Below are 60790 nucleotides of genomic sequence, written 5' to 3'. Positions count from 1 at the left end.
TTGCTGTGTGTGGGAGCTTGCTGTGCACAAATTGGCTGTTGCATTTCCTGAATCACAGCCACTACACTTCAGGAGGTATTTCATTGGCTGTAAAGTGCTTTGCGACTGGAAGATCCCACAGAGAGCGTTCAAAGGTTCAAGCCCAGTGACGGCGTGCAAACCTTCCCACTGCCGCTGGCTCCACCTTCACCCATTCTCAGCTTATCAGCTGCGGAAGCCCTCACCTTTCCCCACCACCCCCCCCCCCCCCCCCCCCCCCCCCGCTCTGCTTCCAATAGTGGCTGTGGGATCTTTATCTGCACCTAAACCACTTCCATCCTCCCCCCCCAAAAAAAAAACCTCTCAGCCACCTGCGCCTCGCCCTTCACCAACCCTCGGTCCCAATCCCTGGCGTGCATCCTCTCTAAACCCCCTGGAAGTCTCTATCTTGAAACCACAGCTCAACACCATGCCCAAGCAAGCTTTCAGCCTCCCTGACCTGCACTTTTCCTGAAACAACAATGCTCCCTCATTTGTTTTATTGTGAAACAAGTAAGGTTTTTTTTTTAAATTCACTGTAAATATGGGTCGATGTTTTGGGAAGGAATTGGTCACATGTTAAACCATGGACCAACACCAGAGGGAACCACACAGCACTCAACTTTCCCATAAACTCAGGATGTGACAATCTCACCTCGCAGAATATCGATTGCGAAATAATTAACCGTATATTCAGTCTATAGATCAGATATAGAAACATGATTCTACATATGCTTATATCAAATATACTTCCACAGGTCATTTTAGCTATGATTTTTATATATAAATTTCTTTACAAGCCATATCTAAATGAACATGTAATATTTTTATCCAAAAATATTCAATTAGACTCACATATACTATTTAATTACATTTACTTATCTGCATTAATTTCATAGAAATGATTTAAATATATTTGTTTATGCAAATAAAAATGCAGTAAATATACAGAAATATCTGCAAATATTCATATTTTATCGATTTAAGGAGCATTTTTATGTGCATTTATGAAATCATTTAGATGGGCATCACATTTTAGACGTTTCTTGACCTAAATATAAATTAAGTTATCATTTTTTTCTTTAAAGTATAAATTATCCACATCCAAATGAAGTTAAATATTCAATCTATAGATGAGATGTAGTGATTAGATGATTTAGAAGTATTTTGTATTGACATAGAACATACTTAGAATTAAAATATGAATATTTAATATTCCACAGAAATATGCACATTTTATATGGCTTAGTTACATATTTAGAAATAGGTAACTAATATTTAAATATACCTTTATACATGATTAAGCATAAACATATATGAATGTTAATTTATACATCAATTGACACTGACTCTCACTGGGATACGGGGTTAGACCCTCTCTCCACAGGCACTGACTCTCACTGGGATACGGGTTAGACCCTCTCCCCACAGGCACTGACTCTCACTGGGATACGGGTTAGACCCTCTCCCCACAGACACTGACTCTTACTGGGATACGGGTTAGACCCTCTCCCCACAGACACTGACTCTCACTGGGATACGGGTTAGACCCTCTCCCCACAGGCACTGACTCTCACTGGGATACGGGTTAGACCCTCTCCCCACAGAAACTGACTCTCACTGGGATACGGGTTAGACCCTCTCTCCACAGACACTGACTCTCACTGGGATACGGGTTAGACCCTCTCCCCACAGGCACTGACTCTCACTGGGGGTACAGGTTAGACCCTCTCCCCACAGACACTGACTCTCACTGGGATACGGGTTAGACCCTCTCCCCACAGGCACTGACTCTCACTGGGATACGGGTTAGACCCTCTCCCCACAGGCACTGACTCTCACTGGGATACGGGTTAGACCCTCTCCCCACAGGCACTGACTCTCACTGGGATACGGGTTAGACCCTCTCTCCACAGGCACTGACTCTCACTGGGATACGGGTTAGACCCTCTCCCCACAGACACTGACTCTCACTGGGGATACGGGTTAGACCCTCTCCCCACAGACACTGACTCTCACTGGGATACGGGTTAGACCCTCTCCCCACAGACACTGACTCTCACTGGGATACGGGTTAGACCCTCTCCCCACAGACACTGACTCTCACTGGGATACGGGTTAGACCCTCTCTCCACAGACACTGACTCTCACTGGGATATGGGTTAGACCCTCTCCCCACAGACACTGACTCTTACTGGGATACAGGTTAGACCCTCTCCCACAGGCACTGACTCTCACTGGGATACGGGGTTAGACCCTCTCCCCGCAGACACTGACTCTCACTGGGATACGGGTTAGACCCTCTCCCCACAGGCACTGACTCTCACTGGGGTACGGGTTAGACCCTCTCCCACAGACACTGACTCTCACTGGGATACGGGTTAGACCCTCTCTCCACAGGCACCCACTCTCACTGGGATACGGGTTAGACCCTCTCTCCACAGACACTGACTCTCACTGGGATACGGGTTAGACCCTCTCTCCACAGGCACTGACTCTCACTGGGATACAGGTTAGACCCTCTCCCCACAGACACTGACTCTCACTGGGATACGGGTTAGACCCTCTCCTCACAGACACTGACTCTCACTGGGATACGGGTTAGACCCTCTCTCCACAGACACTGACTCTCACTGGGATACGGGTTAGACCCTCTCCCCACAGACACTGACTCTCACTGGGATACGGGTTAGACCCTCTCCCCACAGGCACTGACTCTCACTGGGGTACGGGTTAGACCCTCTCCCCACAGACACTGACTCTCACTGGGATACGGGTTAGACCCTCTCTCCACAGGCACCCACTCTCACTGGGATACGGGTTAGACCCTCTCTCCACAGACACTGACTCTCACTGGGATACGGGTTAGACCCTCTCTCCACAGGCACTGACTCTCACTGGGATACAGGTTAGACCCTCTCCCCACAGACACTGACTCTCACTGGGATACGGGTTAGACCCTCTCCTCACAGACACTGACTCTCACTGGGATACGGGTTAGACCCTCTCCCCACAGGCACTGACTCTCACTGGGATACGGGTTAGACCCTCTCCCCACAGACACTGACTCTCACTGGGATACGGGTTAGACCCTCTCTCCACTGGCACTATAATGACCACAGGTGCCAACTGCCCTCAGACATCATGCACGCTAACTATTTGGCCATGACAGGCATCACAACTACGTCTGGTCCTCTTCCCAGTCAGAGGCAATCTGGATAGAAACACTGGCTCAATTCCTCCCCCCCTCCCCCCCAAGAGCTCAGTGACCGAGGGGAATCTGGGCATTTATCGGGGAAAGGTTTGAACAGACTCAAGGCTGAGAGAGGGGCAAACGGCAAGAGATTATATCTGGACATCAGGAGGAGTGAATCATCCCCAGAGGCAACCAAGAACGACAGGGGTTGGGTGGGGAAGCGACAGCGAGAGGGAGCAAGAAAGAGAATGAGGGAGTGTGAGACAGAAAAGGGAGGAGCAAGGGCGGGGGGTGGGGGTAGTGTGGAAAGAAAGGAGGGTAAGAGATCGAGTGGAGCAACACACAAACACAATCTAACAGGTGAGAATTTGGGAGGCGTTTCAGTGCTGGAAGTGAGTGACAAACAGGACAGGAACAGGAGGAGGCCATTCAGCCCCTCCAGCCTGTTACACAGGGACAGGAGGAGGCCATTCAGCCCCTCCAGCCTGTTTCACCATTCAGTCGGAAACTGGCTGATGTGTAACTTGGTCAGTCTGTGATGTGGGGTGGGGGGGGGGGGGGGGGGGGAGAATAAAAGTGCAGCAACCCCCCCCCCCCCCACTCTCTCTCCCCCCACCCAGAGAGGACGGTGTCCCACCCCCAGAGAACCATTCCCTCCCTTCCGTTTGTCTCTCCTCCTCCACCCCTTTCCTCCTTCCATTCCCTCCCTCCCTCTCTAGGGCTGTTGTGCCAACTGTAACTGCCTCTCATTCCTTCCCTCCCTCATTCTGTCCCTCTGTTTTCCCACCCTCCCCACTCCCGGGGCCCCATGTTTTCAGGCCTCTTACAGCAAGGAGATAAGACTGACATTGATCTCTTGTTTTTTCCAAATCTCACTGAGTCATAATGGAAAGTTCTAGACCAAACAAAGGCTGCTGCTATTCGCTGAGCCTCACTCACTCTGACCTCCTCCGTACTTCGAATTTAAAAAAAAAACACACACACACACACGTACAGAAAATCAGAGCAGAACTTTCTGGAATCGGGTATCATTTCCAGCACAGGACCAGGACCATAAGCAAAAAACTGAGGCGGGGGAGGTTGAGGGGGAATTGAAAGGGTTATCAGACTGGAAAATATTTCTTCAATAGAAAAACACTATTAACTTTCTGGATTCTGCCTCGACCAGATTCCCCAAGTAACAACACCCGGGGTTAGGGGGGCAGTTGAGGGTAATGAGGGCACAGGCTGCTATGTCACCCAGCTCAGGAGGCTCCAGAAACTGTAAGCGAGGATATTCAACCCAGGCGTGCATCGCTGCCAAGCTGATCCCTCCGCGCGCACAGTCTCAAAACACTCCCAGGACAGGTACAGCACGGGGGTTAGATACAGAGTAAAGCTCCCTCTACACTGTCCCCATCAAACACTCCCCAGGACAGGTACAGGACGGGGGTTAGATACAGAGTAAAGCTCCCTCTACACTGTCCCCATCAAACACTCCCCAGGACAGGTACAGCACGGGGGTTAGATACAGAGTAAAGCTCCCTCTACACTGTCCCCATCAAACACTCCCAGGAAAGGTACAGCACGGGGGTTAGATACAGAGTAAAGCTCCCTCTACACTGTCCCCATCAAACACTCCCCAGGACAGGTACAGCACGGGGGTTAGATACAGAGTAAAGCTCCCTCTACACTGTCCCCATCAAACACTCCCCAGGACAGGTACAGCACGGGGGTTAGATACAGAGTAAAGCTCCCTCTACACTGTCCCCATCAAACACTCCCAGGACAGGTACAGCACGGGGGTTAGATACAGAGTAAAGCTCCCTCTACACTGTCCCAATGTGTTACAGCCCAACTTCAGAACACTGCCACCAGTGACATGTTCTCAATTTGCCACCAGTCTGTGCCCTCTCTCGCTTACTGCAGAACAGACACCTAATGGTACCACAACCTTTGCCCAATTCCTACAGCAAGGCCCCTCTGACCGGAGATCTGCATTACAGCTGTAAATTAGCACCCAATCCTGGGTCTGGGCTCCTTCCCCTGGCATAGACTCATCTGTGCGCTTGAGGGTTACATCCAGGGATCGAAATGAGGCCGTCAGCCCAGACATCATTCACAGCCTCTGCTGCCAAGAAAGGGTAAGAACACCGACAAACCACAAACAGGAACGTCCTCCTTAGCGGCTAACCCCCTCCTAAATTTCCTCACCCCCTCTCCCGCACCCCCCCCCCCCCCCCACCACCCCGTCCAAAGGCACCAACTCGCACTCAGGCTCCAAGAACTCCATCCGCATGTTGGGCTGAACTGGGGGCTGGTGAAGAGGAATCAGCCACGCCGCCTCCCACAGTCAAATAGCCCGCTGACAACTCGCCAGCTCAGCTCACACTCGCTGCTTGGGAGAGACAGGGCAATTGGAGGGGGAGGGGTCGGAGGATGGGGCAGTGCCTGATGGGGCAACCCTGCCCCCACCTGAAGAGAATCAGTGTGAGGAAAGGCATATATATTATGCACACTTTCAAAGCAATGCACCAATCACCCGTGGCATTGCTCACAGTTCGAGCACACACTGTAATGTGACAGCTCAACTATGACATTTCTAAAATAATTTTAATATAATCCAATTTAAATTTTGATGAACTGTTTTTCCAGTTCTCTCTCCTTCCCCCCCCCCCCCACCCCACCCTCTCCTCCAGGTCTGGACTCACGTGGGAAAGAGCTCCACAGTCACCTTTGACCACCTGACCACTCTTCATGCCTGGAGATGGCTATTTGACTGCCAGGTGCGTCAGAGCCAACTCCTACATATTTACACCTGCTCTCTGGGCGAGCTGGCATGGGGTGGGGGCCAGGATAGCGATCGAGATCAGGAACCCCCGAGTTGTTATTCTCCCCCACCCCCTTACCTCCATGAGCTGAGATGGTGAGTGTCAGCGGGCTATTCGGCTGTGGGTGCCGGCGCAGACAACTCCTTCCCTTACCCCCTAACCAGGGGCTGCGACAGCAGGCCCTGACTGCTGAGCACAGGCTGGGATGGGGGCTAGAACCTGGGATCTTCCAGACCTGTACAACCCTAGTCAAATCTACATCATGCTTTTACGTAATTATTCAAATACTCAGATACATGAGCAACAAATTATTTTTTTTTCAACTACGTCACTGAAAAGCAAAAAGTGGGAAGTGCAAAGATGAGCAAGGGCACTTTGGGGGGGGGGGGGAAAGAGAGCAGGCGCAGGGGGAGGGATTCATCCCAGTCCATACAGCACAGGAGGCCATTCGGCCCATCGAGCTATACAATTAGTCTCACCACCCCTGCTCTTTCTCCCATTGCCCTGCAGGCTGGCACTCCAGCCTACTACCGAGGGAGTGCTGCACTGCCAGAAGTGCAGACTTTCAGGTCTCATCCTGTCCTCTCTGACGGATGTGCACAACTAACTGAAAAAAAAAAGAGGGGAGATTCTCCTCGCGTCCAGGGCCAACGTTAACCCGCAATCAACCAAATGAAAAAAAAAATTGTTCATTTTTCTCCCACCTACATAGGATAGCAAAAATCTCAGACACCCCCCCAAAAAAAAAATAGATGGTCGGGGGGGGGGGGTGGGGAAACAACATCCAGTTTCAAAGTCCATAAGGATCACGGAGCCAAGAAGGCTGGTAAATGGGAGCTGCGGGCACAGATCTGGCACGGTCAGAACTGCAGCAAGCTGGTAAGGGGGTCCTCCCGACACCTTGTGCCACTCTTGGCATCTTGCTGTGCACCAATCCAGCGCCACATTTTCCAACCTTCCCCCCCCCCCCCTCAAATTAAACTCACACAAAGAGTAACCCAGTAAAGGTAGGTTTCTTTTTGGGGAGGGGAGGGGAGGGGAGGGGTACAACTTGTAACCAGAGTGAAAGTGAACACTTTGCCACGTGGAGCACTAGCGCCCTCTGCTGTCAAATTTCACTCCTGGGGAGGGAGGGAGGGAAAATAAAACCCCCCTCCTTAAAGCAAAAAAAAAATTCTGTAAAATAAACCGCGCCACTCTCAAACCACATGACAGTAAAGGGAGAAAAAAAAGAGGAGAAAAAAACTGCGACACTCCGCTAGGCCTTCAATAATTATTCCGAGAGGGGTGGGTTTCTGTCCATTTCTTCAGTAGAGCCTTTAAAACCTTAAAATGTAACAATTAAAACAATGTATCTAACACACAAGGATACATTAAGAAATCGACACTGTAACAAAATGCAAATCGATACATTTGCGAAATTGTAGCAACGTTCTCATGGATAGAATGTTACGTCTTTTTTTTCCTGAAAGTTACATTGTATCATTTTTTTTGTCAATTTCGTTACCTGAATTGCAACATCTCTTCCCGCGGGTTGCGTGGCTACAAAACGCTGCACATCTGAAATCTGGTGACTGCTGTCCACCTTTTGCACCCCCTTTCCAAAAAAAATACACCGATTTGCATCCCTCAGACCTGCTGCAAATCCAACCCCCCCCACCACTTCCAAAAAAAAAAGCCCCCCCCCCCAAACCACCCCACCTCTCCCTGGATTAATGCACAGCCAACAAGTCCTGGTTAACAGGTTACAATCTTAACCTTCCTGAACTGCTTCGATGGGAAGGGGGGGGGGGTCGCAGATTTCCCACCCCCCTTGAAAAGTTTAGCAAATTCCAGTTGCGCAGTTTCAGACTCAGACAGACACCCTCCTCTCTCTCTCTCTCTCTCTGACTCTAATAAACAGCCCCTCCTCCCTCTCTCCAGCTTCCCAATACTGCAGTCGACACTAGTCTCAGCAACAAGCGCCTTGTATGCAATTTAAAGCGACACCCTCCTTTTTCAGGATTTTGGTGGCGTCAAATTAAAAGCACCCAGCCTCTTCCAACACCCCCCCCCCCCCACCCCTCCAAAAAAAAGAAACACATTTTCAAACAAAACATGGGCATTTGAAAAAAAAAATCACCGGTTATTTGATCATTTAAATTATTCTGCAGATTTCAGCATAGAAAGAGGGGAGAGGATGCTTGACAGTTTGGGTCAGGGAGTCAGTGTTTGCAAGTGGGTAAACCATTGGAAATAGAACTCGGGGTGTGATGGGCCATTCAGCCCATCTTCTCCCGTCCAATCCCAGTAAGCAATTAAATATATTTATATAGCACCTTTCACAACCCTTCCATCCCTGCAGTTTCATTTCGGGCAAGGGCGTTAAGGGGTGCAGAGCCAAGGCGGGTGGATGGGTGTTCGGTCGCCGGTCAGCCTGGCGGAACAGGGTCGAGGGGCTGAGTGGCCTCCTCCGGGGGCTTGGTCAGTCATTCCAGGTGTTTTTTTTTCTCTCTCACTCTCTCTCTCTCTCTCTGCTGCTTGACCCTGGGTTAAAATATCCTGCTATCAGCTTCAATGAAACTAGTTTCGACCCATGACTATGCTGTACTCTCACTTATTCATTTCAAGCTGTGTTTCAGGCTTACCCTTACGCCCCTTGATGAGATCACCTCTTGGGTATCTCCTACCCCTGGCCAAATTGCCCCAAATCTCTTGGGACTTTCCCTATCACTAGAAGTGGTTCCTGTGGCCCTTCCTTGCGCCGCCTCGCACAGTCGAATATCTCCCCGGGTGTCTCGGTGCCCCAGGGCTGGTCAAGATGCAGTCTGCCCAGATCGCACTCCAGTGCGATTGCCGCCATTTGTGTCTTGGTGTTGGGAGTGTTCCGTCTGGTCACTGAGCCCACTTGCCTCTGAATCAGAAGGCTGTGGGTTTGAGACCCTCTCCAGAGATTTGAGCACAAAATCCACCGCCCCCCAACCCCACGTCCCGTCCCAGTGCAGTACTGAGGGAGTGCTGCACCATTGGAGGTGCCGTTTTTCAGATGAAGTGTTAAATTCAGGTGCTGATCTGTTTCAAAATAATACCATGGGATCTGTTATATACATATAAGGGGGAGATGGTGGTCTAGTGGTAATGTCACTGAGTTAGTAATCTAGCTGTGCAGACTAATCCCCTGGGGACATGGGTTCAAATCCCACCAAGGCAGCTGGTGAAATTTAAATTCAATTAATTAAAAGCTAGTCTCAGTAATGGTGTCATCAACTGTTGTAGAAACACATCTGGGTTCACAAATGCTCTTCGGGGAAGGAAATCTGCTGACCTTGCCTGGTCTGGCCAATATGTGACTCTAGACCCACAGCAACATGGTTGACTCTTATAATGCCCTCCAAAATGGTCTAGCAAGCCAGTTAGGGTTGGGCAATAAATGCTAGCCTGCCAGTGAGCTGCCTTTTTGAACCGCTGCAGTCCGTGTGGTGTAGATACACCCACAGCTGTTAGAGAGTTCCAGGATTTTGACCCAGCGACAGTGAAGGAATGGCGATATAGTTCCAAGTCAGGATGGTGTGTGGTTTTGAGGGGAACTTGCAGGTGGTGATGTTCCCATGCATCTGCTGCCCTTGTCCTTCTAGTTGGTAGAGGTCACAGGTTTGGAAGGAGCTGTCGAAGGAGCCTTGGCGCGTTGCTGCAGTGCATCTTGTAGATGGTACACACTGCTGCCACTGTGTGTCGGTGGTGGAGGGAGTGAATGTTTGTAGATGGGGTGCCAATCAAGTGGGCTGCTTTGTCCTGGATGCTGTCGTGCTTCTTGAGTGTTGTTGGAGCTGCACCCATCCGGGCAAGTGGAGAGTATTCCATCACACTCCTGACTTGTGCCTTGTAGATGATAGGCAGACTTTGGGGAGTCAGGAGGTGAGTTAGTCGACGCAGGATTCCTAGCCTCTGAACTGCTCTTGTAGCCACGGTATTTATATGGCTACTCCAGTTCAGTTTCTGGTCAATGGTAACCCCTAGGATGTTGATAGTGGAGGAATTCAGCGATGGTAATGCCATTGAATGTCAAGGGGAGATGGTTAGATTCTCTCTTGTTGGAGATGGTCATTGCCTGGCACTTGTGTGGTGCAAATGTTACTTGCCACTTATCAGCCCAAGTCTGAATGTTGTCCAGGTCTTGCTGCATGTGTACAGGGACTGCTTCAGTATCTGAGGAGGCGTGAATGGTACTGAACATTGTACAATCATCAGCGAATATTCCCACTTCTGACCTTATAGAGTCATTGAGAGATACAGCACTGAAACAGGCCCTTCGGCCCACCGAGTCTGTGCCGAGCATCAACCACCCATTTTATACTAATCCTACATTAATCCCATATTCACTACCACATCCCCACCTTCCCAATTCTCCTACCACCTACCTACACTAAGGGCAATTTACAATGGACAATTTACCTGTCAACCTGCAAGTCTTTGGCTGTGGGAGGAAACCGGAGCACCCGGAGAAAACCCACACAGTCACAGGGAGAACTTGCAAACTCCGCACAGGCAGTATCCAGAACTGAACCCGGGTCGCTGGAGCTGTGAGGCTTATGACGGAGGGAAGGTCATTGATGAAGCAGCTGAAGATGGTTGGGCCTAGGATACTGCTCCGAGGAACTCCTGCAGTGATGTCCTGGAGCTGAAATGATTGACCTCCAACAACTACAACCATCTTTCTTTGTGCTAGGTATGACTCCAGCCAGTGGAGGGTTTTTCCCCTGATTCCCATTGACTCCAGTTTTGCTAGGGCTCCTTGATGCCATACTCGGTCAAATGCTGCCTTGATGTCAAGGGCAGTCACTCTCCCCTCACCTCTGGAGTTCAGCTCTTTTGTCCATGTTTGAACCATGGCTGTAATGAGGTCAGGAGCTGAGCGGCCCTGGCGGAACCCAAACTGAGCGTCACTGAGCAAGTTATTGCTAAGCAAGTGCCACTTGATAGCACTGTCGATGACACCTTCCATCACTTTACTGATGATCGAGAGTAGACTGATGGAGCGGTAATTGGCCGGGTTGGACCTGTCCTGCTTTTTGTGTACAGGACATACCTGGGCAATTTTCCACATTGCCGGGTAGATGCCAGTGTTGTAGCTGTACTGGAACAGCTTGGCTAGGGGTACGGCAAGTTCTGGAGCACAGGTCTTCAGTACTATTGCTGGAATATTGTCAGGACCCATAGCCTTTGCAGTATCCAGTGCCTTCAGTCGTTTCTGGATATCACACAGAGTGAATCGAACTGGCTGAAGTCTGGCATCTGTGATGCTGGGGACTTCAGGAGGAGGCCGAGATGGATCATCCACTCGGCACTTCTGGCTGACGATGATTGAAAATATTTCAGCCTTTCCTTTCGTACTGATGTGCTGGGCTCCCCCATCATTGAGGATGGGGATATTTGTGGAGCCACCTCCTCCTGTTCAGTTGTTTAATTGTCCACCACCATTCACAACTGAATGTGGCAGGACTGCAGAGCGTAGACTTGATCTGTTGGTTATGGGGTCGCTCAGCTCTGTTTATCACACTGTTTAGCACGCATGTAATCCTGGGCTGTAGCTTCACCAGGCTGACACCTCATTTTCGGGTATGTCTGGTGCTGCTCCTGGCATGCCCTCCTACATTCTTCATCGAACCAGGGTTGGCCCCCTGCCTTGATGGTAATGGTAGAGTGGGGGATATGCCGGGCCATGAGGTTACAGATTGTGGTGGAATACGATTCTGCTGTGGTGGTGGCCCACAGCGCCTCCTGGATGCCCAGTGCAAGAACAGAGGGACATGGGGCTGCCACAGTGAGAATCGAACTCGTGTCTGCACAGTATTCGCCTGGACCTCTGGACTACTAGTTCAGTAGACTAACCACTATGGTACTGTACCTGCGTATTGGCATGGGGCGGGGTTAATAGAAGGTCATTGAAATGGGGTGGAGTTATTGGAATGGGGAAAGGTTATCGGAATGGGGAAAGGTTATTGGAGTGGTGGGGGAGGGGGGTTATTGGAATGGGGGAGTTATTAGACTGGAGAAATTGGATGGCTCTTTTTTTGTCAGAATGTTGTACCTTGAACGAGGATACATGCCAAACCAACGCCCTGGATCCGGGAAGGTCCAGCGAACTGGCAGTCGGGGAACCAGTGGGGAATAGCAGCAGCTCTGGGAATGAGCAGCCCGGGAAATGGAATTTCGTGAACTTCAGTGTGGGAAAAGAGTTGGATACGAAGGCAGCTCAGGGAAAGGGGAAGAGGTAGGGGAAGCCCGAGTATATAAGGCACAAGATTAAAACATTCTGACTCAGAGCAGAGGAGGTGACTCAGTGGATGGGGGTTCCATTGGGAAAAATAGAGAGTATACTCAATGATTGAGCTTCCACAGCTCTCTGGGGTAGAGAATTCCACAGATTCACCAGCCTCTGAGTGAAGAAATTCCTCCTCATCTCAGTCCTAAATGGCCTGGTCCTTATTCTGAGACTGTGTCCCCTGATTCTAGGATCCCCCAGCCAGGGGAAACATCCTTCCGATATCAACCTTGTCGAGCCCTGTCAGAATTTTGGAAGTTTCAATGAGATCACCTTTCGTTCTTCGAAATGCTAGAGAATACAGGCCCAGTCTCCACAATCTCTCCTCATAGGACAATCCCACCATCCCAGGGATCAGTCTGGTGAACCTCCGTTGCACTCCCTCTATGGCAAGTATATCCTTCCTTAGGCAAGGAGACCAAAACTGTACACAATAGTCCAGGTGCAGTCTCACCAAGAGTCGATACAATTGCAGCAAGACCTCTTTACTCCTGGACTCAAATCCTCTTGCAATAAAGGCCAACATCCCATTTGCCTTCCTAATTGCTTACTGTACCTGCATGTTAGCTTTCAGTGACTCGTGAACAAGGACACCCAGGTCCCCTTGTACATCAACACTTCCCAAACTCTCACTATTTAAGAAATACTCTGCATTTCTGTTTTGCCTACCAAAATGAATAACTTCACATTTTTCCACATTATATTCCATCTGCCTTGTTCTTGCCCACTCACTTAGTCTGTCTAAATCCCCCTGAAGCCTCTTTGCATCCTTCTCACAACTCACAGTCCCACCTAGTTCTGTGTCAGCAGCAAACTTGGAAAGGTTACATTTGGTCCCCACTTCCAAATCATTGATAGAGATTGTGAATAGCTGGGGCCCAAACACTGATCCTTGTGGTACCCCACTAGTCACAGCCTGCCAACCTGAGAATGACCTGTTTATTCCTATAGAGTCATTGTCACCGAGAGATACAGCAATGAAACAGGCCCTTCAGCCCACCGAGTCTGTGCCGACCATCAACCACCCATTTATACTAAATCCTACATGAATCCCATATTCCCTACCACATCCCACCTTCCCTCAATTCTCCTACCACTTACCTACACTAGGGGCAATTTACAGTGGCCAATTTACCTATCAACCTGCAAGTCTTTGGCTGTGGGAGGAAACCGGAGCACCCGGCGGAAACCTACACGGTCACAGGGAGAACTTGCAAACTCCGCACTATACTCTGTTTCCTGTCTGTTAACCAATTCTCAATCCATGCCAGTATATTACCCCCAATCCCATGTGCTCTAATTTTGCTCCTGTGCGGGACCTTATGGAAAGCCATCTGAAAATCTAAATATACCACATCTACTGGTTCCCCCTTATCTATTCTGCTAGTTATGAGTTGTTGTGATCTGGAACTCGCTGCCTGAAAGGGCGGTGGAAGCAGATTCAACAGTAACTTTCAAAAGGGGAATTAGATAAATACTTGAAGGGGTAAAATGTGCGGGGCTGTGGGAGAAAGAGCGGGGGGGGGGGGGGGTGGTGTGGGACAAATTGGATAGCTCTTTCAAAGAGCCAGCACAAGCACGATGGGCCGAACGGCTTCCTTCTGTGCTGTATCAGTCTATGGGATCTATGGGAGATATATATATATATAAGTGTATTTTACTTAATTTCACCAGTTTCGGAATACAATAGCCAGTTTCCTCCCTCTCTATAGCCCCCAACTCATCCCCTCCCTCACCTCGAACCCAGGCTTGGCAACTGGTTACAGAAACACAGACGAGGCCCTGCCAGAGAAATTTAAAGTTAGGGGAGCACTTTCGGACGAGACGTTAAACCGAGGCCTGCTGTCTGCTCCTCTCAGTTGGACGCAAAAGATCCCACGGCCATTATTTCGAAGAGGAGACGGGGGCAACATCACTTAAAAGAAAACAGACGGTCTGCTCATTCTCACGTTGCTGTCTGTGGGATCTTGCTGTGTGCAAATTGGCTGCCGTGTTTCCTGCATGACGAACAGTGACAGCACTTAAAAAAAAAGTATTTCATTGGCTGTGAGGCGCTTTGGGACATCGGGCAGTTGTGAAAGGCGCTATATAAACACACATTTTTTGTGCACACATTGAAAAGAGTGCACAGTTACTTTGACTGGATTATATGCTTCCTGTCAGTGGCAGATGAGCTGGTGATTGTGAGAGGAAGGAGGTGAGTCACTGGAGGTAAACACCGAGCACCGAAACCCAAGCTGCGTCCTCTCATTAACCTGCGTAGGAAACGCAGCAGCCAGTTTGCGCACAGCAAGATCCCACAGACCCTGACGAGACAATGACCAGACGATCCAGCCCCAGCAGCCCTGAGGGGGCTCTTTCCTGGCGGGCGTCACTGGGCACCGATCGTGAGCTGAAACCCCGGTTGATTTCGACCTCTCCCAAGTCCAGGAGCTGTTGTGTGGCCATCTCTGACAGCCCTGGACGTGGGCAGCCTGCGTAACCAACTCGACCACCTGCCCCCCCCCCACCCCCCCTCCCCTCCCCCGTCTGTCCCCCATCTCACACGGCAGGGGATCCCAAACCAGGAGGAACAAAACGTGCACCTCTAAAGAGCCTCCCAGCACCTCAGGACATTCCAGAGCCCTTCCCAGTCAATGCAGTAATTTGGTTACTTCGGAAACACGGCAGCCATTTTTTGCGCACAGCAAGATCCCACCAACAGGATAAAAGACCAAATAATCAGCTTTTGCAGCGACATCGTGGTGGGGGTCAAATATCGGACGAGACATCGGGAGAACTCCCCCCACCCCCCCACTTCTCTTCTTCCAATAGTGGCTGTGGGGTCTTATATTTCAGATTGGGGAGGGGGGGAGGGGTTGGTGGGAATCCAGAACTGGAGATGGGGGGGGGGTGGGGTAAAACCTTAAAATGCGAGCCAGGCCGTTCAGGGGTGATGTCAGAAAGCAATTCCTCACACAAAGGGGAGTGGGAATCTGGAACTCCCTCCCCCCCAAAAAAGCCATCGAGGCCGGGGGTCAATTAAAAATGTCAATACTGGGATTGACAGATATTTGTTGGGTAAGGGGATTCAGTGTTATAGAACCAAGGCGGGTAAATGGGGTTTAGATACAGAACATCCACGATTTAATCAAATGGCGGAGCAGGCCGAGGGCTGAGTGGCCTTCTCCCCGTTCCTATATTTCCAATTTCGGTTTTCTAGAAGATTCTACCACGTGAAATGAATGCAAGGTCGCCCAGCCTCCGTGTAGGCCCCACCTTGCCAGGCCTCGTGACTGGTGCTGTGGTTTAGCTTTTCGCACAGTGAAGACCAGAAGTTTCAGTGCACAAGTTGAAGGTTTCCTCCAGTCTGGTTGGCATGGCAACAGGTTGTAGGCCTACTATCTTCAATTCAATGAGGGATTATCGAGGCCAAGCAGAGGCAGTTAACTAATTGGTGGAAGAGAGAGACAGGCAGATAGATGGGAGGGGGGGAAAGAGAGTGGAGGGGGAGACGCACACAGACAGCTAGACTGAGGGAGAGAGAGAGAGGGAATGTGAGAGCGAGTGGAGAGAGACAGTGAGGCATTGATGGAGGCAGACTGTGTGAGAGAAAGACAGATCTACGGTGAGACTGAAAGTGAGTGTGAGAGAGAGGGAGAGAGAGAGGGAGCGAGAGAGGGAGGGAGCGAGAGAGGGAGGGAGCAAGAGAGGGAGTGAGAGAGAGAGAGGGAGCGAGAGAGAGAGAGGGAGCGAGAGAGAGCGGGGGAGGGGGGGAGAGAGAGAGAGGGAGCGAGAGAGAGCGGGGGAGGGGGGGAGAGAGAGAGAGAGAAAGGGAGAGAAAGAGAGGGAGCGAGAGACAGAGGGAGTGAGAGAGAGAGAGGGAGCGAGAGATGAGTTTGTTAACTGTCCAGTTTTCTTACTCCTCTCCCTACTGGTCAGGGCTGGGACTCTGGGACTGAGGAAACTGGAGCCAATCATATCTGTCCCCCACTCTGAGGGCACTGACTGGCACTGGGGTACAGACTGTAAGGAGGCACCAGTCGCCAGAGCCCAATTACCCTTCCATGCAAGCCTGGTCAAGACAGCGCTGGCAGGCTATTTGACCACGTGTGGCATCACGACCCAGCCCCATCCCTACTGACCATACGGGGCCACATTGCCGGGTAGCGATCGGAGCCCCGTCAGATTTCCACCCCGCCAACCCCTTAACCCAGGGCTGTTTTTTAGCCCCCAACATCACCCCCCCTCCCCACCCCCACTGCGCCAGCCCACGGTGAGAACGCAAGATTCTTGCTTTTAGATTAGCATTGGCATGTCAAAGCTCCAGGCATTTAATGAAAAAAAAATTAAGATCCCTGAATCTGACTGGGGCCCGGGCGCTGGCTCCTGGGCTCCATTTCAGTTTTTGTAAGCAGCCAAGGAACTTCGATAGCGCCTGTCATCCCAAAACACTTCACAGCCAGATTGCCTTTTGAAGTGTAGTCACTGGTGTGATGTAGGAAACGCGGTAAACAATTTGTACACAGCAAGATCCCACAAATAGCAGTGTGATACACTCTGGGGACTTGAGCACATAATGCAGGCTGACACTCCCAGTGCGGTACTGAAGGAGTGCCGCACGGTCGAAGATGATGGTTTTCAGATGAGACATAAAAACAAGGCCCCATCTGCCTATTCAAGTTGACATACATGGATGATCACGGACTCCTCCTGGTGCCCTGGTCAACATTCCTCCCTCTACCGAAAAATATTCTGGGGTCATTCTTTCTCATTCGTTATTTATGGGATGGCGCTGTATACAAAATGGCCGCCACGTCACTCTAAAACAATGACTACCGCTTTCGCTGGCTATGGAGCAGTTTGGGGTTAAATAAAAGTGAGTTTTCTCTCTTACGTTTTACAGTCCCGCCAAATTCCACTGGACTCTGCTGCTCCCACTTTCCCCTCTAAATCTCAGCACAGGCTCTGGATGGTTTGGGCCTGAACTCAGTCCCTGAACCATTGAGGAGATCCTTTTAAAACACTTGACTGCTTAGGTCTGGCAGGCCCAGTTCTTGGCGATGGGCCAAGTTGAGTCAGGCATAGGTAAACGATGATGTAGTCAGGAGTAAATACAAAGGCTTAAACTTCTGGTGTTCCCCTGAATTAATTGGATCCAATTACCCAAATGACCTTTGATGGTGGCGCTCGTGAATTCTCTGTGGGTTTTAGCAGACAGACAACATCATACTGTCGGGGACATAACACCCGGGGGAGGGCGGGAGACACTTGTCTGGCAGTGGAAAGTCTCGAAATTAAGCTCACCTTGTGCACTGCTAGGCAAGTGTTACTGAGTATTCACAATTAGGCTTCAAAGCACCGTCCTGCTCTGGCAGTGCAGCACGCTCCCTCGCCCGAGTCGGAGGGTTTGTGGGTTCGAGCCCCAACTCCGGAGGCGTGAACCCACAATCCGAGGCTGACCCCCGCACCCTCCCCCCCCCCCCCAACCCCTGAGGAGGCGTTGAAACGAGGGCCCCGTCTGCCCTGATGCGGTAAGGCCCTCGGGCCGCTGTCGGGAAGACAAAGGGCACAGCAAGATCCCACGGCAGCAAAGAGCAGCTTAGCTAGGTCGGTAATCGCGTTTGCCGCCGGTGGGATCTTGCTGTGCACAATCCGGCCGCCGGTTTTCCACTATTGCAACAGTGACTTACACTTCAAAGAATACCTCACTGCATGTGAAGTATCTTAGAACATCCTGACATGTTGAGAGGTGGTACAGCAATGTTACGCCCAAGTTTTATCCGTGTTGATATTTCTTCTCTCTAACAACTCGAGTCCCTCTAACGTACCTCAAAGCAGAGAGAAAATAAATGGTGGACAGGAAATACAAGTGAAAAAGGTACAATAGAGGGAGTTAGAGTGGGTGATTGTTGGGGAGGGTGGTCAAAAACTAGGGAGTTACAAGAATGTAGGGACCTTGCACATGGCAGGGCATGTTGATAAGATGATTGAGAAAGCAAAGCGGGTACGTGGCTTTGTGAATGGGGGCACTGAATGTGAAAGCAAGGCAGTGGCATTAAACCTTTACTAATCTCTGGTTAGGCCTCAGCTGGAGGATTGTGTCCAATTCTGGGCACCACACTTGAGGAAGGATGTCAAGGCCTTGGAGAAGGTGCACAGGAGATTTACTAGAATGGTACCAGGCAGGGGATTTGAGAGAGCCAAGAGCAGAATGAAGGACGCGCTATCAAAGAAACTGAACCTGAATCTTGGGACAAGAATGCTACATTTTGTCATCTACGTCATATGTCTTGGAGACATGGACAACAAATGAAGAGACGCTCGGGTTTTTTCATTTTGGCGGCACTTTCTGCACATGTAGTTGTCCAGGACATAGGTAGGGTCCTGGAGTCCCCACACGGCACAGGATGTGCATTCGGCAGGTGTGATAATAAAGCCGATGAGCTGAGGGCACAGATGGACATATGGCAGCATGATATCATTGCTGTAATGTAAACCTGGCTTAAAGAGGGGCAAAATTGGCAGCTCAGAGTGCAAAAACTATCGGGCAATAATAGTTGGGGATTTCAACTACCCCAATATCAACTGGGACACAAACAGTGTGAAGGGCACAGAGGGGACAAAATTCTTGAACGACATTCAAGAGAACGCTTTTAGCCAGCACGTAACAAGCCCAATGAGAGGGGGGGAATTCTATATTTAGTCTTCAGTAATGAAGCTGGGCAAGTGGATGGAGTAGCAGTGGGTGACCATTTTGGAGATAGTGACCATAATACAGTTAGATTTAGCATTGTTATGGAAAAGGACAAAGATATAACAGGAATAAAAGTTCTAAATTGGGGTTCTAAATTTTATGAAGCTGAGAGGTGAACTGGCTGTAGCTACTTGAAGGAAAATCTGTGGCAAACCAGTGGGAGGCATTCAAAAGTGAGATACTACAGGCACAGTGTAGGCATGTCCCGACAAAGATAAAGGGTGGCGTGGCCAAATCTAGAGCTCCTTGGTTATCCCTGGTTACAAGGTAAGATAAAGCAGAAAAAGAAAGCTTACGACAGTCACAAAAAACTTGATACTTTAGAAAGCCTAGAGGTGTATAGAAAGTGCAGGGGTGAAGTAAAAAAGGAAATTAGAAAAGCAAAGAGAGAACATGAAAAAATATTGGCAGGTAAAATCAAGGAAACCCCAAAGATGTTTTATCAGTACATTAAGAGCACGAGGATAACTAAGGAAAGGGTAGGGCCTATCAGAGATGTACAGGGGAATTTATGTGTGGATGCTAAAGATGTGGGCCGGGGTCTTAATGAGTGCTTTGTCTTCACAAAGGAGAGGGATGATACAGACATTGTAGTTAAAGAGGAGTGTGAGATATTAGATACGATAAGCATAATGAGAGAGGAAGTACTAGAGGGTCTGACATCCCTGAAAGTGGATAAATCACCAGGGCCAGATGGACTGTATCCCAGGTTGTTAAAGAGGAAAAGTGGATGCACTGAGGATCATCTTCAAATCCTCACTAGATATAGGAGAGGTACCAGACGATTGGAGGTCTGCAAACAATGTACCATTGTTTAAAAAGGGTACGAGGGATAGACCAAATAATTATAGGCTGGTCAGTCTGACCTCGGTGATGGTAAATTATTAGAATCAGTTTTGAGAGACAGGAAAAACTGTCACTTCGAAAGGCATGGATTACTCATGGACAGTCAGCATTTGTTAAGGGAAGATTGTGTCTTACTAACTTAATTGAATTCTTTGAGGAAGTAACAAGGAGGATTGATGAGGGTAGTGCAGTGGATGTGGTCTACATGGAGTTTAGTAAGGTATTTGACAAGGTCCCACATGGTAGACTGGTCAGACAAGTAAAAGCCCGTGGGATACAGGGGAAGGTGACGAGTTGGATCGGTGACAGGAGGGTGGTGGAGGCAGAAACCCTCAACTCATTCACCTGAAGTGCTGCAACCTGCAAGGCTACGAACCAGGTGCTGGAAGGTGGGATTAGAATGGGCAGCTAGTTTTTTGTCAGCCGGCGCAGACATGATGGGCTGAATTGCCTCTTTCTGTGCCGCTACTTTTCCGTGGTTCTATGGAGAGGCTGAATGCATTCGAGATGTGGACATATCGGAGGATGTTCTGCATTATCCCACACAGACAAGTAGACTAATGAGGAAGTGCTGGAAATAGCTGGAGAAAAAGAATGGAATGAGTGCACAACATCAAAGAGAGAAATATACAATATTTTGGCTACATTGGAGTAGAAGGTAGACAGAGACAATTATTGGAAGGAAAGATCGATGGAAAACGCAGGAGAGGGAAGCAGGGAAGAAAATGGATGACAGATTTAATGGACTGGATGTTGAGCGATGTGGAATGTGTGAGGACAGCACAGGACAGACAGAGGTAGAGATCCCAGGAAGAAGATGACACCAATGAACGAATCAGGGATGAGGGAGTTCAGGTATGTGGAGAGACTGGATTCAAAGGCCTAAGTGAAATTTTTAGGTCTCCCCCCGCCAACATTGCCCAACCTCACTCCCTCCGTTGCATCTTTACCACTCCTCCTTGGTAGCCACTCGATGTTAAGAAACAACACAGCCCAAGAGGTGCTTCCAAGACTTCCTCACAGTTGGGAAGGAGGTGGTGAGGCCAAGGGAGTGCCGGAGCCGGGAATGCAGTGACTGAACAAATGGCTCTCAATTGGGGAACAGAAAGGGGGGGGGGGGGGGGATGGTAGGGTGAGGGGTGCAGAGAGGGGAAGGAAGGGGAGGAGAGGGGGCAGGGAAGGATGAGAGGAGGGAGAGGGGTGGTGCAGGGGGAGGGGTAGGGGTGGGGGAGTGGGGAGAAGATGGGGTGGAAAAGAGGTGGGAAGGGAAAGGGGGGTGGTTTAAGTAGGAGGGGAGGAGAGGGGAAAGGGAGGATAGGAGGAGGGGAAAGGAGAGGAGGGAGATAGTGATGGGGGGGAGTGAGAGGGGGCAGTCGGAAGGTGGGGTAAGGGAGCAGGAAGAGAGGGAGGGGAAGGTGGAATATGGAGGGGAGAGAAATGGGAGGGGGAGGCAGAGGAGAGATGGGTAGGGGGAGGCGGAGCAGATGGGAAAGGGGAGAGGAGGAATGGAGGGGGTGGTGAAGGGGGAAAATGAGAAAGGGGAGAGGTATGTCAAGCAGGGGCCCTTCTCGTGTTAGAAGAGCCGTGGGATCTTTTATGTCCACCTGAGAGGGCAGACCGGGTCCTCAATTTAATGCCTCATCCGAAAGATGGCACCTCCGATGACAGTGCAGCACTCCCTCAGTACGAGCACTGGAGAGTCGGCCTGGATTATGGGCTCGAGACTCTGGAGTGGGCCTCGAGCTAAAGGCCGGCTCGGGTCTGCAAGAAAAAACCCTCGACAGAACCACATCCGACTCAAGCCCAACCCGGCCCGAGTCCTTCCATTTTATCCCACGTCCGACCCGACCTTCCTTTTTTCACTGTGTGGCTGATCTGCATAAGCTTAAAATAACTGTAACAAAAACCACCTTTCTAGCCTCAAAATTAAATTAACAGTGGAGCCACTTACCTGTGATAGAGTGTGACCGACCCAACCCGTCCCGAGCCCGAATGCCCGACCCGGAAGTGCAACCAGACCCGACCCGAACCCAACACTTGTCGTCGGGTCCCATCGGGTTCGGGTCGGGTAGCAGGCCTTTACCTCGAACCCATGATGTTCTGTCTCAGTGGTGAGAGTACTACCCGATGAGCCATGCTTGACACTCGAGGGGGAAAGGACGATCGGCCCAGAAGAGCTGGAACTGCCCCTCACAGTTCGCCTCTTTCTTGTTTTGACCCTTCACTCATTCTGAGGAAGTTCAGTTTTCCAGCACAGTATTTCTACTGAATGAAAAGGGACTGAGAGACTCGCTAATGTGCATACGGTTTCAGATTGAGTTAGATACAGCAAGACCGGGACCCGGACAACATCCAGGCTTGAGCTGATAAGTGGCAAGTAACATTCGCACCAGGCAATGACCATCTCCAACGAGAGAGAATCTAACCATCTCCCCTAGATGTTCAGTGACATTATCATCGCTGAATTCCCCCACTATCAACATCCTGGGGGTCATCATTGACCAGAAACTTAACTGGATCATCTGTATAAACACCATGGCTACAAGAGCAGGTCAGAGGCTGAGAATCCTGCGGTGAGTAACTCACCTCCTGACTCACCTCCTAACTCACCTCCTAACTCACCTCCTGACTCTCCAAAGCCTGTCCACCATCTACGAGGCACAAGTCAGGAGTGTGATGGAATACTCTCCACTTGCCTGGATGGGTGCAGCTCCAACAACACTCAAGAAGCTTGACACCATCCAGGACAAAACAGCCCGCTTGATTGGCATCCCATCCACACACATTCACTCCCTCCATCACCGACACACAGTGGCAGCAGTGTGTACCATCTACAAGATGCACTGCAGCAACTCACCAAGGCTCCTTAGACAACACCTTAAAAACCTGCGACCTCTACCAACTACAAGGACAAGGGCAGCAGACGCATGGGAACACCACCACCTGCAAGTTCCCCTCCAAGTCACACACCATCCTGACTTGGAACTATATCACCGTTCCTTCACTGTCGCTGGGTCAAAATCCTGGAACTCCCTCCCTAACAGCACTGTGGGTGGACCTACCCCACATGGACTGCAGTGGTTCAAGAAGGCAGCTCACCACCACCTTCTCAAGGGCAGTTAGGGATGGGCAACAAATCCCGGCCTGGCCAGCGATGCCCAAATCCCATGAATGAATAAAAAACATTGGTGCTCGATCTCCCTCTACTGGCGTTGAAGGGAAATGAACAACAGCACCCTGTCCTTTGACAGTGAGCAAAACAGCCTTTCTAGTATAGCACAAACCAGAAAGCTGAGCTCCCGTTTATATATGTGACAGTGCTCTCGCCTGTGAGACAGAAGGTTGTGAGTTCAAACCCCACCTGAAAATCTTGAGCCAACACTTCCTGCGCAGTACTGCGGGAGTGCGATGCTGTCGGAGGTGTGGAATTATCAGATGCAACAACAACATGTGTTTATATAGCACCAGAACATCCCTCGGTGCTTCACGAGAGTGTTATAAAGCACAATAAGGAGATATTAGGGACAGGTGGTCAAAGATGTGGGTTTTAAGGAGCATTTTAAAGAGTGAGAGTTTCAGGGAGGGAATTCCAGAGCTTAGGGCCCCAGGCAGCTGAAGGCACGGCCGCCAATGGTGGAGCGATGGGAATCGGGGATACTCAAGAGGCCGGAATTAGAGGAGCAGCAGAGATCTCGGAGGGATGTCGGTTTGGAAGAGATTACAGGGATAGGGAGGGATTTGGGAACAAGGATAAGAGATTTAAAACGGAGGTGTTGCTTGACCGAAAGCCAGTGTTGGTCAGTGAGCACAGGGGGGTGTTGGGTGAATGGGATTTGGTACCGGTTCGGAAACGGGCAACAGAGTTTTGGATGAACGGAAGTTTACAGACGGTAGAATGTCTGAGGCTGGAAAGCAGTGTGTTGGAATAGTCAAGTCTAGTGGCGAGATATGGGATTGGGAGCTCATCGCGGGACATGAAACAGAGGGGTCCCTCTGCCCTCTCGGGTGCACGGAGAAGATCCCAAGGCCACTATTTCGAAGGAAACCAGCGGAGTTCGGTCCGGTGACCTGAGTCGATACTTACCTTTCAGTCAACGACTCTTCAAACAAATACTCTTAAGAAATTGGAACAGGCCACGCAGCCCCTGGGGCCAGCTCCTCTGATTAGTAATCTTCTACCTCAACCCTGCTTTCTCACCCCGTCCCCATCAAACTGATGGTTTACCTCACTGTTTTTTTTTTGTGGGATCTTGCTGTGCGCATCATGGCTGCTGGGTCTCCACCTCCAATGGGGCCCGCACATACATCGCCACCTGCCATTACCCGAAGCACAAGTTTCTGGGGGTGGCGGGGGGGGGGGGGGGGTGTGGACAGGGAGGGAAATCCCCCGATAAACCGGAATCGGCCCCCTCCACATCTTCCTGACAGGCTGATGAACAACACGCGACTGCTCTCTGTAAACTATTCATTCACCGAGGCCAGGAATTACAGCAGGGTCATTCCTTTCGATAACTGAGAGGCACGAAGGCACCTTGATAACTGCCAGGGCCAAGGTTAGCAAGCTCAGGGGGCAGGTGTCGGGGGTCAGGGGTCAAGGATGGGGGTGCAGAGGAGGAAGCGAGGGGGAGGTGAAGGTTCAGTTGCCACCAGATTCTCCAACGATAATCCAATTCTTCAGAGGGAAGGAAAATTCTGCTTAAACTTGACCTCTGACCCAGGGCCTAGCGAAGATGGTGGCCCACAGGATGGGTGCGGCCCAGCGGGGTCATCCGGGGTGAAGGGTTGTATTGGCTCACAGCCTCCCATGGTCTTGACCGGGCTTGTGTGGCTCTGGAGACGGAGCTTATTTTAGTTTAAATCAGAATTGATTTTTAAATATATTGATGGTTGCCACCTCTGTTTGAGAGGCAGTTGTGTCTCATAGAAACATAGAAAATAGGAGCAGGAGTAAGCCATTCGGCCCTTCGAGCCTGCTCCGCCATTCATTATGATCATGGCTGATCATCCAACTAGGTAACCTGTTCCCGCTTTCCCCCCCATATCCTTTGATCCCTTTAAACCCTAGAACGAGATCTAACTCCTTCTTGAAAACATACAATGTTTTGGCCTCAACTGCTTTCTGTGGTAGCAAATTCCACAGGCTCACCACTCTCAGGGTGAAGAAATTTCTCCTCATCTCAGTCCTGAAAGGTTCACCCTGTATCCTTAGACTATGACCCCTGGTTCTGGATTCCCCCACCATCAGGAACATCCTTCCTGCATCTACCCTGTCAAGTTCTGTGAGAATTTTAGGTTTCTATGAGATCCCCCCTCACTCTTCTGAACTCCAGCGAATATAATCCGAACCGACTCGATCTCTCCTCATACGTCAATCCCGCCATCCCAGGAATCAGTCTGGTAAACCTTTGCTGCACTCCGTCGAGAGTAAGAACACCCTTCCTCAGATAAGGAGACCAAAACTGCACACAATATTCCAGGTGTGGCCTCACCAAGGCCCTGTATAATTGCAGCAAGACATCCCTTCTCCTGTACTCGAATCCTCTCGCTATGAAGGCCAACATTCCATTTGCCTTTTTTACCGCCTGTTGCACCTGCATGCTTACCTTCAGCGACTGGTGTACGAGAACACCCAGGTCTCGCTGCATATTCCCCTCTCTCAGTTTATAGCCGTTCAGATAATAATCAGCCTTCCTGTTTTTGCTACCAAAGTGGATAACCTCACATTTATCCACATTATACTGCATCTGCCATGCATTAACCCACTCACTCAACTTGTCCAAATCACCCTGAAGCCTCTCTGCATCCTCCTCACAACTCACCCTCCCACCCAGTTTTGTGTCATCTGCAAATTTGGAGATATTCCATTTAGTTCCCTCATCTAAATCATTAACGTATATCTCTTGTTGGTGGCACGAGAAATCGATCAATCTCAGTCTTGAATATACTCAATGATTGAGCTTCCACAGCTCTCTGGGGTAGAGAATTCCACAGATTCACCAGCCTCTGAGTGAAGAAATTCCTCCTCATCTCAGTCCTAAATGGCCTGGTCCTTATTCTGAGACTGTGTCCCCTGGTTCTAGGATCCCCCAGCCAGGGGAAACATCCTTCCGATATCAACCTTGTCGAGCCCTGTCAGAATTTTGGAACTTTCAATGAGATCACCTTTCGTTCTTCGAAATGCTAGAGAATACAGGCCCAGTCTCCACAATCTCTCCTCATTGGACAATCCCACCATCCCAGGGATCAGTCTGGTGAACCTCCGTTGCACTCCCTCTATGGCAAGTATATCCTTCCTTAGGCAAGGAGACCAAAACTGTACACAATAGTCCAGGTGCGGTCTCACCAAGGCTCGATACAATTGCAGCAAGACCTCTTTACTCCTGGACTCAAATCCTCTTGCAATAAAGGCCAACATCCCATTTGCCTTCCTAATTGCTTACTGTACCTGCATGTTAGCTTTCAGTGACTTGTGAACAAGGACACCCAGGTCCCCTTGTACATCAACACTTCCCAAACTCTCACTATTTAAGAAATACTCTGCATTTCTGTTTTGCCTACCAAAATGGATAACTTCACATTTTTCCACATTATATTCCATCTGCCTTGTTCTTGCCCACTCACTTAGTCTGTCTAAATCCCCCTGAAGCCTCTTTGCATCCTCCTCACAACTCACAGTCCCACCTAGTTCTGTGTCAGCAGCAAACTTGGAAAGGTTACATTTGGTCCCCACTTCCAAATCATTGATAGAGATTGTGAATAGCTGGGGCCCAAGTACTGATCCTTGTGGTACCCGACTAGTCACAGCCTGCCAACCTGAGAATGACCCATTTATTCCTACTCTCTGTTTTCTGTACGTTAACCAATTCTCAATCCATGCCAGTATATTACCCCCAATCCCATGTGTTCTAATTTTGCTTACTAATCTCCTGTGTGGGACCTTTTCGAAAGCCTTCTGAAAATCTAAACATACCAAATCCACTGGTTCCCCTTTATCTATTCTGTCAGTTACATCCTCAAAAAACTCCAACAGCTTTTTCAAACATGATTTTCCTTTCATAAATCTGCCCAATCCGATTATTATTTTCTAAGTTTCTAAGAATTCCTTCCCTAAACCCTCTCCGCCTCTCTGTCTCTCCTCCTTTAAGACGCTCCTTAAAACCGACCTCTTTGACCCGAGCTTTTGGTCGACTGTCCCTAATATCTCCTTATGTGGCTTGGCGTCAGATTTTGTTCGGTAATGCTCCTGCAAAGCACCTTGGGATGTTTTACTACATTAAAGGCGCTATATAAATGCAATGTTGTTGTTTATCATAGCAATGAATAAAATATAAGGCTGCATTTCTTTGAAGTTGTAAAGTGTGATTAAATTTAGGGAGCATAGTTTAATAATTAGAGCCAGACCTTTCAGGAGTGAAATTAGGAAACACTTCGACACACAAAGGGTGGGAGAAGTTTGGAACTCTCTTCCACAAAAGACAATCGACGCTGAATCAATTGTTAATTGTAACTCTGAGATTGATAGATTTTTAGGGATGTGGGGGAACGGTGGGTATATGGGGTTAGTTCACAGATCAGACATGATCTCATCGAATGGCAGAACAGGCTCGAGGGGCCAAATGGCCTCCTCCTATTTCTGTGTTACTTCCAGTTGAATAGAATGTAGGTTCTTTAAGAAGACGTGCAGTTTTCTTTCCTCGCAATGGGCAGAATTTTACTGTCCCCCAGGAGGCGGGGCCGGGTGGCGGGGGGAGGGGCCAGTAAAATAGCGGAGAGATGCACCGGGGCAGCTCCACAACACAGCCCCGCCACTGGGGCACTCTCCCAGCGACGGACTGCAAAACGATTGGCTGCCCGCCATTATTAAAGGCCACTTTACAAGACTGCCGGCATTTTGCCCTTGACAGGGCAACACCCAGCCCTGTGGGAGGCCACCAGCATAATATCCAATGGGTGGCACAGTGGCGCATTGGTTAGCACCGCAGCCTCACAGCTCCAGCTCCAGCAATTCCCAAAGGGAATTGAGGGAAGGTGGGGATGTGGTAGGGAATATGGGATTAATGTAGGATTAGTATAAATGGGTGGTTGTTGGCCAGCACAGACTCTGTGGGCCGAAGGGCCTGTTTCAGTGCTGTATCTCAAAATAAAAAAGTCTGGCAAAACTAGGACCCAGAGCAACACCTTTTATTTGGAGGAAGTGAGTGGAGTTGAAGGAGGAGTCGTTCAATGTGAGAACATGTTCAGCCAGGCGGAGGAGGGTGGAGGTTGTGAATGGGGTCTGGTTGGGCCTCTGTTCAAGGAAGAAGCAGCGAGCCCTCAGACCGTCCTGGTGGGGGATGGAGGTGCAGAGAGATTGGACGTCCATAGTGAAGAGGAAGCAGTCAGGGCCAGGAAACTGGAAATTGTCGAAATGATGTAGGCCATCCAAAGAATCATGGATGTAGGTGGGAAAAGAGTGGACCATGGGAGAAAAGATAGAGTCAAGATAGGAAGGAAAAACTTCAGTAGGGCAGGAACAGGCTGAAATGATGGGTCTACCAGGGCAATATTTTTGTATGGATTTTGGGAAGGAGGTAGAAGCGGGCTGTCCGGGGTTGCGGGACTGTGAGTTTGGAAGCTGTAGAGGGAAGATCTCTGGAGGAGATGACAGACCTGGAGACAATAGCTTGATGTTCGGTGGTGGGGTCATGGTCCAGGAGGAGGTTGGAGGAAGTGTCTGAGAGTTTGTGCTCAGCCTCTGCAAGGAAGAGGTTGGTACGCCAGACACCAACATGACCCTTGTCAGCAGGTTTGACCACAACGTTGGGGTTAGACCTGAGAGAACAGGATCATAGAGTCATGTAGTCACAGAGTGTAGCAAGTTCAGAGGAAGACAGGTTAGAGTGAGCGAGGGGAGAGGAGAAATTGAGCCGGGCAATGTCACACGGACAGTTCTCAATGAAAAGATCAAGAGCAGGTAAGAGGCCAGAGGGAGGGTTCCAGGTGGATGGACAATACTGGAGATGTGTAAAAGGGTTCAATGTGTGGGGTGGGGGCAAGATTCCTGGCCAGAGGACTAAGCACGGAGGTGAAAGTGATAGAAGAAGAGCTTAGTGTCATGCCGAGATCAGAATTCATTGAGGTGGGAATGTAAGGGGGATGAAGCGGAGACCTTTGCTAAGGAGAGACTGTTCAGGGTCAGAGAGGGTAAAGGTCAGAGTGCATCGTGAATAGACAGCAAGGGTTGAGATCGGAGGAAAGGATGGGGATCAGAGGGAAGTGAAAGGGAAGAAGGATCCAGAAAGGGGGTTGGTACTTATGAGTTGACATTTGCAATCCTCCACACCTGAAAAGAAAGAAAAAAAGGTTTTTGTAAAAGTGCCAGATGAGACAGAAGATAAAATAAAACTGCAAAACAGGACAACTCTGAGACCGAGTCAAAGATAGAGTCTGTTCTGAACCTATTAGATTTCTAACTTTTCCCAGTTCTGATAAATGGTCACAGACCTGAAACATTAACTCTGTTTCTCTCTCCACAGATACTGCCAGACCTGCTGAGTATTTCCAGCATTTTCTGTTTTGATATCCAGCACCTGCAGTATTTTGCTTTCCAATCAGGAAGATTGTGTGATGGAATTGATGTCATGAGGCTAGTTTATTGGTTTAGTTTAATCACACCTGGTCCAGTTTGTTTCAGCTGACTGCAGACTGTGTGTATAAAAGGAGAGCAGTGGGTTCTATCCTAGATCACAGTGTAGTTGTTGGTATGATGGGGCAATTAGTGAAGTGGTTGCTTTCTTTGTTGGTTTTGGTTGGAGCTGTTTGTGGTTCTGATACTCGGCAGTTTAGAAACTGGAATTTCCCATGGAGCATTGTGAAGGCCACTCATGTCCCTCCAACTGGGCCTCCCTTTGGTTCCCATTTCCGTGTGTCTGAGGGTCGAAGTGTGTCTCCACTGCAGACTGTGATGGTGCAGTGTGGAGAGCAGAACCTGCTGGTCAGGGTCCAGATGGATTTATTTGGAACCAGGCACCTGATTAAAGCTGCTGACCTGACCCTGGGGACAGCAGGTTGTTGGCCGACCAGGATCTACTCTCAGAACCACACTGTCCTCTTTGACTATGGGCTCCATGAGTGTGGCAGTCGATTGCAGGTAATGTGAGTCCTTGACTCTTGCTCCAAGTTTCAGGTGTAAATTGTTCCCTACTCTTTGCAACAGTTTCTCTAATGTCATTGATATTTGAGATATCTGTCTCCAGTTTATAAAACCTCAAACTACTTTTCAATAGTGAATTGTACTTTGCATTATCTCCTTGTCCAGTCTCTCCAACCTTGTGATCTCAACCCCATTGGACTTGAAACTTCTCATAGTTTCTTCAAATTCTTTATACATCCTTGTCTTGTGGATTTTCAGCTTTCTTGCCACTCATTCAGATTGTCTAGCTTGACTGAAGATTAAATGTTCATTTTTATCTAGTTTAGATTTGTGGGGGAGAGAAAGGAGTATAAATTGATTTACAGTTTGCTACAAGAAAACTCCACCTCTTAATTCACAGGGTGTGAAATTAAAACCAATCTGTTTATGCCAAATGCTAGCAGTTTATGGTTCACTTTTTTTAATGGTTAAAATGAAGCTGTAATTTCATTGAATCACTTGTTTCTATTGGTGCTCTCGTTACATTAACTGAGGTGACATGATTTCCAAATACATAAACATCAGCAGAAGTGGATTTGGTCTCTGGAGCCTACTTGGCTGTTGAATAATACCACGGATGATCATCAACTGCTTTCCCACCCACTCTGTCTCTTTGGGTTTTGGGCACAAAAGGAATATTCTGTCCTGAATGTAGTCAACAACTGGGTTAGAGAAGTCAGAAGATCCTCACTCCCCTGAGTGGAGAACTTTCTGCCCTCCATCCGAAATGGCTGACTGCTAGGTTTAGACTCTCCAGCCAGGAGTAACGGCCTCTCCGCATCTACCTTGTAGGAATTATTTCAGTAAGATTGTCTTTCATTCTGAACTGAGCAGAATATCTTCCAATTCAGACTAACTCCTCTATCCTTTACCTGATGTCTTTCAGATGGCTGGAGATTTCCTGGTCTACACTACCCACCTGAACCACACCCCCCAGTATCATGGATCTGTCATTGTGAGAACAAATGGAGCTGTCATTCCCATTGAGTGTCATTATTTTAGGTAACAGTTGAGTGAATTTAATATGAATTTTTCAGTGTAATGCAAGTTGTCCTAAAATGTCTCTTCCTTCCAGGAAGGGGAATGTGAGCAGTAACCCCATCAAGCCCACCTGGATCCCATTCAGCTCCACCAAGTCTGGAGAAGGGCATCTGTCATTCTCACTGCGCCTAATGAATGGTATGTGATGGGTGGATGGGAAGTGATTTCCTGTACTCACCCACTGGGAGTTGTCCCCACTGTCTCCAACCCTTGTCCTCTTGTACTTCAGATGACTGGCTTACAGAGCGCACCTCGACTGTCTACTACCTGGGTGACCTCATTCACATTGAGGCCTCTGTTTCAATGACCAACCACATGCCCCTGAAGCTCTACATTGACCGCTGTGTAGCTACATTGAGCCCAGACAAGGATTCCACCCCGAGATACAGCATCATTGACTACAATGGGTAAGGAGCTCTCTGCTTTCTCCAGCTGCTCCTATCTCAATGGCTTCACTTGATTCCCTTCATGTCCCTTTTTGAATCTTTCTCCAGTTGCCTCCTGGACAGCAAAGCTGAGGACTCCTTTTCAACCTTCGTGTTGCCAAGAGACGAGCGTGAGCTGGACAAGCTCCGGTTTGACCTGGATGCTTTCCGCTTCTTTGGAGATGACCGTTCCTTGGTAAGAGGAAGCTGATCATTGGGCCCTCCATGTTTGGAGGGAGTCACTAAATAATTTGTGTTGAATTTTATCCCACAGATTTTCATTACTTGTCACCTGAAAGTTGCTCCAGTGGATTGGAGAGATTCCATGAACAAAGCTTGTACTTTCCAGAAGATGCAGAATGTGTAAGTTCCCTTTCCCTCCTTCAGGGGTGTGTTGTATGGGAATGTGATGGACAACCTGGTTGATCAACTGTTTCTCTTGTTTAGCTGGACCCCATTGGAGCAATCCAACAATGACATTTGTGCCTGTTGCCATGTGGGTAACTGTGGTGCCACAAGGGAGTTGTGGTTTTCTTCCAGAGGAAGGAGGGATCTTGTACCTGAAGCTGGTAGGACATTGATCCTCTAGATGTGGGAGATCTCCCTTTACCCCCTCTAACTGGCATGTTTGATATTGCAGAGAGTGAAGCTGGATTGAAGTGGGAGGGTGAGGCCTCACTTGGACCCCTGGTCATTCTGGATACTGAGGTGACTGACTTGGCAATGGAGTCCCTGAATGAGGTTGAGCGAAGGCTGCAGGAGAGATCTCCAGGTGGTGAGTTGGCTGACTGCTAGTTTCCATTTTCCCCTCAGTGTTTCCTTCACTAACCATTGGTTTCTCATTGCTTTGTAGGTGTGGAGTCTGAGGTGGTCCTGATTGTGGCCCTGACTGTGACAGCTGTCTGTCTGATCTCTGCTTCATTGATCGCCTTGTTCCTGTACAGGAAACACAAGTAAACTCTGATCAACTAGTTATCAAATGATCAATAAAAGTGATTACTTGTATCTTGTGTGGTAGTTCATTGACCACTGGAGCATGTTAGTTGAATCGGTTCCCCCCCCCTCCCCCTATCTAACAACTAGGGTGAACTTCCATAAGTGCAGAACTAGACCTCCTGAACCACTACTGACAGAGGCTGGTTTAGTTAAGTAGGTAGAACAAGAAATGGTGCCCCTTCTCTATTTTGAACTGGTTGCTCCTCAATTGCTAACTGCATTTCAGTCACAGGCTCCTTTTTTATTCTCCACCCTGTTCAGAACAGGTCTGAACCTCCTCATGGAACTGCTCCTCGATTTTGGCCAGTTGGGATTTACTCTGGCTGCTTCCTTCTGTCCCATGGCAATGCTCAGCCCCTAGAGAGGGCACATTCTAATTGAGGTTTACTGCAGCCAGTGGGTACCAAGGTGCAGCTGATTTTTGGTTTTATTTGTGCACATTTTTGAGCCGTTAAATTGATAGATTAATCCTGTAACCAGCCAGTTAACTAAGGCCTGTCTATTGTGGGAATCGCAAATATCTGTTCTAGCAGGGGATCTGGAAGCAAGCTTGGCTTAAGCATATGGGACTAAACTCAATGGAGGTCACCAGTAAGTTTGGTCTGAATGACTGCTTCCTGGAAGGGCATAGTCAACCAACAAGAGTTGGGTGGGCGGTGAGTACATCATCTGACTGGCATAATCCAGTTCTCCAGAATCTGATCAGGTGCCTGAGCTTATCTGAATTGGATAGACAACTCCTCCTTTGCCCAAGTTTGCAGGTGACATCACTTTTTCAGATGGAAGAAGGAAGTTGCAAAGGGACATTGAGGGAGTGGGCAAAACTATAGCAGATATTCAATGCAGGAAGTGACAAACTTTGGATCCAGGCAAGGAAAATAATATCTAGTAAAAGAACAAAGATTTGAGTCAGAACAATCCAAGATAGTGGAATGTTAGCTCCTCACTGAGAGGGATGTGATGCTTCAGTTTTGAAGAATATTGGTTGTGCACATCTCGGAGTTTTGGGTAACAAACCTCCTGGATACATTTACTCTGATGAGGTTATGATATGGATTGACTATACTGGGGTTAGAAGTAAAATTGAAAATCCTCAATTAAAAAAATTTGAGGGGTAATCTGAGCAAGGTGCTTAACATGAGAAAAATTTGGTAGAGTAGGTAAGGGGAAATGATTTCCTGTAGTATGGAATTGAGAACAAAAAAACCTGAACTTAAATTGAACAGTACAGCACAGAAACAGGCCATTCGGCCCTCCAAATCTACGCCAATCTTGATGGCTGTCCAAACTAAAATCCTCTGCACTTCCAGGGACCGTATCCCTCTATTCCCATCCTATTCATGGATTTGTCAAGATGCCTTTTAAACGTCTCTCTATGGCACCTGCTTCCACCACCTCCCCCGGCAGCAAGTTCCAGGCACTCACCACCCTCTGTGTAAAGAACTTGCCTTGCACATCCCCTCTAAACTTTGCCCCTCGCACCTTAAACCTATGTCCCCTAGTAACTGACTCTTCCACCATGGGGGAAAAATATTCTGACTATCCACTCTGTCCATGCTGCTCATAACTTTGTAAACCTCTATCATGTCGCCCCTCCACCTCTGTCATTCCAGTGAAAACAATCCGGGTTTATCCAACCTCTCCTCCCAGCTAATGCCCTCCAGACCAGGCAACATCCTGGTAAACCTCTTCTGTACCCTCTCCAAAGCCTCCACATCCTTCTGCCAGTGTGGCGACCAGAATTGTACGCAATATTCAAAGTGTGGCCTAACTAAGGTTCTGTACAGCTGCAACATGACTTGCCAATTTTTATACTCTAAGCCCCGACCGATGAAGGCAAGCATGCCGTATGCCTTCTTGACTACCTTATCTATCTGCGTTGCCACTTTCAGCGACCTGTGGACCTGTATGCCCAGATCTCTCTGCTTGTCAATATTCCTAAGGGTTCTGCCATTTACTGTATACATCCCATCTGTTAGATCTTCCAAAATGCATTACCTCACATTTGTCCGGATTAAATTCCATCTGCCATTTCTCTGCCCAAGACGCCAACCGATCTATATCCTGCTGCATCCTCTGACAATCCTCATCACTATCCGCAACTCCACTAACCTTTGTGTCGTCCGCAAACTTAGTAATCAGACCGGCTACATTTTCCTCCAAATCATTATAAAAACTACAAACAGCAAAGGTCCCAGCACTGATCCCTGTGGAACACCACTGGTCACTGCCCTCCATTCAGAAAAGCACCCATCCACTGCTACCCTCTGTCTTCTATGACCGAGCCAGTTCTGTATCCATCTTGCCAGCTCACCTCTGATCCCGTGTGACACAGGACATTGAGAGAAATCAGGGACACTTGATCACACCATGTAGGACAAGTCTCAATCTCTCTCTCTCCCTCCCTCTCATGCCTTTTCATCGAGTAACATTAACAAATATCTAACAAATGGTGTTCAGGTGCAGATCATTGATTGTCCATCTGAATATGCAAATTGGAGGGGCCGAATGGCCAACTCTGCTACCCAGGTTACTCCCTGGTGCTGTGTGGCCATTGAGTCCCAAAAGGCTTCAGTTAAACTTTCCAGTTGGGAGACCATTGTCCAAAAACTAATGGGGTTAAAATTGGGTGGATTTGAGGGACATTCTCTCACTATGGTCTGAAGATTCTTTATACCGGGAAGAAATAAATGTTTTCTAGTCAGTTGTATTATCAGTCTAGTTTAGCCTCATCGTGGCCAGGGAACAGGACTGTGTCCCCCTGTTCTAGATTCCACAGCCAGGTGAAACCACCTCAGTGTCTACTGTTAGACCCCTTCAGAATCTTGTATGTTTCAATGAGATCGCCTCACATTCTGTAAACGCCAGAGAGTTGGGAGGTGGAGTAAACAGGGAGGAAGAGGGTTAATGGGACATGTAAGCCACAGTTGCAGGGGAGGGCCTTTCTGAAGGCAGTGAAGGAGGTGACAGAAGCAGAGGTGCTGAGGGAGGCAAGTTCCAGAGCAGTGGCCTCCAATGCTGCACTGGACAAGAAGACCAGCTGTGCTGTGGGCGAGGAGGTTGTGTGAGTGGGGAAACGAGTATGGGGCAGGGGGCATGCTCAATGAAAGGTGATGATGACCAGCTCCTCTGGTTTTAGTGATGTTGGTTGAGGGATAAATATTGGCCACCAGGGAGAATTCCCCGCTGATCTAATTCCAAGAGTGGCCGTGGGATCTTTTACGTCCACCTGAGAGAGCAGACAGGGTCCTCAATTTAATGCCTCATCTGAAAGATGGCACCTCCGACAGTGCAGCACCCCCTCAGTACTGGCGCTGGAGTGTCAGCCTGGGTTATGGGTTTGAGACTCTGGAGTGGGGCCTCGAACCCATGATGTTCTGTCTCAGTGGTGAGAGTACTACCCGATGAGCCATGCTTGACACTCGAGGGGGAAAGGACGATCGGCCCAGAAGAGCTGGAACTGCCCCTCACAGTTCGCCTCTTTCTTGTTTTGACCCTTCACTCATTCTGAGGAAGTTCAGTTTTCCAGCACAGTATTTCTACTGAATGAAAAGGGACTGAGAGACTCGCTAATGTGCATACGGTTTCAGATTGAGTTAGATACAGCAAGACCGGGACCCGGACAACATCCAGGCTTGAGCTGATAAGTGGCAAGTAACATTCGCACCAGGCAATGACCATCTCCAACGAGAGAGAATCTAACCATCTCCCCTAGATGTTCAGTGACATTATCATCGCTGAATTCCCCCACTATCAACATCCTGGGGGTCATCATTGACCAGAAACTTAACTGGACCATCTGTATAAACACCATGGCTACAACAGCAGGTCAGAGGCTGAGAATTCTGCGGTGAGTAACTCACCTCCTGACTCCCCAAAGCCTGTCCACCATCTACGAGGCACAAGTCAGGAGTGTGATGGAATACTCTCCACTTGCCTGGATGGGTGCAGCTCCAACACCACTCAAGAAGCTCGACACCATCCAGGACAAAGCAGCCTGCTTTGATTGGCACCCCATCTACAAACATTCACTCCCTCCACCACCGACGCACAGTGGCAGCAGTGTGTACCATCTACAAGATGCACTGCAGCAACGCACCAAGGCTCCTTCGACAGCACCTTCCAAACCCGCGACCTCTACCAACTAGAAGGACAAGGACAGCAGATGCATGGGAACACCACTACCTGCAAGTTCCCCTCCAAGTCACACACCATCCTGACTTGGAACTATATCGCTGTTCCTTCACTGTCGCTGGGTCAAAATCCAGGAACTCCCTCCCCAACAGCACTGTGGGTGGACCTACCCCACATGGACTGCAGCGGTTCAAGAAGGCAGCTCACCACCACCTTCTCAAGGGCAGTTAGGGATGGGCAACAAATCCCGGCCTGGCCAGCGATGCCCAAATCCCATGAATGAATAAAAAACATTGGTGCTCGATCTCCCTCTACTGGCGTTGAAGGGAAATGAACAACAGCACCCTGTCCTTTGACAGTGAGCAAAACAGCCTTTCTAGTTTAGCACAAACCAGAAAACTGAGCTCCCGTTTATATATGTGACAGTGCTCTCGCCTGTGAGACAGAAGGTTGTGAGTTCAAATCCCACCTGAAAATCTTGAACTGACACTTCCAGTGCAGTGCTGAGGGAGTGCGATGCTGTCGGAGGTGTGGAATTTTCAGATGTAACAACTCCTTGCATTTATATAGCACCTGACCATCCCGAGGTGCTTCACAGGAGTGTTATAAAGCAAAATAAGGAGGTATTAGGGACAGGTGGCCAAAAGCTAGGTCAAAGATGTGGGTTTTGAGGAGAGAGAGAGAGAGAGGCGGAGAGGTTTAGGGAGGGAATTCCAGAGCTTGGGGCCCAGACAGCTGAAGGCACGGCCACCAATGGTGGAGTGATGGAAATCGGGGGATGGTCAAGAGGCGAGAATGAAGAGCGCAGAGATCTCGGAGAGTCGTAGGTTTGGAAAAGATTACAGAGGTAGGGAGGGGCGAGGGAGGGATTTGAGAACAAGGGTGAGAGATTTAAAACGGAGGTGTTGCTTGACCGAAAGCCAACGTAGGTCAGTGAGCACAGGGGGTGATGGGTGAACGGGACGTGGTGAGAGTAAGGAAACCAGGCGAGTTCTGTCCGGTGACCTGAGACAATACTTAGCTCTCAGTCAACAACTCTTCAAAAATAAATCCCCAAGAACTTGGAATAGGCCACTCAGCCCCTCGGGCCTGCTCCTCTGTTGTATAAAATCACGGATAATCTTCTCCCTCAACCCTGCTTTCACGCCCCGTCCCCGTAAAACGGATGGTTTAAATTGCCATTTTTTTTGTGGGATCTTGCTGTGCGCAGCCTGGCTGCTGGGGCTCCGCCTCCAATGGGGCCGCACATACAACGCCACGAGGGGAGGTGGTGGCGAAGTCGTGATGTCATTGGGCTAGTGGTCCAGAGCCCAGGCTAATTGTCTGGAGACCTGGGGACAGATCCCACCACGGGAGATGGTGAAATTTTAATTCAATAAATCCCCAATTCAAAAGCTAGTCTAATGATGACCATGAAACCATTGGTGATTGCTGTAAAAAAAAAAACATTTGGTTCACCAATGTCCTTCAGGGAAGGAAATCCGTTGTCCCTAACATCTTCCTGATGAACAACACGTGACTGCTCTCTGTAAACTATTCATTCAGCGAGGCAGGGAATTACAGCAGGGTCATTCCTTTCGAAAACTGAGAGGCACGAAGGCACCTTGATAACTGCCAGGGCCAAGGTTAGCAAGGTCAGGGGTCAAGGATGAGGGGCAGAGGAGGAAGCGAGGGGGAGGTGAAGGTTCAATTGCCACCAGATTCTCCAACGATAATCCAATTCTTCAGAGGGAAGGAAAATTCTGCTTAAACTTGACCTCTGACCCAGGGCCTAGCGAAGATAGTGGTCCACAGGATGGGTGCGGCCCAGCGGGGCCGGCCAGGGGGTGAGGGGTTGCTCTGGCTCTTGACCTCCCGTGGTCTTGTCCGGGTTTCGGTGGCCCTGGAGACGGAGCTTATTTTAGTTTAATTAGAGTTGATGTTTAAATATATTGACGGTTGCCACCTCAAATTTGAGAGGCAGTTGCCTCTCTTGTTGGTGGCACTGAGACAAACTGACATCACCCTTGATTGGTTGACTTAAAATAGGCCAAGACTGAACCAATTCCCCTCAGCCAATCAGCTTCCTTACCTCAACAGAACTCTGCAAATTGTATTAGGCGGTGGGTGAGTTTCTCCCATTTAGATCTGGATCCAATCTCACTCTGAACTTTTCTCCAATCTTTTTAGGGCCTTGGACACCAAGGGTTGTGAAACAAGCAAGGTGCAGCTTTAAAACATAACAACAACAACCTGTATTTATATAGCACCTTTAACAAAGTAGAATGACGCCAAGGTGCTTCACAGCAGCTTTCCCAAACAAAATGTGACACCGATCCTACTCCTGCTTCGTATTTCCTACGTTCCACATAAGGAGGTGTTGGAAACAGCTGACCGAAAGCTCGGTCAAAGAGGTCAGTTTTAAGGATCGTCTTAAAGGAGGAGAGGGAGAGGCGGAGAGGTTTCGGGAGGGAATTCCAGAGCTGAAGGCACGGCCGCCAATGGCGGAGCGATGGGAATAGGGGAATGCTCAAGGAGGCCGGAATTGGAGAAGCGCAGAGATCTCGGAGGGTTGTAGGGCTGGAGGAGGTGATAGGAATAGGGAAGGTACGCCAGACACCAACATCACCCTTGTCAGCAGGTTTGACCACAACGTTGGGGTTAGACCTGAGAGAACAGGATCATAGAGTCATGTAGTCACAGAGTGTAGCAAGTTCAGAGGAAGACAGGTTAGAGTGAGCGAGGGGAGAGGAGAAATTGAGACGGGCAATGTCACACGGACAGTTCTCAATGAAAAGATCAAGAGCAGGTAAGAGGCCAGAGGGAGGGTTCCAGGTGGTTGGACAATACTGGAGATGTGTAAAAGGGTTCAATGTGTGGGGTGGGGGCAAGATTCCTGGCCAAAGGACTAAGCACGGAGGTGAAAGTGATAGAAGAAGAGCTTAGCGTCATGCCGAGATCAGAATTCATTGAGGTGGGAATGTAAGGGGGATGAAGCGGAGACCTTTGCTAAGGAGAGATTGTTCTGGGTCAGAGAGGGTAAAGGTCAGAGTGCATCGTGAATAGACAGCAAGGGTTGAGATCGGAGGAAAGGATGGGGATCAGAGGGAAGTGAAAGGGAAGAAGGATCCAGAAAGGGGGTTGGTACTTATGAGTTGACATTTGCAATCCTCCACACCTGAAAAGAAAGAAAAAAAGGTTTTTGTTAAAGTGCCAGATGAGACAGAAGATAAAATAAAACTGCAAAACAGGACAACTCTGAGACCGAGTCAAAGATAGAGTCTGTTCTGAACCTATTAGATTTCTAACTTTTCCCAGTTCTGATGAATGGTCACAGACCTGAAACATTAACTCTGTTTCTCTCTCCACAGATACTGCCAGACCTGCTGAGTATTTCCAGCATTTTCTGTTTTGATATCCAGCACCTGCAGTATTTTGCTTTCCAATCAGGAAGATTGTGTGATGGAATTGATGTCATGAGGCTAGTTTATTGGTTTAGTTTAATCACACCTGGTCCAGTTTGTTTCAGCTGACTGCAGACTGTGTGTATAAAAGGAGAGCAGTGGGGTCTATCCTAGATTACAGTGTAGTTGTTGGTATGATGGGGCAATTAGTGAAGTGGTTGCTTTCTTTGTTGGTTTTGGTTGGAGCTGTTTGTGGTTCTGATACTCGGCAGTTTAGAAACTGGAATTTCCCATGGAGCATTGTGAAGGCCACTCATGTCCCTCCAACTGGGCCTCCCTTTGGTTCCCATTTCCACGTGTCTGAGGGCCGAAGTGTGTCTCCACTGCAGACTGTGACGGTGCAGTGTGGAGAGCAGAACCTGCTGGTCAGGGTCCAGATGGATTTATTTGGAACCAGGCACCTGATTAAAGCTGCTGACCTGACCCTGGGGACAGCAGGTTGTCGGCTGACCAGGATCTACTCTCAGAACCACACTGTCCTCTTTGACTATGGGCTCCATGAGTGTGGCAGCAGATTGCAGGTAATGTGAGTCATTGACTCTTGCTCCAAGTTTCAGGTGTAAATTGTTCCCTACTCTTTGCAACAGTTTCTCTAATGTCATTGATTGATATTTGAGATATCTGTCTCCCAGTTTATAAAACCTCAAACTACTTTTCAATAGTGAATTGTACTTTGCATTATCTCCTTGTCCAGTCTCTCCAACCTTGTGATCTCAACCCCATTGGACTTGAAACTTCTCATAGTTTCTTCAAATTCTTTATACATCCTTGTCTTGTGGATTTTCAGCTTTCTTGCCACTCATTCAGATTGTCTAGCTTGACTGAAGATTAAATGTTCATTTTTATCTAGTCTAGTTTAGATTTGTGGGGGAGAGAAAGGAGTATAAATTGATTTACAGTTTGCTACAAGAAAACTCCACCTCTTAATTCACAGGGTGTGAAATTAAAACCAATCTGTTTATGCCAAATGCTAGCAGTTTATGGTTCACTTTTTTTAATGGTTAAAATGAAGCTGTAATTTCATTGAATCACTTGTTTCTATTGGTGCTCTCCTTACATTAACTGAGGTGACATGATTTCCAAATACATAAACATCAGCAGAAGTGGATTTGGTCTCTGGAGCCTACTTGGCTGTTGAATAATACCATGGATGATCATCAACTGCTTTCCCACCCACTCTGTCTCTTTTGGGTTTTGGGCACAAAAGGAATATTCTGTCCTGAATGTAGTCAACAACTGGGCTAGAGAAGTCAGAAGATCCTCACTCCCCTGAGTGGAGAACTTTCTGCCCTCCATCCGAAATGGCTGACTGCTAGGTTTAGACTCTCCAGCCAGGAGTAACGGCCTCTCCGCATCTACCTTGTAGGAATTATTTCAGTAAGATTGTCTTTCATTCTGAACTGAGCAGAATATCTTCCAATTCAGACTAACTCCTCTATCCTTTACCTGATGTCTTTCAGATGGCTGGAGATTTCCTGGTCTACACTACCCACCTGAACCACACCCCCCAGTATCATGGATCTGTCATTGTGAGAACGAATGGAGCTGTCATTCCCATTGAGTGTCATTATTTTAGGTAACAGTTGAGTGAATTTAATATGAATTTTTCAGTGTAATGCAAGTTGTCCTAAAATGTCTCTTCCTTCCAGGAAGGGGAATGTGAGCAGTAACCCCATCAAGCCCACCTGGATCCCTTTCAGCTCCACCAAGTCTGGAGAAGGGCATCTGTCATTCTCACTGCGCCTAATGAATGGTATGTGATGGGTGGATGGGGAGTGATTTCCTGTACTCACCCACTGGGAGTTGTACCCACTGTCTCTAACCCTTGTCCTCTTGTACTTCAGATGACTGGCTTACAGAGCGCACCTCGACTGTCTACTACCTGGGTGACCTCATTCACATTGAGGCCTCTGTTTCAATGACCAACCACATGCCCCTGAAGCTCTACATTGACCACTGTGTAGCTACATTGAGCCCAGACAAGGATTCCACCCAGAGTTACAGCATCATTGACTACAATGGGTAAGGAGCTCTCTGCTTTCTCCAGCTGCTCCCATCTCAATGGCTTCACTTGATTCACTTCATGTCCCTTTTTGAATCTTTCTCCAGTTGCCTCCTGGACAGCAAAGCTGAGGACTCCTTTTCAACCTTCGTGTTGCCAAGAGACGAGCGTGAGCTGGACAAGCTCCGGTTTGACCTGGATGCTTTCCGCTTCTTTGGAGATGAACGTTCCTTGGTAAGAGGAAGCTTATCATTGGGCTCTCCATATTTGGATGGAGTCACTAAATAATAACTTGTGTTGAAATGTGTTGTGTAGATTTTCATCACCTGTCACCTGAAAGTTGCTCCAGTGGATCGGAGAGATTCCATGAACAAAGCTTGTACTTTCCAGAAGATGCAGAATGTGTAAGTTCCCTTTCCCTCCTTCAGGGGTGTGTTGTATGGGAATGTGATGGACAACCTGGTTGATCAACTGTTTCTCTTGTTTAGCTGGACCCCATTGGAGCAATCCAACAATGACATTTGTGCCTGTTGCCATGTGGGTAACTGTGGTGCCACAAGGGAGTTGCGATTTTCTTCCAGAGGAAGGAGGGATCTTGTACCTGAAGCTGGTAGGACATTGATTCTCTAGATGTGGGAGATCTCCCTTTACCCCCTCTAACTGGCATGTTTGATATTGCAGAGAGTGAATCTGGATTGAAGTGGGAGGGTGAGGCCTCACTTGGACCCCTGGTCATTCTGGATACTGAGGTGACTGACTTGGCAATGGAGTCCCTGAATGAGGTTGAGCGAAGGCTGCAGGAGAGATCTCCAGGTGGTGAGTTGGCTGACTGCTAGTTTCCATTTTCCCCCTCAGTGTTTCCTTCACTAACCATTGGTTTCTCATTGCTTTGTAGGTGTGGAGTCTGAGGTGGTCCTGATTGTGGCCCTGACTGTGACAGCTGTCTGTCTGATCTCTGCTTCATTGATCGCCTTGTTCCTGTACAGGAAACACAAGCAAACTCTGATCAACTAGTTATCAAATGATCAATAAAAGTGATTACTTGTATCTTGTGTGGTAGTTCATTGACCACTGGAGCTTGTTAGTTAAATAGATCCCCCTACCTAACAACTAGGGTGAACTTCCATAAGTGCAGAACTAGACCTCCTGAACCACTACTGACAGAGGCTGGTTTAGTTAAGTAGGTAGAACAAGAAATGGTGCCCCTTCTCTATTTTGAACTGGTTGCTCCTCAATTGCTAACTGCATTTCAGTCACAGGCTCCTTTTTTATTCTCCACCCTGTTCAGAACAGGTCTGAACCTCCTCATGGAACTGCTCCTCGATTTTGGCCAGTTGGGAATTACTCTGGCTGCTTCCTTCTGTCCCATGGCAATGCTCAGCCCCTAGAGAGGGCACATTCTAGTTGAGGTTTACTGCAGCCAGTGGGCACCAAGGTGCAGCTGATTTTTGGTTTTATTTGTGCACATTTTTGAGCCGTTAAATTGATAGATTAATCCTGTAACCAGCCAGTTAACTAAGGCCTGTCTATTGTGGGAATCGCAAATATCTGTTCAAGCAGGGGATCTGGAAGCAAGCTTGGCTTAAGCATATGGGACTAAACTCAATGGAGGTCACCAGTAAGAGTTTTGTCTGAATGACTGCTTCCTGGAAGGGCATAGTCAACCAACAAGAGTTGGGTGGGAAGTGAGTACATCATCTGACTGGCATAATCCAGTTCTCCAGAATCTGATCAGGTGCCTGAGCTTATCTGAATTGGATAGACAACTCCTCCTTTGCCCAAGTTTGCAGGTGACATCACTTTTTCAGATGGAAGAAGGAAGTTGCAAAGGGACATCGAGGGAGTGGGCAAAACTATAGCAGATATTCAATGCAGGAAGTGACAGACTTTGGATCCAGGCAAGGAAAATAATATCTAGTAAAAGAACAAAGATTTGAGTCAGAACAATCCAAGATAGTGGAATGTTAGCTCCTCACTGAGAGGGATGTGATGCTTCAGTTTTGAAGAATATTGGTTGTGCACATCTGGATGAGTTTTGGGTAACAAACCTCCTGGATACATTTACTCTGAGGTTATGATATGGATTGACTATACTGGGGTTAGAAGTAAAATTGAAAATCCTCAATTAAAAAAATTTGAGGGGTAATCTGAGCAAGGTGCTTAACATGAGAAAAATTTGGTAGAGTAGGTAAGGGGAAATGATTTCCTGTAGTATGAAATTGAGAACAAAAAAACCTGAACTTAAATTGAACAGTACAGCACAGAAACAGGCCATTCGGCCCTCCAAATCTACGCCAATCTTGATGGCTGTCCAAACTAAAATCCTCTGCACTTCCAGGGACCGTATCCCTCTATTCCCATCCTATTCATGGATTTGTCAAGATGCCTTTTAAACGTCTCTCTATGGCACCTGCTTCCACCACCTCCCCCGGCAGCAAGTTCCAGGCACTCACCACCCTCTGTGTAAAGAACTTGCCTCGCACATCCCCTCTAAACTTTGCCCCTCGCACCTTAAACCTATGTCCCCTAGTAACTGACTCTTCCACCCTGGGGGGAAAAAGCTTCTGACTATCCACTCTGTCCATGCCGCTCATAACTTTGTAAACCTCTATCATGTCGCCCCTCCACCTCCGTCATTCCAGTGAAAACAATCCGGGTTTATCCAACCTCTCCTCCCAGCTAATGCCCTCCAGACCAGGCAACATCCTGGTAAACCTCTTCTGTACCCTCTCCAAAGCCTCCACATCCTTCTGCCAGTGTGGCAACCAGAATTGTACGCAATATTCAAAGTGTGGCCTAACTAAGGTTCTGTACAGCTGCAACATGACTTGCCAATTTTTATACTCTAAGCCCCGACCGATGAAGGCAAGCATGCCGTATGCCTTCTTGACTACCTTATCTATCTGCGTTGCCACTTTCAGCGACCTGTGGACCTGTACGCCCAGATCTCTCTGCTTGTCAATATTCCTAAGGGTTCTGCCATTTACTGTATACATCCCATCTGTTAGATCTTCCAAAATGCATTACCTCACATTTGTCCGGATTAAATTCCATCTGCCATTTCTCTGCCCAAGACGCCAACCGATCTATATCCTGCTGCATCCTCTGACAATCCTCATCACTATCCGCAACTCCACTAACCTTTGTGTCGTCCGCAAACTTAGTAATCAGACCGGCTACATTTTCCTCCAAATCATTATAAAAACTACAAACAGCAAAGGTCCCAGCACTGATCCCTGCGGAACACCACTAGTCACAGCCCTCCATTCAGAAAAGCACCCATCCACTGCTACCCTCTGTCTTCTATGACCGAGCCAGTTCTGTATCCATCTTGCCAGCTCACCTCTGATCCCGTGTGACACAGGACATTGAGAGAAATCAGGGACACTTGATCACACCATGTAGGACAAGTCTCAATCTCTCTCTCTCCCTCCTTCTCATGCCTTTTCATCGAGTAACATTAACAAATATCTAACAAATGGTGTTCAGGTGCAGATCATTGATTGTCCATCTGAATATGCAAATTGGAGGGGCCGAATGGCCAACTCTGCTACCCAGGTTACTCCCTGGTGCTGTGTGGCCATTGAGTCCCAAAAGGCTTCAGTTAAACTTTCCAGTTGGGAGACCATTGTCCAAAAACTAATGGGGTTAAAATTGGGTGGATTTGAGGGACATTCTCTCACTATGGTCTGAAGATTCTTTATACCGGGAAGAAATAAATGTTTTCTAGTCAGTTGTATTATCAGTCTAGTTTAGCCTCATCGTGGCCAGGGAACAGGACTGTGTCCCCCTGTTCTAGATTCCACAGCCAGGTGAAACCACCTCAGTGTCTACTGTTAGACCCCTTCAGAATCTTGTATGTTTCAATGAGATCGCCTCACATTCTGTAAACGCCAGAGAGTTGGGAGGTGGAGTAAATGGGGAGGAAGAGGGTTAATGGGACATGTAAGCCACAGTTGCAGGGGAGGGCCTTTCTGAAGGCAGTGAAGGAGGTGACAGAAGCAGAGGTGCTGAGGGAGGCAAGTTCCAGAGCAGTGGCCTCCAATGCTGCACTGGACAAGAAGACCAGCTGTGCTGTGGGCGAGGAGGTTGTGTGAGTGGGGAAACGAGTATGGGGCAGGGGGCATGCTCAATGAAAGGTGATGATGACCAGCTCCTCTGGTTTTAGTGATGTTGGTTGAGGGATAAATATTGGCCACCAGGGAGAATTCCCCGCTGATCTAATTCCAAGAGTGGCCGTGGGATCTTTTACGTCCACCTGAGAGAGCAGACAGGGTCCTCAATTTAATGCCTCATCTGAAAGATGGCACCTCCGACAGTGCAGCACCCCCTCAGTACTGGCGCTGGAGTGTCAGCCTGGGTTATGGGTTTGAGACTCTGGAGTGGGGCCTCGAACCCATGATGTTCTGGCTCAGTGGTGAGAGTACTACCCGATGAGCCATGCTTGACACTCGAGGGGGAAAGGACGATCGGCCCAGAAGAGCTGGAACTGCCCCTCACAGTTCGCCTCTTTCTTGTTTTGACCCTTCACTCATTCTGAGGAAGTTCAGTTTTCCAGCACAGTATTTCTACTGAATGAAAAGGGACTGAGAGACTCGCTAATGTGCATACGGTTTCAGATTGAGTTAGATACAGCAAGACCGGGACCCGGACAACATCCAGGCTTGAGCTGATAAGTGGCAAGTAACATTCGCACCAGGCAATGACCATCTCCAACGAGAGAGAATCTAACCATCTCCCCTAGATGTTCAGTGACATTATCATCGCTGAATTCCCCCACTATCAACATCCTGGGGGTCATCATTGACCAGAAACTTAACTGGACCATCTGTATAAACACCATGGCTACAAGAGCAGGTCAGAGGCTGAGAATCCTGCGGTGAGTAACTCACCTCCTGACTCCCCAAAGCCTGTCCACCATCTACGAGGCACAAGTCAGGAGTGTGATGGAATACTCTCCACTTGCCTGGATGGGTGCAGCTCCAACACCACTCAAGAAGCTCGACACCATCCAGGACAAAGCAGCCTGCTTTGATTGGCACCCCATCTACAAACATTCACTCCCTCCACCACCGACGCACAGTGGCAGCAGTGTGTACCATCTACAAGATGCACTGCAGCAACGCACCAAGGCTCCTTCGACAGCACCTTCCAAACCCGCGACCTCTACCAACTAGAAGGACAAGGACAGCAGATGCATGGGAACACCACTACCTGCAAGTTCCCCTCCAAGTCACACACCATCCTGACTTGGAACTATATCGCTGTTCCTTCACTGTCGCTGGGTCAAAATCCAGAAACTCCCTCCCTAACAGCACTGTGGGTGGACCTACCCCACATGGACTGCAGCGGTTCAAGAAGGCAGCTCACCACCACCTTCTCAAGGGCAGTTAGGGATGGGCAACAAATCCCGGCCTGGCCAGCGATGCCCAAATCCCATGAATGAATAAAAAACATTGGTGCTCGATCTCCCTCTACTGGCGTTGAAGGGAAATGAACAACAGCACCCTGTCCTTTGACAGTGAGCAAAACAGCCTTTCTAGTATAGCACAAACCAGAAAACTGAGCTCCCGTTTATATATGTGACAGTGCTCTCGCCTGTGAGCCAGAAGGTTGTGAGTTCAAATCCCACCTGAAAATCTTGAACTGACACTTCCAGTGCAGTGCTGAGGGAGTGCGATGCTGTCGGAGGTGTGGAATTTTCAGATGTAACAACTCCTTGCATTTATATAGCACCTGACCATCCCGAGGTGCTTCACAGGAGTGTTATAAAGCAAAATAAGGAGATATTAGGGACAGGTGGCCAAAAGCTAGGTCAAAGATGTGGGTTTTGAGGAGAGAGAGAGAGAGAGAGAGAGGCGGAGAGGTTTAGGGAGGGAATTCCAGAGCTTGGGGCCCAGACAGCTGAAGGCACGGCCACCAATGGTGGAGTGATGGAAATCGGGGGATGGTCAAGAGGCGAGAATGAAGAGCGCCGAGATCTCGGGGAGTCGTAGGTTTGGAAAAGATTACAGAGGTAGGGAGGGGCGAGGGAGGGATTTGAGAACAAGGGTGAGAGATTTAAAACGGAGGTGTTGCTTGACCGAAAGCCAACGTAGGTCAGTGAGCACAGGGGGTGATGGGTGAACGGGACGTGGTGAGAGTAAGGAAACCAGGCGAGTTCTGTCCGGTGACCTGAGACAATACTTAGCTCTCAGTCAACAATAAATCCCCAAGAACTTGGAATAGGCCACTCAGCCCCTCGGGCCTGCTCCCCTGTTGTCTTAAATCACGGATAATCTTCTCCCTCAACCCTGCTTTCACGCCCCGTCCCCGTAAAACGGATGGTTTAAATCGCCATTTTTTTTTTGTGGGATCTTGCTGTGCGCAGCCTGGCTGCTGGGGCTCCGCCTCCAATGGGGCCGCACATACAACGCCACGAGGGGAGGTGGTGGCGAAGTGGTGATGTCACTGGGCTAGTGATCCAGAGCCCAGGCTAATTGTCTGGAGACCTGGGGACAGATCCCACCACGGGAGATGGTGAAATTTTAATTCAATAAATCCCCAATTCAAAAGCTAGTCTAATGATGACCATGAAACCATTGATGATTGCTGTAAAAAAAAAAACATTTGGTTCACCAATGTCCTTCAGGGAAGGAAATCCGTTGTCCCTAACATCTTCCTGATGAACAACACGTGACTGCTCTCTGTAAACTATTCATTCAGCGAGGCAGGGAATTACAGCAGGGTCATTCCTTTCGAAAACTGAGAGGCACGAAGGCACCTTGATAACTGCCAGGGCCAAGGTTAGCAAGGTCAGGGGTCAAGGATGGGGGAGCAGAGGAGGAAGCGAGGGGGAGGTGAAGGTTCAATTGCCACCAGATTCTCCAACGATAATCCAATTCTTCAGAGGGAAGGAAAATTCTGCTTAAACTTGACCTCTGACCCAGGGCCTAGCGAAGATAGTGGTCCACAGGATGGGTGCGGCCCAGCGGGGCCGGCCAGGGGGTGAGGGGTTGCTCTGGCTCTTGACCTCCCGTGGTCTTGTCCGGGTTTCGGTGGCCCTGGAGACGGAGCTTATTTTAGTTTAATTAGAGTTGATGTTTAAATATATTGACGGTTGCCACCTCAAATTTGAGAGGCAGCTGCCTCTCTTGTTGGTGGCACTGAGACAAACTGACATCACCCTTGATTGGTTTACTTAAAATAGGCCAAGACTGAACCAATTCCCCTCAGCCAATCAGCTTCCTTACCTCAACAGAACTCTGCAAATTGTATTAGGCGGTGGGTGAGTTTCTCCCATTTAGATCTGGATCCAATCTCACTCTGAACTTTTCTCCAATCTTTTTAGGGCCTTGGACACCAAGGGTTGTGAAACAAGCAAGGTGCAGCTTTAAACCATAACAACAACAACTTGTATTTATATAGCACCTTTAACAAAGTAGAATGACGCCAAGGTGCTTCACAGCAGCTTTCCCAAACAAAATGTGACACCGATCCTACTCCTGCTTCGTATTTCCTACGTTCCACATAAGGAGGTATTGGAAACAGCTGACCGAAAGCTCGGTCAAAGAGGTCAGTTTTAAGGATCGTCTTAAAGGAGGAGAGGGAGAGGCGGAGAGGTTTAGGGAGGGAATTCCAGAGCTGAAGGCACGGCCGCCAATGGCGGAGCGATGGGAATCGGGGAATGCTCAAGGAGGCCGGAATTGGAGAAGCGCAGACATCTCGGAGGGTTGTAGGGCTGGAGGAGGTGATAGGAATAGGGAAGGGGCGAGGCCACTTCCCTGCACTATCCCCATATCCCTTGATATCTTTAATATCTAGAAATCTATCGAACTCAGTCTTGAATATACTCAATGATTGAGCTTCCACAGCTCTCTGGGGTAGAGAATTCCACAGATTCACCAGCCTCTGAGTGAAGAAATTCCTCCTCATCTCAGTCCTAAATGGCCTGGTCCTTATTCTGAGACTGTGTCCCCTGGTTCTAGGATCCCCCAGCCAGGGGAAACATCCTTCCGATATCAACCTTGTCGAGCCCTGTCAGAATTTTGGAACTTTCAATGAGATCACCTTTCGTTCTTCGAAACGCGAGAGAATACAGGCCCAGTCTCCACAATCTCTCCTCATTGGACAATCCCACCATCCCAGGGATCAGTCTGGTGAACCTCCGTTGCACTCCCTCTTCTTTGTTCTTCTTCTTCTTCTTTGGGCCTCCTTATCTCGAGGGACAATGGATACGCGCCTGGAGGTGGTCAGTGGTTTGTGAAGCAGCGCCTGGAGTGGCTATAAAGGCCAATTCTGGAGTGACAGGCTCTTCCACAGGTGCTGCAGAGAAATTTGTTTGTTGGGGCTGTTGCACAGTTGGCTCTCCCCTTGCGCCTCTGTCTTTTTTCCTGCCAACTACTAAGTCTCTTCGACAAGTCTCATTGGACAATCCCACCATCCCAGGGATCAGTCTGGTGAACCTCCGTTGCACTCCCTCTATGGCAAGTATATCCTTCCTTAGGCAAGGAGACCAAAACTGTACACAATAGTCCAGGTGCAGTCTCACCAAGAGTCGATACAATTGCAGCAAGACCTCTTTACTCCTGGACTCAAATCCTCTTGCAATAAAGGCCAACATCCCATTTGCCTTCCTAATTGCTTACTGTACCTGCATGTTAGCTTTCAGTGACTTGTGAACAAGGACACCCAGGTCCCCTTGTACATCAACACTTCCCAAACTCTCACTATTTAAGAAATACTCTGCATTTCTGTTTTGCTTACCAAAATGGATAACTTCACATTTTTCCACATTATATTCCATCTGCCTTGTTCTTGCCCACTCACTTAGTCTGTCTAAATCCCCCTGAAGCCTCTTTGCATCCTCCTCACAACTCACAGTCCCACCTAGTTCTGTATCATCAGCAAACTTGGAAAGGTTACATTTGGTCCCCACTTCCAAATCATTGATAGAGATTCTGAATAGCTGGGGCCCAAGCACTGATCCTTGTGGTACCCGACTAGTCACAGCCTGCCAACCTGAGAATGACCCATTTATTCCTACTCTCTGTTTTCTGTACGTTAACCAATTCTCAATCCATGCCAGTATATTACCCCCAATCCCATGTGTTCTAATTTTGCTTACTAATCTCCTGTGTGGGACCTTTTCAAAAGCCTTCTGAAAATCTAAACATACCAAATCCACTGGTTCCCCCTTATCTATTCTGTCAGTTACATCCTCAAAAAACTCCAACAGCTTTTTCAAACATGATTTTCCTTTCATAAGTCTGCCCAATCCGATTATTATATTCTAAGTTTCTAAGAATTCCTTCCCTAAACCTCTCCGCCTCTCTCTCTCTCCTCCTTTAAGACGCTCCTTAAAACCGACCTCTTTGACCCGAGCTTTTGGTCGACTGTCCCTAATATCTCCTTATGTGGCTTGGCGTCAGATTTTGTTCGGTAATGCTCCTGCAAAGCACCTTGGGATGTTTTACTACATTAAAGGCGCTATATAAATACAATGTTGTTGTTTATCATAGCAATGAATAAAATATAAGGCTGCATTTCTTTGAAGTTGTAAAGTGTGATTAAATTTAGGGAGCATAGTTTCAAAATTAGAGCCAGACCTTTCAGGAGTGAAATTAGGAAACACTTCTACACACAAAGGGTGGGAGAAGTTTGGAACTCTCTTCCACAAAAGACAATTGACGCTGAATCAATTGTTAATTGTAACTCTGAGATTGATAGATTTTTAGGGATGTGGGGGAACGGTGGGTATATGGGATTAGGAGAGCTAAGAGAGGGCATGAAAAATGCTTGGCGGGTAGGATAAAAGAAAACCCCAAGGCCTTTTACGCGTATGTCAGAAATATGAGGATGACTAGGGGGACCGTAGGTCCGGTCAAGGACAATAGCGGGAGACTGTGTGTTGAGCCGGAAGAGATAAGTGAGGTTTTGAATGAGTACTTCTCTTCGGTATTTACGAATGAGAAGGGGTGTATTACTGAAGAGGACGGTGTGAAACAGACTGGTAAGCTCGAGGAAGTGCTCGTTAGGAGGGAAGATGTGTTGGGGTTTTTGAATAACTTGAAGATAGACAAGTCTCCCGGGCCTGACGGGGTATATCCAAGGATGTTATGGGAAGCAAGGGATGAAATTGCAGAGCCGCTGGCAATGATCTTTTCATCTTCTCTGTTGACGGGGGTGGTACCAGGTGATTGGAGGGTGGCAAATGTTGTGCCCCTGTTCAAGAAAGGGAATAGGAACAACCCTGGGAATTACAGGCCAGTTAGTCTTACTTCGGTGGTAGGCAAGTTGATGGAAAAGGTGCTGAGGGATAGGATTTCTGAGCATCTGGAAAGACACTGCTTGATTCGGGACAGTCAGCACGGTTTTGTGAGGGGTAGGTCTTGCCTCACAAGCCTGATTGAATTCTTTGAGCAGGTGACCAAGCAAGTGGATGAGGGTAAACCAGTGGATGTGGTGTACATGGATTTTAGTAAGGCATTTGATAAGGTCCCCCATGGTAGACTTATAGAGAAAGTCAGGAGGCATGGGATAGTGGGGAATGTGGCCAGTTGGATTAAGAATTGGCTAACTGATAGAAGGCAGAGAGTGGTCTTAGATGGTAAATACTCAGCCTGGAGCCCAGTTACCAGTGGCGTGCCACAGGGATCAGTTCTGGGTCCTCTCCTGTTTGTGATTTTTATTAACGACTTGGATGAGGAAGTCGAAGGGTGGGTCAGTAAATTTGCAGATGATACAAAGGTTGGTGGAGTTGTGGATACCGAGGAGGGCTATTGTCGTCTGCAAAGGGACTTGGATAGGTTGCAGTGCTGGGCTGAAAAGTGGCAGATGGAGTTTAACCCTGAAAAGTGTGAGGTCGTCCATTTTGGAAGGACAAACACGAATGCAAAATACTGGGTTAACGGTAGGGTTCTTGGGCATGTGGAGGAGCAGAGAGACCTTGGGGTCTATGTGCATAGATCGTTGAAAGTTGCAACTCAAGTGGATAGGGCTGTGAAGAAGGCATATGGGGTGTTAGCGTTCATTAGCAGAGGGATTGAATTTAAGAGCCGTGAGGTGATGATGCAGCTGTACAGGACCTTGGTAAGGCCTCATTTGGAGTACTGTGTGCAGTTCTGGTCGCCTCATTTTAGGAAGGATGTGGAAGCCTTGGAGAGGGTGCAGAGGAGATTTACCAGGATGTTGCCTGGAATGGAGAATAAGTCTTACGAGGAAAGGCTGAACATTCTAGGCCTCTTCTCATTAGAACGGAGAAGGATGAGGGGTGACATGATAGAGGTTTATAAGATGATCAGGGGAATAGATAGGGTAGACAGTCAGAAACTTTTTCCCCGGGTGGAGCAAAGCGTTACAAGGGGTCATAAATTTAAAGTGAAGGGTGGGAGATATAAGGGGGATGTCAGGGGAAGGTTCTTTACCCAGAGAGTGGTCGGGGCATGGAATGCCTTGCCTGGGGAAGTTGTTGAGTCAGAAACTTTAGGGACTTTCAAACGGCTTTTAGATAGGTATATGGATAAAGGAGAATGATGGGGTATAGATTAAATTGTCCTTGACAGAGGACAAAGGATCGGCACAACATCGTGGGCCGAAGGGCCTGTTCTGTGCTGTATTTTTCTATGTTCTATGTTCTATCAGACATGATCTCATCGAATGGCAGAACAGGCTCGAGGGGCCAAATGGCCTCCTCCTATTTCTGTGTTACTTCCAGTTGAATAGAATGTAGGTTCTTTAAGAAGACGTGCAGTTTTCTTTCCTCGCAATGGGCAGAATTTTACTGTCCCCCAGGAGGCGGGGCCGGGTGGCGGGGGGAGGGGCCAGTAAAATAGCGGAGAGATGCACCGGGGCAGCTCCACAACACAGCCCCGCCACTGGGGCACTCTCCCAGCGACGGACTGCAAAACGATTGGCTGCCCGCCATTATTAAAGGCCACTTTACAAGACTGCCGGCATTTTGCCCTTGACAGGGCAACACCCAGCCCTGTGGGAGGCCACCAGCATAATATCCAATGGGTGGCACAGTGGCGCTTTGGTTAGCACCGCAGCCTCACAGCTCCAGCTCCAGCAATTCCCAAAGGGAATTGAGGGAAGGTGGGGATGTGGTAGGGAATATGGGATTAATGTAGGATTAGTATAAATGGGTGGTTGTTGGCCAGCACAGACTCTGTGGGCCGAAGGGCCTGTTTCAGTGCTGTATCTCAAAATAAAAAAGTCTGGCAAAACTAGGACCCAGAGCAACACCTTTTATTTGGAGGAGGTGAGTGGAGTTGAAGGAGGAGTCGTTCAATGTGAGAACATGTTCAGCCAGGCGGAGGAGGGTGGAGGTTGTGAATGGGGTCTGGTTGGGCCTCTGTTCAAGGAAGAAGCAGCGAGCCCTCAGACCGTCCTTGTGGGGGATGGAGGTGCAGAGAGATTGGACGTCCATAGTAAAGAGGAAGCAGTCAGGGCCAGGAAACTGGAAATTGTCGAAATGATGTAGGCCATCCAAAGAATCATGGATGTAGGTGGGAAAAGAGTGGACCATGGGAGAAAAGATAGAGTCAAGATAGGAAGGAAAAATTTCAGTAGGGCAGGAACAGGCTGAAATGATGGGTCTACCAGGGCAATCTTTTTGTATGGATTTTGGAAAGGAGGTAGAAGCGGGCTGTCCGGGGTTGCGGGACTGTGAGTTTGGAAGCTGTAGAGGGAAGATCTCTGGAGGAGATGACAGACCTGGAGACAATAGCTTGATGTTCGGTGGTGGGGCAATGGTCCAGGAGGAGGTTGGAAGAAGTGTCTGAGAGTTTGTGCTCAGCCTCTGCAAGGAAGAGGTTGGTACGCCAGACACCAACATCACCCTTGTCAGCAGGCTTGACCACAACGTTGGGGTTAGACCTGAGAGAACAGGATCATAGAGTCATGTAGTCACAGAGTGTAGCAAGTTCAGAGGAAGACAGGTTAGAGTGAGCGAGGGGAGAGGAGAAATTGAGACGGGCAATGTCACACGTACAGTTCTCAATGAAAAGATCAAGAGCAGGAAAGAGGCCAGAGGGAGGGTTCCAGGTGGTTGGACAATACTGGAGATGTGTAAAAGGGTTCAATGTGTGGGGTGGGGGCAAGATTCCTGGCCAAAGGACTAAGCACGGAGGTGAAAGTGATAGAAGAAGAGCTTAGCGTCATGCCGAGATCAGACTTCATTGAGGTGGGAATGTAAGGGGGATGAAGCGGAGACCTTTGCTAAGGAGAGATTGTTCAGGGTCAGAGAGGGTAAAGGTCAGAGTGCATCGTGAATAGACAGCAAGGGGTGAGATCGGAGGAAAGGATGGGGATCAGAGGGAAGTGAAAGGGAAGAAGGATCCAGAAAGGGGGTTGGTACTTATGAGTTGACATTTGCAATCCTCCACACCTGAAAAGAAAGAAAAAAAGGTTTTTGTTAAAGTGCCAGATGAGACAGAAGATAAAATAAAACTGCAAAACAGGACAACTCTGAGACCGAGTCAAAGATAGAGTCTGTTCTGAACCTATTAGATTTCTAACTTTTCCCAGTTCTGATGAATGGTCACAGACCTGAAACATTAACTCTGTTTCTCTCTCCACAGATACTGCCAGACCTGCTGAGTATTTCCAGCATTTTCTGTTTTGATATCCAGCACCTGCAGTATTTTGCTTTCCAATCAGGAAGATTGTGTGATGGAATTGATGTCATGAGGCTAGTTTATTGGTTTAGTTTAATCACACCTGGTCCAGTTTGTTTCAGCTGACTGCAGACTGTGTGTATAAAAGGAGAGCAGTGGGGTCTATCCTAGATCACAGTGTAGTTGTTGGTATGATGGGGCAATTAGTGAAGTGTTTGCTTTCTTTGTTGGTTTTGGTTGGAGCTGTTTGTGGTTCTGATACTCAGCAGTTTAGAAACTGGAATTTCCCATGGAGCATTGTGAAGGCCACTCATGTCCCTCCAACTGGGTCTCCCTTTGGTTCCCATTTCCGTGTGTCTGAGGGCCGAAGTGTGTCTCCACTGCAGACTGTGATGGTGCAGTGTGGAGAGCAGAACCTGCTGGTCAGGGTCCAGATGGATTTATTTGGAACCAGGCATCTGATTAAAGCTGCTGACCTGACCCTGGGGACAGCAGGTTGTCGGCCGACCAGGATCTACTCTCAGAACCACACTGTCCTCTTTGACTATGGGCTCCATGAGTGTGGCAGTCGATTGCAGGTAATGTGAGTCATTGACTCTTGCTCCAAGTTTCAAGTGTAAATTGTTCCCTACTCTTTGCAACAGTTTCTCTAACGTCATTGATATTTGAGATATCTGTCTCCAGTTTATAAAACCTCAAATGACTTTTCAATAGTGAATTGTACTTTGCATTATCTCCTTGTCCAGTCTCTCCAACCTTGTGATCTCAACCCCATTGGACTTGAAACTTCTCATAGTTTCTTCAAATTCTTTATACATCCTTGTCTTGTGGATTTTCAGCTTTCTTGCCACTCATTCAGATTGTCTAGCTTGACTGAAGATTAAATGTTCATTTTTATCTAGTTTAGATTTGTGGGGGAGAGAAAGGAGTATAAATTGATTTACAGTTTGCTACAAGAGAACTCCACCTCTTAATTCACAGGGTGTGAAATTAAAACCAATCTGTTTATGCCAAATATGAGCAGTTTATGGTTCACTTCTTTTTAATGGTTAAAATGAAGCTGTAATTTCATTGAATCACTTGTTTCTATTGGTGCCCTCCTTACATTAACTGAGATGACATGATTTCCAAATACATAAACATCAGCAGAAGTGGATTTGGTCTCTGGAGCCTACTTGGCTGTTGAATAATACCACGGATGATCATCAACTGCTTTCCCACCCACTCTGTCTCTTTTGGGTTTTGGGCACAAAAGGAATATTCTGTCCTGAATGTAGTCAACAACTGGGCTAGAGAGGTCAGAAGATCCTCACTCCCCTGAGTGGAGAACTTTCTGCCCTCCATCCGAAATGGCTGACTGCTAGGTTTAGACTCTCCAGCCAGGAGTAACGGCCTCTCCGCATCTACCTTGTAGGAATTATTTCAGTAAGATTGTCTTTCATTCTGAACTGAGCAGAATATCTTCCAATTCAGACTAACTCCTCTATCCTTTACCTGATGTCTTTCAGATGGCTGGAGATTTCCTGGTCTACACTACCCACCTGAACCACACCCCCCAGTATCATGGATCTGTCATTGTGAGAACGAATGGAGCTGTCATTCCCATTGAGTGTCATTATTTTAGGTAACAGTTGAGTGAATTTAATATGAATTTTTCAGTGTAATGCAAGTTGTCCTAAAATGTCTCTTCCTTCCAGGAAGGGGAATGTGAGCAGTAACCCCATCAAGCCCACCTGGATCCCATTCAGCTCCACCAAGTCTGGAGAAGGGCATCTGTCATTCTCTCTGCGCCTAATGAATGGTATGTGATGGGTGGATGGGGAGTGATTTCCTGTACTTACCCACTGTCTCTAACCCTTGTCCTCTTGTACTTCAGATGACTGGCTTACAGAGCGCACCTCGACTGTCTACTACCTGGGTGACCTCATTCACATTGAGGCCTCTGTTTCAATGACCAACCACATGCCCCTGAAGCTCTACATTGACCGCTGTGTAGCTACATTGAGCCCAGACAAGGATTCCACCCCGAGATACAGCATCATTGACTACAATGGGTAAGGAGCTCTCTGCTTTCTCCAACTGGTCCCATCTCAATGGCTTCACTTGATTCCCTTCATGTCCCTTTTTGAATCTTTCTCCAGTTGCCTCCTGGACAGCAAAGCTGAGGACTCCTTTTCAACTTTCATGTTGCCAAGAGACGAGCGTGAGCTGGACAAGCTCCGGTTTGACCTGGATGCTTTCCGCTTCTTTGGAGATGACCGTTCCTTGGTAAGAGGAAGCTGATCGTTGGGCCCTCCATGTTTGGAGGGAGTCACTAAATAATTTGTGTTGAAATTTATCCCACAGATTTTCATTACTTGTCACCTGAAAGTTGCTCCAGTGGATTGGAGAGATTCCATGAACAAAGCTTGTACTTTCCAGAAGATGCAGAATGTGTAAGTTCCCTTTCTCTCCCTTCGTGTTGTAGGGAAAGGTGATGGACAACCTGGTTGATCAACTGTTTCTTGTTTAGCTGGACCCCATTGGAGGAATCCAACAATGACATTTGTGCCTGTTGCCATGTGGGTAACTGTGGTGCCACAAGGGAGTTCCGATTTCCTTCCAGAGGAAGGAGGGATCTTGTACCTGAAGCTGGTAGGACGTTGATTCTCTAGATGTGGGAGATCTCCCTTTACCCCCTCTAACTGGCATGTTTGATATTGCAGAGAGTGAAGCTGGATTGAAGTGGGAGGGTGAGGCCTCACTTGGACCCCTGGTCATTCTGGATACTGAGGTGACTGACCTGGCAATGGAGTCCCTGAATGAGGTTGAGCGAAGGCTGCAGGAGAGGTCTCCAGGTGGTGAGTTGGCTGACTGCTAGTTTCCATTTTCCCTTCAGTGTTTCCTTCACTAACCATTGGTTTCTCATTGCTTTGTAGGTGTGGAGTCTGAGGTGGTCCTGATTGTGGCCCTGACTGTGATGGCTGTCTATCTGATCTCTGCTTCATTGATCGCCTTGTTCCTGTACAGGAAACACAAGCAAACTCTGATCAACTAGTTATCAAATGATCAATAAAAGTGATTACTTGTATCTTGTGTGGTAGTTCATTGATCACTGGAGCATGTTAGTTGAATCGGTTCCCCCCCTATCTAACAACTAGGGTTAACTTCCATAAGTGCAGAACTAGACCTCCTGAACCACTACTGACAGAGGCTGGTTTAGTTAAGTAGGTAGAACAAGAAATGGTGCCCCTTCTCTATTTTGAACTGGTTGCTCCTCAATTGCTAACTGCATTTCAGTCACAGGCTCCTTTTTTTATTCTCCACCCTGTTCAGAACAGGTCTGAACCTCCTTGTGGAACTGCTCCTTGATTTTGGCCAGTTGGGATTTACTCTGGCTGCTTCCTTCTGTCCCATGGCAATGCTCAGCCCCTAGAGAGGGCACATTCTAGTTGAGGTTTACTGCAGCCAGTGGGCACCAAGGTGCAGCTGATTTTTGGTTTTATTTGTGCACATTTTTAAGCTGTTAAATTGATAGATTAATCCTGTAACCAGCCAGTTAACTAAGGCCTGTCTATTGTGGGAATAGCAAATATCTGTTCAAGCAGGGGATCTGGAAGCAAGCTTGGTTTAAGCATATGGGACTAAACTCAATGGAGGTCACCAGTAAGAGTTTTGTCTGAATGACTGCTTCCTGGAAGGGCATAGTCAACCAACAAGAGTTGGGTGGGAAGTGAGTACATCATCTGACTGGCATGATCCAGTTCTCCAGAATCTGATCAGGTGCCTGAGCTTATCTGAATTGGACAGACAACTCCTCCTTTGCCCAAGTTTGCAGGTGACATCACTGTTTCAGATGGAAGAAGGAAGTTGCAAAGGGACATTGAGGGAGTGGGTATAACTATAGCAGATGTTCAATGCAGGAAGTGACAAACTTTGGATCCAGGCAAGGAAAATAATATCTAGTAAAAGAACAAAGGTTTGAGTCAGAACAATCCAAAATAGTGGAATGTTACATTCTCACAGGGAGGGATGTGATGCTTCAGTTTTAAAGAATATTGGTTGTGCACATCTGGATGAGTTTTGGGTAACAAACCTCCTGGATACATTTACTCTGAGGTGGTTATGATATGGAATGACCATACTGGGGTTAGAAGTAAAGTTGAAAATCCTCAATTAAAAAATTTGAGGGGTAATCTGAGCAAGGTGCTTAACATGAGAAAAATTTGGTAGAGTAGGTAAGGGGAAATGATTCCCTGTAGTGTGGAATTGAGAACAAAAAAACCTGAACTTAAATTGTACAGTACAGAAACAGGCCATTCGGCCCTCCAAATCTACGCCAATCTTGATGGCTGTCTAAACTAAAATCCTCCACTTCCAGGGACCGTATCCCTCTATTCCCATCCTATTCATGGATTTGTCAAGATGCCTTTTAAACGTCTCTCTATGGCACCTGCTTCCACCACCTCCCCCGGCAGCAAGTTCCAGGCACTCACTACCCTCTGTGTGAAGAACTTGCCTCGCACATCCCCTCTAAACTTTGCCCCTCGCACCTTAAACCTATGTCCCCTAGTAACTGACTCTTCCACCCTGGGGGGAAAAAGCTTCTGACTATCCACTCTGTCCATGCCGCTCATAACTTTGTAAACCTCTATCATGTCGCCCCTCCACCTCCGTCGTTCCAGTGAAAACAATCCGGGTTTATCCAACCTCTCCTCCCAGCTAATGCCCTCCAGACCAGGCAACATCCTGGTAAACCTCTTCTGTACCCTCTCCAAAGCCTCCACATCCTTCTGGTAGTGTGGCGACCAGAATTGTACGCAATATTCCAAGTGTGACTTAACTAAGGATCTGTACAGCTGCAACATGACTTGCCAATTTTTATACTCTGTGCCCCGATCGATGAAGGCAAGCATGCCGTATGCCTTCTTGACTATCTTATCCATCTGCGTTGCCACTTTCGGTGACCTGTGGACCTGTACGTCCAGATCTCTCTGCCTGTCAATACTCCTAAGGGTTCTGCTATTTACTGTATACTTCCCATCTGTGTTAGATCTTCCAAAATGCATTACCTCACATTTGTCCGGATTAAAT

The 60790-nt window shown here is 48.2% G+C and overlaps 3 protein-coding genes across 3 annotated transcripts; all 3 read left to right on the top strand.

The window, feature by feature from the left end:
• Positions 1–23548: 23548 nt before the first annotated feature.
• On the top strand, positions 23549–39175 carry LOC137357471 (zona pellucida sperm-binding protein 3-like). Its single transcript, XM_068023816.1, has 11 exons — positions 23549–23797; positions 29728–30036; positions 30965–31080; positions 31154–31257; positions 31349–31526; positions 31614–31740; positions 31819–31907; positions 31992–32053; positions 32134–32319; positions 32398–32497; positions 39028–39175. The coding sequence occupies exons 1-11, from the start codon at positions 23549–23551 to the stop codon at positions 39173–39175; spliced, it is 1668 nt and encodes a 555-aa protein (XP_067879917.1).
• Positions 39176–40254: 1079 nt separating this feature from the next.
• LOC137357470 (zona pellucida sperm-binding protein 3-like) lies at positions 40255–43133 on the top strand. Its single transcript, XM_068023815.1, has 9 exons — positions 40255–40638; positions 41578–41693; positions 41767–41870; positions 41962–42139; positions 42227–42353; positions 42435–42523; positions 42608–42729; positions 42801–42935; positions 43015–43133. Exons 1-9 carry the CDS (start codon positions 40255–40257, stop codon positions 43131–43133), a joined length of 1374 nt encoding a protein of 457 aa, XP_067879916.1.
• A 2903-nt stretch (positions 43134–46036) lies between these two features.
• Positions 46037–58754, top strand: LOC137357469 (zona pellucida sperm-binding protein 3-like). The gene is made up of 11 exons (XM_068023813.1): positions 46037–46212; positions 49634–49833; positions 55961–56295; positions 57226–57341; positions 57415–57518; positions 57594–57771; positions 57859–57985; positions 58064–58152; positions 58230–58347; positions 58443–58557; positions 58636–58754. The coding sequence occupies exons 1-11, from the start codon at positions 46037–46039 to the stop codon at positions 58752–58754; spliced, it is 1677 nt and encodes a 558-aa protein (XP_067879914.1).
• Positions 58755–60790: the final 2036 nt, after the last annotated feature.

This window comes from Heterodontus francisci, chromosome 48, assembly GCF_036365525.1.
Source record: "Heterodontus francisci isolate sHetFra1 chromosome 48, sHetFra1.hap1, whole genome shotgun sequence".
NCBI classification, from domain to species: Eukaryota; Metazoa; Chordata; class Chondrichthyes; order Heterodontiformes; family Heterodontidae; genus Heterodontus; species Heterodontus francisci.
The sequence above is the reverse complement of the archived record's forward strand: the minus strand, read 5'-3'. Positions and strand labels throughout refer to the sequence as shown.

Excerpts from the sequence above, each read along its gene's own strand:
- LOC137357469 (XM_068023813.1), top strand. The coding sequence starts at position 46,037 with ATGGGGAGGAAGAGGGTTAATGGGACATGTAAGCCACAGTTGCAGGGG. Across the intron at positions 57,519-57,593 it reads CTCTCTGCGCCTAATGAATG|ATGACTGGCTTACAGAGCGC; the intron begins GTATGTGATGGG and ends CTTGTACTTCAG. Across the intron at positions 58,153-58,229 it reads TTCCAGAAGATGCAGAATGT|CTGGACCCCATTGGAGGAAT; the intron begins GTAAGTTCCCTT and ends TTTCTTGTTTAG.
- LOC137357470 (XM_068023815.1), top strand. The coding sequence starts at position 40,255 with ATGGGGCAATTAGTGAAGTGGTTGCTTTCTTTGTTGGTTTTGGTTGGA. Across the intron at positions 41,694-41,766 it reads ATTGAGTGTCATTATTTTAG|GAAGGGGAATGTGAGCAGTA; the intron begins GTAACAGTTGAG and ends TCTTCCTTCCAG. Across the intron at positions 42,354-42,434 it reads TTGGAGATGAACGTTCCTTG|ATTTTCATCACCTGTCACCT; the intron begins GTAAGAGGAAGC and ends TGTGTTGTGTAG.
- LOC137357471 (XM_068023816.1), top strand. The coding sequence starts at position 23,549 with ATGGGAATCGGGGATACTCAAGAGGCCGGAATTAGAGGAGCAGCAGAG. Across the intron at positions 23,798-29,727 it reads TGAACGGAAGTTTACAGACG|TTTAGAAACTGGAATTTCCC; the intron begins GTAGAATGTCTG and ends GATACTCGGCAG. Across the intron at positions 32,320-32,397 it reads GCAGGAGAGATCTCCAGGTG|GTGTGGAGTCTGAGGTGGTC; the intron begins GTGAGTTGGCTG and ends ATTGCTTTGTAG.